Source organism: Mus caroli, chromosome 3, assembly GCF_900094665.2.
Source record: "Mus caroli chromosome 3, CAROLI_EIJ_v1.1, whole genome shotgun sequence".
Lineage (NCBI taxonomy): Eukaryota > Metazoa > Chordata > Mammalia > Rodentia > Muridae > Mus > Mus caroli.
The window spans coordinates 47,915,349-47,986,069 of record NC_034572.1 but is presented as its reverse complement, the minus strand read 5'-3'; the positions used below and the strand labels follow the sequence as shown (position 1 = coordinate 47,986,069).

The 70,721-nt window shown below is 39.8% G+C and overlaps 1 protein-coding gene across 6 annotated transcripts; it reads right to left on the bottom strand.

The window, feature by feature from the left end:
- Positions 1–19,649: 19,649 nt before the first annotated feature.
- On the bottom strand, positions 19,650–48,732 carry Postn (periostin). 6 transcript variants are annotated; one of them, XM_021157324.2, is made up of 23 exons: positions 48,536–48,732; positions 47,089–47,187; positions 43,869–43,933; positions 42,167–42,324; positions 40,513–40,677; positions 39,485–39,631; positions 38,857–38,998; positions 37,393–37,605; positions 36,703–36,837; positions 35,750–35,898; positions 34,307–34,443; positions 33,316–33,446; positions 32,721–32,851; positions 32,527–32,629; positions 32,329–32,396; positions 31,952–31,997; positions 29,077–29,157; positions 26,383–26,472; positions 25,551–25,640; positions 24,836–24,913; positions 24,367–24,450; positions 21,329–21,370; positions 19,654–20,426 (listed from the first exon to the last, which is right to left on the bottom strand). In XM_021157324.2, exons 1-23 carry the CDS (start codon positions 48,658–48,660, stop codon positions 20,389–20,391), a joined length of 2,517 nt encoding a protein of 838 aa, XP_021012983.1. In that variant the 5' UTR covers positions 48,661–48,732; the 3' UTR covers positions 19,654–20,388. The 6 variants fall into 6 exon arrangements, with proteins under 6 accessions (XP_021012985.1, XP_021012984.1, XP_021012983.1 ...); XM_021157326.1 differs by lacking the exon at positions 24,367–24,450 and having other exon boundaries at positions 19,650–20,426; positions 48,536–48,690; XM_021157325.1 differs by lacking the exon at positions 29,077–29,157 and having other exon boundaries at positions 19,650–20,426; positions 48,536–48,690.
- Between the last annotated feature and the right edge of the window lie 21,989 nt (positions 48,733–70,721).

The following is a 70,721-nucleotide window of genomic DNA, read 5'->3' as shown; positions in this document are numbered from 1 at the left end:
AAAGAATGAATTTATGAAATTCCTAGCCAAATGGATGGACCTGGAGGGCATCATCTTGAGTGAAGTAACACAATCACAAAAGAACTCACACAATATATATTCATTGATAAGTGGATATTAGCCCAAAACTTAGGATACCCAAGATATAAGATACAATTTATCTGCCTTCTTATAGCCCTAGAGAGTCCACAATTTTACTTTCCTACCATGATTAGTTTTCAGGCTCCCACAGTATCACTTCTTCTTGTTATCTCAGTCACTTCCATGGAAACATGAAACCTTTGTCCTTCCGCTTGGCTGTCAATGAGCTGATGAAAAGCACCAGAACCCTTTCAGCTTGCTGCCAGCACAAATAGATGACCTCATCTGCAAAGTTTCACAAAACTCCCAGGCTTTTAGGGACCCTCAAGGAGGGAGGGAGGGCACAAAAAATGTTATATTCCATTGCAGACATCATCGTGTGCAAATGGCTTTCGAAGGGATGAGTTTAGCATGAACTCATAGTACAGAATTAGAGCTGTAGATGTTCCAATGCCTTCTCTCCTGGCATTCTCTGCCCCAACTCTCAGAGACTTTTGCTGACTGTGCAGGCAAACTAATGATTGGTCTAAGGACTGACAAAGTTTCTCGGGGCAGAGGAGGCTAAAGTAGCAATTTTAGTGGTTGGGTTGGCCTGGAGCAACAGATTTGGAAACTTGAACCTGTTATTCAGGATTATTTGCTGACTTCAACAGAAGCTCAGAGAGGTGGAATTTCCCCTCTAGAAAGGCAGAGTGAAAACTGACAGTTTATGTAGTTTGAGAGGCCAACCCTACCAGTGGTAAGACACTATCTGAATTTTACTGATAATGTCCACATCAAGTCAGTCGTCAGAATTTATAGCTATGCTGGCATTTAGTTAGGGAACTGAGTTGAGAACTATTGCTGTTCCAAGCTCTCTCCATTGTGGTTTTGAATATTCATGAGCTAGAAACCTATTGCGTTTTCTATCTAAAGCAAAATATTGTGTCAAGAACAGCTAGAAAGATCTCTCCAAACTACATCTAGAGGAGTCCAGAATCAGCTTATCCTGAGGCTCAACTGATAATAAGATTGGGACTGAAAAGAAAATGAATGATACATTTAATAAAAGTTCCATACAACAACGAAAAAGATAGGATGCAAATAACGCTGATGAATTAAATGCCGAAACTCTCAAAACCTTCAAGTAGGCAGGATGCAATAATAGTTACACATCAGGGAACTTAATTACTGAACACTGGACTGATAAAACCTTGAAGCTATCAAAGCAATGCGAAACTGTAAAATCAAGGGAATAAAAATGTCTACCTTCTCAACAGGACTGCTGGGAGTGAGAAGAGAATATAACAAGCCCTTTAGTTGCAGAGAGACATTCCAATGACTTCATACGATGTCAAGATATCATCCAAAGCTTAAAGCAAAGTAATTTTTTTTTTAATTTTTTGGATAAAGACAAATTGAAGCAATTCAGCAAATGAGAACATTTCAGGATCAAGGCAGAACTAAGGAAAATAACTAAAAGCTTTTGTTCATTTCATGTGGGCTGGAGAGAAAAAGGTTAAAAAGAAGAAAAAGCATGAAAGGAAAAAAGAACAAAATGAGAATAAATAAATGTTAATGTAAAACAGTCACTTTTATTTAGAATTAAAATATCAAATCTAAATTATATATAGAATTAAAATCCATAACAACTACAACATGGAAATAAAGAGCTTAAAGGTTAAGAGATTCTTTGGTGGCTAGCTAACCACAAAAAAACCCCAAACAACCCAATCAAAAATTGGGGTATTCACAACCCAATGGCTGAGAAGAACCTAAAGAAATGTTCAAACTCCATAGTGATCAGACAAATGCAAATCAAAATGACCCTGAGATTCCACCTTATACCAATCAGAATGGCTAAGATCAAAACCTCAGATGACAACACATGTTGATGAAGATGTGAAGAAAGAGGAATACTCCTCCATTGCTGGTGGGATTGCAAACTGGTACAACTCTAGAAATCAATCTGGAGGTTTTTCAGAAAATTGGGAATAGATCTACCTGAAGAACTCTTGGGAATATATCCAAAAGATGCCCCACCATGCCACAGGAGCACATGTTCCACTAACGTTCATAGCAGCCTTGTTTGTGTAATAGCCAGAAAATGGAAACAGCCCAGATGTCCCAGGACAGAAGAATGGATACAGAAAATGTGGTTCATTTACACAATGGAAACTACTCAGCTATTAAGAATGAGGACATGCTGAGCTTTGCAGGCAAATAAATGGAACTAGAAAATATCATCCTGAGGGAGGTAACTCAGACCCAAAAGGACACACATGGTATGTATTCAAAATAAGTGAATATTAGCATATATATATATATATATATATATATATATATATATACACAGAATACTCAGATACAGTCTACAGAACACAAAAAGGTCAAAAGCTGAAGGGCCAAGTGAGGATGCCTCAGTCCCACTTGGGAGGGAGAAGAAAGAAATCACAAGGTGCGAGGGAAAGTAGATGGGGAGGGGAGAAAAGGGGAACCTGATCTGGTATTTGGTGAGGGAAAAGGACTGAAGCCCTGAGGGCCAGCAGAAAGAAAGGAAACAGGCAACCTAGGGGTGTAGAAGGCTGGGGGAACCCTCCAGAATGTATCAGAGACTTGGAAGGTGAGAGACTCTCAGGACTCAAAGGGAGGGACCTTACATGAAATGTCTGACAGTGCGGGGAGAGGGAACTGGAGCCCACATCCAGCAGAAAGACAGGGCATCAAATGAGGGATGGGTTTGCCATCCCACAGTCAAAACTCTGACCCATAATTGTTTCTATCTGAAAGAACTGCAGGGATGGAAATGGAGAGGAGCCTGAGGAAAAGAAGGATCAGCAACAGCAAAGTGGATCCAGCTCAAGGGGAGGTCTCAAGGCCTGACACTATTACTGAGGCTATGGAGCACTCACAAAAAGGGACCTATCAAGACTGCACTCCGAAAGACCCAATAAGCAACTGAAAGAGTCAGATGCAGATATTTGCACCCAACCAATGGACAGAAGCTGCTGATCCCAGAGGGTGGAATGGGAGGGAAATTTGGAGTATAAATAAATAAATAAAAGATTTAATTTAAAAAATGTTAAAACATTCATTTGCATTATGATGTGGATAACTTTTTTTGTGTGTGTGTGACCCCAACACATACAGCAGAGGACTATTGGGTCTGGGTTCTGTCAGAGATGATGCACCTAGCCCTCAAGAGACTGGAAGCCCCAGGGAGTTTAGAGGTCAGGTGGGATGGGGAGTGGGAGGTGGGGACATCCTTGTGGAGACAGAGGAGGGGAGGAGGTATGGGATGTGGAACAGTCAAAGGATGGACCGGGAGGGGAATAAAATATGGAGTGTTAAATAAATAAATAAAGTTAAAAGATTAATTTGTGTTGAGAGAGACATGGGTGACTTTTTTTGTAATTATTTCTATGGTCCTTCCAAGTCTGTATAGTCAATTTCCATCACTTAGTCCACTGTAAGAGATGAACTTGGTTGCCATTAAAAAGTGCTATAGCTTTTTTATCTTGCAGTTACTCTGCAAAACAACAGACAGGGTGTCTGTTATTCCTCAGATGTGGAAGAAGGAAGGGAATTGCTCTCTATGCTAAACACATTTATGAGGTGTCTCCTCAGAGAAACTCCCAGTGTTCCAGTCAGACCTGATGTCAGCATCCATGATTGATGCTGGCATTCCCAGTGCAGCCTCCACACTCTCTTTCTTGTTTGTTTTTCTTATCTGCATGTTACCACAACAGCGATGGTTGTTGATGTCAACTGTCATATGCTCTCAGGGTCTGGCTCCAGTGCGATCCTTCAACCTGGGAGTCATTAATATGTGACTCTGCACACATGGCCTCAAATGTTTAGGTTATTTTCAACCCAAAGGGGACATGCCAAATTTTCTGCTGATGGTTCGTATAACTTAGTGGGAGCTCAAAAAGATGTTTTGCTTTTTCCAGCTAACAGAAAACCAAGGGTCTAGATATTGCCCTTGAATACAAAAAGATAAATCTCAGTGAGCAGATATTTTACAGAGCCTGTCCCACCCGGTAATCTGTCATACAAGGCCACTCACAATTGCTTAGTGAGTTCTCTCTTGATTTCATTTCCTTTGTCCCTCTTGGTCTTTGCATTTATGTTTATTATTATTTTGTTGTGTAGGGGTATATGTGCATGTGTGTGTTTGTGTGTGAGTGTGTGTGGTCTACATACACATGCCATGGACACAGGTGGTGATCAGGACACAACTAGCAGGAGTCATGTTTCTCTTTCTACCGTATAAGTTCTAACTCAGGTCATCTGGCTTGGTGGCAACGCAGTGAGCCTCAGGCCCTTCTCTTGTACTTTTAATTTTAATTATTAAAATGTAAACTTTTTTGAGAATTTCATACATGGCTACTATATTTATATTATCTCATACACACAAATACACACATATCGATATATCTATATTTACATCTCTCTATATATGGTGGTGCATTTTATAGCTCTATCTATTATATCAGTCATTGATGTACATATCAATATCAATCGTCATGTATATGTCAAAGGACTCACCTCTGGAGAAGACTGATTCTCTCTTTCAGCAGCGGTTGGTTGTGTGTAAGCCTTCATGTGTGAGTGGGCCCTCATGAGATTTCCTCATCTCCTCTGGCATGTTGTCTGGTGTTATTATGGCTCAGGTCATGTTTAGCAGGCCATGCTGTTTCAGAGGACCAGGACAAAATTGCATCTTCAACATAAGACAGGGAAATTCTTGTACATTCTATAGCACTAAAACAGGCACAGGCTTGGTTTGATTTTGTGACATAATCACTCCAGGGGTCAAGTTTGCTTCACTTCATTACTTAGTGATGTGCTTTAGTTTTGATGAGAAAATGGTATTTATAAGAAATCAGGATGTTTGGATAGCATAGTTTGAAAATTATGCTTGATCCAGGGATGGCGATGCATGCCTGTAATCCCAGGGGATTTAAAGCTCTGAGTCTGTTTGGGATATGGAGTGAGATTCTATCTCAGGCAAATAAAAGAAAACATTTGTTTGGGTTGTCAAATGAGGACCTTGTTTGTCTCAGATGATTCTGAACATACATAAAAATGATTTTAAGGGCTAGAGAGATGGCTCAGCGAATAAGAGCACTGCCTGCTCTTCAGAAGGTCCTGAGTTCAAATCCCAGCAACCACATGGTGGCTCACAACCAGCTGTAATGAGATCTGATGCCACTTTCTGGCACATCTGAAGTCAGCTACAATGTACGTATGTATAATAATAAAGAAATCTTTGGGCAGGAGTAAGCAGGGTCTGAGCAAGTGGGGCTGACCGGAGTGAGCAGAGGTCCTAAAAATTCAATTCCCAACAACCACATGAAGGCTCACAACCATCTGTATAGCTGCAAGGTGCTCACATACATAAAATAAATAAATCTTTAAAAAAGATTTTAATATTATAAACAATGTTGCTAAAACAAGAATTACAAAATAATTCCTATATGAACAGAGGAAATGCTAGTGCAAAATCATCTTAATAACTTACCTTTTAGCTCAGGGTCTGGCTTAAGCATAGGTGGCAGGACTGAGTCTGTGACCTGACACTGGGGTAAGGTGCAAGAAGTGTTCTCTATCATTCAGAGAGGAGAGGTTTGAACAAATGAGTTTGGTGGTCTCAGTTGGAGATGAGGGCTAATTTCAAATCTGTTAAGACATATTCAAAGGAGAAGTACGGAAAAATAAAAATCCACTGATATTGTTTGCTTTTTAAGACAGGATCTTACCATGTAGCCATGGCTGGCTGCAACTGGCTGTATAGACCAGGCTGGGTTTAAATTTACAGAAATGCTCATTTATGCCTCTGGAATGGTGAGATTAAAGGCCAGGTGTTCTGGATTTCCTTTCAGGAACTAGCCATTTAGAGACTATACAGCATGGTGCATGATTCTAGCAATGATGAGATTTACAAACTCATGAACAGCCAGAAACAGTAGAACAAGAGATAGGCACTATCTCCATGTCCCCTCTGCTCACATGGCATTTGGGTGAATCTGCAGCAGGCAGATGTGACCCAACATTTGTCTGAAGCAAAGCACAGAAGTTCTGTCGATGAAAACAGGAAAGTGCTTTGTTAAACCGAGGTCGTCAGGTTGTAAGTTCTACCAGTGCTTAATCAGCCCAAAGATACACATGCAAGACCATGCCAAAGAGGTACTCAGTTTTATTCTTATGTAGTATTTAATGGATATAGCCTTTTGTCCCCATGTTCCTCTTAGTTTTAGTAAGGAAATCAATCACTTGGACTAGGAAGCCATATGGAGGTAACAGTTTTCTTCAAAAAATCTGCAGCTTGTTTTGAAGAAAATATGGTTAGCATTAATGCTCATTTTTGTTTCCCTCCAATGTTCTATCTGGTTCAAGTAGTGAATATAAATTTTTTTGTTTGGTAAGTTTATTTCAGCTGTGCCAAAACCTGACATCTGCAGTTCTAAGTATATGCTAAGCTAAGAAAAACAAAGTGTTCTTTTAATTAAGGGTGACTTCAGACCTATAAACACAACAGTGAAGTCAGTTTTCCCATGCTTCTCAGGAATGGATGCTTACTCAAGCCAGTCGTTCATGAGTTAGTATGTGAGGACTGGGATTTCCTGAGCACCCTCCATAATCTCTAAATCTCCTTTACTCTGCCTCACTCCCCTCCGGATTGTTTTACCTGTTTTAGGCTAAGCATTGCAGGAAGGCATGACCATCTATTCAGATCGACAAGAGTCATGAAGCATTATCCTTTCCTTAAAAAGAAATTCTTGTGTCGTCCAGCTGTGATATGAAAATAGGTGAGAAGATGGATAAGATGTATGATTGGGTTAAGATAATGAAATACATTGATGTCTGATGAAAACATACTGGAGAAAGGCTGACACAGAAAAGAGAAGTTAGGCATACAGGGGTGGCTCTCTGTGTTGATAGGGTGGGTATGAGTCTGGAAGCTGTTGAACAGCATTACCCAAGTGCATGTTCATGCTAAGCATATTAGAGAAAAACACAGGGCAAACAATATGTTGAGCATTTTATTATAGTTTGGGAAGAACCGACCCAATACGTGGAAAGGAAAAAAATGTTAAAGAGGTAGGGCTGATGAGGAAGAGCTAAAATAAGAGTTTGGCTTGGAAATTGAGGGGTGACTTTAAAGTGACTTTAAAAACATATGGGTGATATTGATGGCATGGAACAGAAGCCAGAGATATGGGATATATGTAGTAATTCATGTAAGAAATTATGGTGAAAATGAGGTAATGCAAATTGATAGAGCAGGATATTAAATATGTGTTTATCCCAACTAGTTACCTGGAAGATTTTAGTAAGACATTTTGCATGTATGTTTAAGCTGCTCGTCTTCCAGAACACTTTCACTGACAGCTGGTGACTTGAAATACATTGTTTCATGTGAAATGTTCACCTAAGCATCCCAGCAAACAAACCTAGTCCTTGCACTCTTCATTTAACCCAGAATCCGTTCTTGGTGTCTGTTCTTAGTGTCCCCAGTAGACCCCACCATGACCTCCATGCTGCAGTGGTCAGTGGGTGCTCCTCTCCCACCATTGCTATTCCTCTCTCAGCACGCCCAACCTCTCTGCTACCCTTGAGCAGTACAACCTCACAGCTGTCATCTCTAGCTATGGTCCCTCTACCTCTGTCCCATTTCATCCTCTCTTAGCCACTCTCCAGCCTCCTAAGTTCAACGGGGTGCATACCCTCCCTCCGTTTGTCTAATTCACCTGCTAAGTTGATTCATCTTATCATTTTATAAAGTACTCTTGTGGCAATATGCACACAAAGGACATTTTCTACTCTAATTGAAAAACCTTCTTATGTCCTCCTGTGCCCAAAGTTCATCTGCTAGATCTAGACATACAATTGTAAATATTCAAGAATTTTTAACAGTGTGAGTCCTCCTGATGATGACACAATTCTCACCAGCTAACTGCCTTCTCAGGGTCCTTAATGCCATCTAACTGTAGTTTGGGATTATATATTAGTTTGGAACAAAAACATTCAAAGAAACAATACTGTCCTAAGTAGGTACATGCTTGTGCATGTTCCAACTTATGACAATATAGGTTTAACAGTTTGGAAAGGTACATTTGGTTGAGAATTAAAATTTCCTGTTGTTGATGATGTTTACTTCTTTGTTGATGATGTATATGTGTATATGTATGTATATATATATATATATATATATATATCACATATGCATGTGATATTCATATACATATTCCATTAGTACTTTATATTTGAAAAAATAAATTAAGAAGATAAGTGTGGTTTTATATCACCTAGGAATAGGTAAAGACACCTAGAAATGAAAATCAATCTATAAGATTTGGTTATTTTTTCATATTTTGTACATATCTTTATATAGTTCAATATTTATGAGACTTGAGTTCTAGGAACTTAAGTTATTAGAATAAACAGTATCATGTCCCCTATCTGGATCATGAATATCTGCTTACAAATGAAAGGAGCGGGAGGAGGAGGGGATGACCATCGTGTGAGTCAGGGGCAGCTCTGTAGAGCTGCAGGACTACAGACGTTCCAGCTGGTTTCATCTCCTGATTTGAGAAAAATGTCTGAACTTTTAACGGAGTGGAGAGCTAGTGACTTTACATTACCATCTATATTGACATAATATCACACTAGTGTTAAGCCTGCTTTGGTTCCTCCAAACGTCCCGACTTCCTGTCTCCATGAAACATGGGCTGCTCTGGTTAAGCTTCCGTATTGCCTTGCTTACTTCGTAAGAGTCCTCAACAGGCTCGAAGCTACTGTACAGTATGATCGCTACTTCAGAAGGTCTGACTCGGAATAATCTTACCTCCACACTGTTCTGCAAGCAGTGATTGGTTCAAAGAACATACACGTGACTCGCAAACAACCAGTTATTTTCTTTCCTAGCATCCTGTTTCTGGTTTCCTTCTGATTTGGTTTATAGATTATCAATAGCTATCATCCATACTATGTAACCATCTAAAACATGAATAGCAACCTTCCATTGAAACCCCAATACAGCCATACAACCAATACAGCAGAAAAGAGCTGGATTTCATTTAGTCCTGAGCCACACCCCCAAATTTCTAGTTTGTGGTTAATTCCTGAAATGTACAAGTTACTTGATTTATATGCTAATATGTAAACAAAAATTTTAAATTACTCTCTTCCTCGGTTTAATAAGGTTTAGTTTCGTATTGTTTGCAGGCTAATGGAGTCTGGCTAGTAAACACATGGATAGAAAAACAGGAAAATGTGACTAAAAATAATGAGTTACAGTCAATCATTTGATGTGAGCATGTAACATTCTAAATGAGTGTTTTCCCTATCCTGTTCCAAGTTACTCATTGAGTTGGGAGAAATGGCATCCCGAGTTACGCTGTAGCATTCTACGCTCTGTGTCTGTACTCTGCATGGACCTGGCGAACATTTATTCCTCTGATTAAGAAGGAATGACAGTGGCCATATTTGGATAATAAAACTCAGCAGGTTTATGAGTTATCAGTGGCCTGTCTTTGTAAGTGGAGCTGGTTTAGTGAAGTCAGCTACACAGCAGGGCAATCAATCCCTTTGCCAAGCACACTTGTTCATTAGGAGCACACCACAGGGAGCCAAATGCTCCACTGCAATGACAAAGTCGGGGAGCAACCTGCAGTGATTTCTACTCAACATTCCTGTGGGAGAGAAGGTCACGTGGAATACTCAGAACCACATTTAACCTGAGGGATGTCATTATGGCAGGAAGCAGTCTGTATTATTCATCTTTTTTGTTTGTTTTGTTTTGTTTTGTTTTACCAAATAGTGGGCAAATGCAACTTTGTTCAGGGAGCAAGGATTCAGGCTGGCTAGTTCTTTCAGAGGGCTGTGGTTGGTTCTGGTGGGAAGGTGGGACAAAGTAGCTCCATCCGTAATGCTGGCACATGTGGCTATGGCCATTATATCCTGGTAGACTCAGGCAGGCATAGACTCAAAAGGCCCTAACTTACATAATCTACCACCAACTGGGTCCCCTCCTAAAGGTTTCACAGCCTTTAAAATAGCAGCAAACCTGGGGAGAGGATTTTTAAACTTGAGTCTATGGAAGACCTTTGCCATTCAGACCACGGCCCGGCTAGTGTAGCCAGGACCTAATGATGTTTGGCCAACAAGGAGAAGAAACTCTGAAGGAGAACTTAAGCAAAACTTGCTAACTCTCAGGCAGTCTCCTGTGACTAATAACCATCAACAGATGTGTACAGATGAACAGCAGCATGGGAGCTTCTCAAGCCATCTTTTTCTCACACTGTGTTTACAGCCTCTACTACTGAAGATGGCAAGAAACTTTACTGCTGAACAACGGGACGTGGCTATTTTGATTCAGGGGGTGGGGGTGGGTAAATAGTTCAAAGTGTTTAACAAGCTTTTTGGAGAAATGAACTTATTTTAACCAGCTTTTGTTAAATACAATTCAGCTGAAACATATTTTGTCTGGCTACAGTGTGTTGTAAGGGCTGCCTCTTACACTTCGCCACGTAAGATGAGTGTGAGATGGAAACTGTAAATGCGGACTGAAAGATGACATTGGGAAGATGCCAGTAGGAAGGAAACATGGTAACTGTAGGAAGACCGAGAGTAGGATAGAAACGTGGTAACCGTCACCTTCGGGCACATCCAGGAGATTGGGAGTGGTTTAGGATTGGTGTCCAACAGATCTCTGGAGGCTTAAAGTGAGGTTAGTTTAAAAATCACAAATATCCAAAGCACTGTAACTAATGAGAGCAAAGGACAGCTTCAGAGAGAACTAAGGAAGTCGACCAAGCAGGCTGTAGGTGTTCGGAAGACAGATCTAAGTCTTCTTCAGAGGCTCCACAGAGAGAACAAAGGAGCCTACTTAGTTCTGTGACCTTGCTTAGGAGCTGACTTAGCAAGGTCAGTCTGGGGCTGGGGCCAGGACTTCAGAGGAATTAAGTTCCTGGGAACTTAGCTTTTTCTTGTGAAAAGGCTGAGGTTATCAGTCCCCAGGCTGCTGTGTGCTTGGTCAGTAATGCTCTTGAGAAACCCTAGGTCCCTTAGTGCAAGATTACCTAACTGGCTTACTGTGAACTCTGTTCTATTTCTCCCCTGGAAGCAGTACATATGATGCTGTACTTCTTAAAAAGCTTGCTGGGCATAAGACAGATTTTGCAGGACCTCCTAGTCTCAAACTTTTCTACTTCCTTACCTTCTGACCTGGTCTTCTCTCTCCAAGACATGTCCCTTCAAAAAGGCCTGCTTGTCCAAGTCATGGAGTTTAAAAAGCCTTTGATGGTAATGGTATCCATATGTTCATCGCCATGCCAGACTTGTCAGCAATGTTTCTCCTAGAAGGAGGTAACATTAAGTAAAAACACATTAATAGTGAATATGTAGGTAAACCAGCATTCATCTACCTGAATAAGACAAATTAAAAATACTTTTTCTTTCATATTGTTGATTATTTCTTTGTATGTCTACATGTGTCATATGGACCATAAAGACCCATGAAAATAGTTGCAGAGGGTGTCAAAAAAATTCACCAATCAAGACATGCACTTTAAAAATGTTATTTGTGTAAACAGCTGTACTTGGCGTGATGACATTCTCGAAGAGTATAACGGAGGGAAGCTCTTGGTTTTGCTTTTCTTATCTACAGGAGTTGATTAATTTTCACATCTTCAGCAGTTCATCTTATTTGCACAAAACAGAGATGAGTTTGGATTTTACAGAGCTGCATTCTGCTTCCAGATAACCCAAGACTGCTTCTCATTAGCCAGTCTACACTGGCTCACATGACAACATTTGCATTTGATATACGTCCATGATACTCCATAGGGCACATCACTGCTGGAGCAAAGTCTCCTGTGCTTCTGAGACCAAGTCACATAAATATGGAAAATTTGTAGTGTGCTTTCATTTTCAAATTAGCACACGAGGAAATATATAATCTGGTAGAGTGTCTTTCCTGTTCAGATTCTACCCTTTCGCCACAACCCACTGGATAACTTCGGTTGTCATTATCTGGTCCCAGTTGCTCAAAGCATCACTTTCCAGTGCTAGCATGTCAATAAAGAGCTCAAACTCCAAAGCCATACCATGGGCATTCAAATTCTGATTCTTTCCTTTTCAAATCTGGAAAAAAATCTATGACAATTTTCTCTTCTCACAAATGCAGATTAAAATTGTGCACATGGCTTTAAACTCAGCACCAGGGAGGCAGGGGCAAGGGAATTTCTGTGAGTTCCAGGCCAGCCTGGTCTACAGAGCACATTTCTGGACAGTCAGTGCTGCACAGATATACCCTGTCTCAAAAAAAAAAAAAAAAGACATACCAAACCAAGCCAAACAATGTCATATCTGTCCAATAGTTGCTGTCTCTTCAGGGCTGGGACGTCTGTCTGGGTTGCACTGCAGATGTGAGATGGCCCTAGTAAGGACAATGGTGTGACACAGGGAGTCACACAAACTCTAGATTCAATCAAGCAACAGCCAAGCGTTCAAGAGATGTGCCAGGAGACTGCAAATCCTGGGTGACAAAATAGGAAGACCACAGTATGCAAATAGCCAGAGAAATCAGAAAAAAATGAAACTGATTTTTTCCTACGGCAAATATTGTGTAGGGTCTTTGGGACAAGAAATCCAAGAATTGTAGGCAGTATTGAAATAGCCCCCTTTCTGAACTCCCAGTGAGCAAAGGCACAGTAGCCTTTCTTATTTTTATTGAAAATAGATTCTCCTCTCAAACAATACATCCTTACCAGTTTCTCCTCCCTCCATTCCTCCAAGCTCCACCTCCACCTCACCTTTCCCTCAGAAACACTCTGCTTACATTTCCTCTTCAGAAAAGAGCAGGCCTCCAAGAAATGACAGTCAAACAGGACAAAACAAGATACAATAATATAATCTCGAGGCTAGAGAAGGCAATCCAATAGGAGGAAAGGAGTCTCACAAGCAAATGAAGAAAAAGTCAGAGAAACACCTGCTACCACTGTTAGGACTCTCACAAAAACACCAAGCTGACAGCCTTAACGTATACACAGAGGACCTGGTACAGACCCATGCAAGGCCATGCTTGTCACTTCATTCTCTGTGAGTCCAGCTGAACCCTGCTTAGTTGATTCAGTGGGCCATGCTCTCCTGATGTCTTCCATGTCCTCTGACTCCTGCAGTCTTTCCTACCCCTCTTCATTGGGGTTCCCTGATCTCTGAGGGGAGTGACCCAATGGAGATCTCCAGTTTTGATTCTATCCCTGCACAATGTCTGACTGTGGGTCTCTGCACCAGTTGCTGTCTGCTGTTGGAGGAATCTTCTCTGATGATGACTGAACAAGGCACCGATCTATGAGTTTAGCAGAATATAATTAGGAATTGTTTTATTTATTTATCTCCAGTTGTGATCAGTTCTACCCTGGTTCCATGGGTTATCCGATCTCTGGTCTCTAGCCATCCAGGCAGTGCAGGGCACAAGCTCCCTCATAGTGTGAGCCTTAAATTAAACCAAACATTAGTTGGCCATGCCCACAAGCTCTGGGCCACCATTGCAGAACATCTTGCAGGAGGGATAGCTTAGATAGGCAGAGGGTTTTGTGGGCTGAGTTATGTCCAGGCTTCTCTTTCCATAGCCTGCAGAGTTCCTTCTCACACGGAAAAGACTAGAACTTAGGGGTGAAAGCTCTATACTCACAGCAGCTCCATTTCTCTACACTCATTGAGCTGTGTTGATGTTTTCCTTGGCCTTGGCAAAGGGGCCCCACAGTTAGTTTTCAGAGAGCAACCTTTTGTCTTAGCATTAGTCTGGGTTGTTTAGGGAATCTCCATGGGATCTCCTCAGCCAACAGCTCAATGGAAAATAGCCCAGTCCTAATACTAGAAGACTTGCATGGTTACGAAAGATGGCCAGTTCAGACTATGCATTCTCTATCATTAGGGGTCCTTCCTTGGGACACCCTCATAGGTCCCATGAAGTTTCTGCTGCACAAGATTTGCACACTGCCCCTCAGAGCACCCCCAAATTTCACCTGTCTCTTCCAGAAATCTTTCCCTCCATCCCTCCCACCTGCCTTCTTCTGCTCCCAACAAACCCAGTCAACTTGTAGAATCTATTCTAGTTCCCTTTATCAGGGAGATCCATGCTCTGCTGACCCACATGCCCAGGTGTCCTCTTTACCTAACCTCCCTAGGTCTGTGGATTATAGCTTGATTATCATTTACTTAATAGCTAACATCCACTTAAAAGTAAATACATACTATGTAAGTCTTTCTGGGTCTAGGTTGACTTTTTTTTTTCTAGTTACATCCATTTGGCTGCAAGTTTCATGATGTCTTTTTTAAAAAAATAGTTGACTAATACTCCATTGTGTATATACATTGATGTACCACATTTTCTTTATCTATTCTTCAGCTGACACACATCTAGGTTGTTTCCAGTTTCTGGCTATCATGAATACAGCTGCAATAAACCTAGTTGAGAAAATGTTCTTGTGATAGGATGGACCATCCTTGTCCAAAAGTGGTATAGCTGGATCCTAAGGTAGATTGATTTCCGATTTTCTGAGGTTCTGCCATATTGATTTTCATAGTGGCTGTACAATTTTGCACTCCTGCAAGCAATGGAGGAGTGTTTTTCTTGCCTTACATCCTCACCAGCGTGAGCTCTCAGCTGTGTTATTGATCTTAGCCATTCTGACCGCTGTAAGATGGATTCTCAAAGTAGTTTTGAGTTGCATTTCCCTGATGGCTATGGATGTTGAAGATTTCTTTAAGTGTTTCTCATCCATTTGATATTTCTCTATTGAGAATTCTCTGTTAAGATCCGTACCCCATTTTTAATCAGATTATTCGATTTGGTGGTATCTAGTTTCTTGATTTCTTTATATATTTTGGATATTAGACATTCATTAGATGTAGAGCTAGTAAAAATCTTTTCCCATTCTATAGGCTCTGCAGTATAACTTGAAGTCAGGGATGGTAACACCTTCAGCAGTTCATTTATTGTACAGGATTGTTTTAGCTGTTCTGGGTTTTGTTTTGTTTTGTTTTTTTGTTTTTTCATGAGAAGCTGAAAACTGTCATTTCAAGGTCTGTAAAGAATTGTGTTGGAATTTTGATGGGGATTTCATTGAATCTGTAGATTAAGTCTGATAGGATGGACATTTTTACTGTTAATCCTACTGAGCCATGAACACAGGAGATCTTTCTCTTATTGATATTTTCTTCCTATTTTTCTTCAAAGACTTGAAGCTTTTATCATACCAGTCTTTCACGTGACTGGTTAGAGTTAGCCCAAGATATTTTATCTTATTTGAGGCTATTGTGAAAGGTGTTCTTTTCCTTATTTCTTTCTCAGTCTCTTTGTCACTTGTATATAGGTGGGCTACTGTGGTTTTTGGTTTTATTTTTGTTAATCTTGTGTCCAGCCACTTTGCTGAAAGTGTTTATCAGCTGTAGGAGTTCTCTAGGAGAATTTTTAGGGTCATTTGTGTATAGTATCATAATAATCTGAAAAATAATGATACTCTGAGTTCTTCCTTTCCAAGCTATACCTCCTTGATCTTCTTTAGTTATCTGTATTTCATTTGCTTATTTACTAGTCCTCTGCCTCTGTCTGTCTGTCTGTCTGTCTCTGTCTCTGTGTGTGTGTGTCTCTCTGTGTGTGTCTCTCTGTGTGTGTCTCTCTGTCTCTGTCTCTCTCTGTCTCTCTGCCTCTCTGTCTCTGTCTCTGTCTCTCTCTCTCTGTGTCTCTCTTTCTCTCTCTGTCTCTCTGTCTCTCTGTCTCTCTGTCTCTTACAAGCACACAATGGTGTATGTGGAAATCAGGACAACTTGTGAGAATTGGCTCTCCCCTTCTACCATGTGGCCCCAGGTCCTCAGAGTTGGAGACATGAATGAAGCTTTCTCTGCTGATCCCTCTCCCTGCTCCACACATCTGCTTTCTAAGGAGGATGGCTCAGGTTCTTGTTTTACCTTGAGAGTTTGCCCTGATATGTACCCTGTTCAGTGGCAGTGTTGTCTGTTCTAGGCAGTGTCAGGGTCTGGGTAAAGAATAGATTTCAGCCCTGGGCTTTCTTTATTGGGAAACTTTTAATATGGTATCAATTTTATCCATTATGATGTCTATGTGTAAATTGCTTTTACATTCTTGACTTAATTTTGCTAAGACACATATGTCTAGGAATTTATCAATCTCATTTGTAATTTTCATTTTTTTAGAGCAGCAGTTCTTAACCCCTTACAGAACCATTTCACAGGGGTTGCCAAGACCATGGGAAAACAAAGATATTTACATTATGATTCATAACAGTAGCAAAATTACAGTTATGAAGTAGCAACAAAAATAATTTTATGGTTGGGGGGTCACTAAACTACATGGGTATTAAAGGGTCTCAGCATTATGAAGGTTGAAAACCACTGTTTTAGAGTATATATTTCCAAAGTACTACCTAATGAGTCTCTGTATTTTAATGGAACTTGTAGTAAGTACCTATTTTATCTCTAACTTCATTAATATGGATCTATTCTCTCTGCTCGGATAACTTGGCTAGAGATTTGTCAGTCTTGTTTTTAAAAAAAAAGAAGATGAAGGAGAAATCCTCTTTGCTCAGTCCTGTGCATTGTCCAGTTAGCCCTCCATTCCCCTAAATCTCTCGCTGATCTTTGATAATTCTTGCTGCCTACTGCACTGGGTCTTGACTTGTTTTCTATGTTGACTACGACTTTGTGGTGCATTGTTTTTCACTTGGGGAATCTCTGATTATTATAAACACTCATAGCTTTTGAACTTTCCTTTCAGAACCACATAGGCAATACCCCGAAGTTTTAGGGGAGGTTTGCTTTTTTTTCATTTTTATTTAAGAATTTTATTAAATTCCCTTTCTAGTTTCCACAATGACCCATATTCTACGACATTTATTCTCTGCACCTCAGAGTAATTTCTGTAGAATTCTGTGATTTTTTTTTTATTCTGGTTCTGTTGTACTATAATTTATCAAAAATAAAAAAAACATTTTGATGATTTTGATGTATTGTTATGATAAAGAAAAATGCTGGATTAATTTTTAATTTTAATTTTTTATTTTTTTTGAGACAGGGTTTCTCTGTGTAGCCATGACTGTTCTGGAACTCATTCTGTAGACCAGGCTGGCCTCGAACTCAGAAATCTGCCTGCCTCTGCCTCCCAAGTGCTGGGATTAAAGGCATGCACCATCACCGCCTGGCTTTAATTTTAATTTTTAAAAGACTTATATTTTAGTCTGTGAATGTTTACCTGGGTATATATATGTGTGTGTGTGTGTGTGTGTGTGTGTGTGTGTGTGTAATGTGCATGACCTAACAATGGAGGCCAGGAGAATGTGTTGAATCTTGAACTAGAGTTGCTGGTTGTGGGCCACCACGTGGGTGTTAGGAACTGAACCCAGGCCCTCTTCAAGGGCTCTTAACCACTGGATTATCCCTCCAGTTTTTTTTTTTTTAAATAAAAGCAAACACCAAAAAACCTAACATACAGTTTTAAAAGTTTAAACAATTTAAATCAGAAAGCACTTTCCTTTGAGCTGATCATTAAAACATATACTGATGATAGATTCTTCGTTCTCTCCGGTACTGGTTTGTTTTGGTTTTCCCTTTCTACTCTCAAGTCTTCTATCGCTGCCCAGGCCCAGCCTCACAGCACCTGAAGGCTGTGATGTGGAAGTGTCCCCATTTCTTGAAGTTTCTTGGCTCTTTCAGAAATTTCTGTTTTCATAACTCTTTGTGAAACTTCATAAAAACGTAGACTGTGAGGTAGTTAATTGCTTCATTGTTAGATGTAAAAGCCACCTAGCAGCCTGCCTTACATATAGCCTAGTTTTCCAAGTGTTGCTTTTGGAATCCAGGTTGGGGAAAAAAAAATCACCGGACTTTTCTTACGATTTGGAGGCCACCCCCATCAATGAAGGTCATTGTGCATTGTGCATTGACTCAGACTTTACAGATGCCGAGCAGCAATGGTCCTATTTCTCAGAAAAAGAATAACTGGTTAAGATTTCAGGAACTATTTTCTGGTATTTACGGAGGAGGCGTGGCAACTGTTCCGATGGTCATACAAGGGTCTAGAGTGGCTAAAGGATGGGCATAAGTAACTCTTTCTTCTTCACTGCTTTCTCAGTGGGTGAGGGGTTCTGAGTGTGCACACTGTGCAGCACTGACTGTAGGTCAGGTGCTAGATAGTGTGTGTGCATGTGTATACCCCCCCCACACACACATATGTACAGACACACACACACACACACACACGGTTGAAAATTAAAACAATTTTTTTTTTTTTTTGGTACTAGTAACAGATAATGGATGGTAATGGCGCCTGAAATCTGGGGGAAAAAAAGGTGACATGAACGTGAGACTGCACGTTCTGTCCTGTGCGAGTCTCAGATTGGAGTGCTAGAAGAATCTAGGTGAGATCTAGCAGAAATGAGTTGGAGCTAAGTGTCAAAGGTGACTAAGAAGGCTCAAGTTCACAGATCAGAGCACTACAGAGGGGAGGATACTCACAAAGATGCCAGTATCTGCCACCGAAAAGGGTTAGACTCTGATACTGCAGAGCCTGCCTTCCTGCTACGACTCTTTCTGTGGATTCTGGGATAGTGGACATTTCCACTCCTGTTGGGGAGTCTAAATGAGTGGTAGAGGTCATCGCGCCACTCTCCTATGCTCCTCGGGGTCTTAGAAACCCAAACCCACCGAGTGCTTCTTCAGTAAACAGAATCCTTTATGTTTTTATTGCTAGGCTTCCTCACCCCTGTCATTTCTCACTTGAAGAACCATTGCAGGAGATACTTCCTAGCTCCCACAGTGGTACCTTAGGGTTAACCTCAGTTTCCTGAGCCATGTTGACCATTTAGGATGAAGTGTAGGGTCTTCACTCTCCACTCTCTCAGTTTTGGTGTCTCCAGTGACTGGTGTATAGGACAGTGTTTGATTCCAACACACTGTTGCCCACTTTGTTCCCATTGCATTGTGATTGGACTTGTTTTTATCAGTCAGTCCAATCTGCAGATGATACTCATTAGTGACTGAGGGTAAAGGCCAATCTAACGTTCTGGATAAACCAGTTGATTCCTTTTCTTTGACATACAGTAAGCATTCTGGCTACTTAAATCTTACTGAAGGGCATCAGTGACTCACATTACCCTGAGCCCAAGAATAATTAACTAATTGATGTCTTATGACCTGCTTATTTCATGAATGTCTATGGGACATTATGAATAACTGGCTGGCCTTTCGCCTTTTGAGGAGAGTAACTTTCTAAATATGAATACCTTAACACAGTTCCATGGTTATATTAGACACATTATTGCTCTGATTATCCCATTATGTCAGAAGTTTTCTCATTGAGATAAAATCCCTGCATGCTCCTATATTTCCTTAGTTCCCACCCCACAGGAGACTAACTATCGTTTTCTTAAGTTTCTCACGCAGAAACAAAGACATGAAGTCTGTGTTTGGCCTTGCTTTAAGATTGACTTCTGTTGGTTGTCATTTCAGATTCTGAAGTCTATTATATCACACAATAGTTTAAAAAATTTGAGCAACACTTAGTTTATTCAGTTTCCTTTATTGAGTACTTGTTAACAATAAAAAAAGGTATGAAGTCCTATTCCAAAGTCTAAACTCACTTTTAACTTAAACCTTGAGTTTTCTGAATTACCAACTCTGAAGTAATTCTCTTTATACCTGAAGAATGGTTTTATTGAAATGTTTGAGAGAAAACATTTGTATTGCAAGAAGCTTATGACAATCATCTTGAGGATATAAATCAAGTGTAAAAATAACAAAATTTAGCAGGGAACCCACATTGCATGAGAAATACGTAACACCACTGTTTGTAATTTGGTGGGTTTGTTTGCTTGTTGTATAACTGAACACCCCCTTTGATAGCTTAGCCTCCCGTGGAAACGTAACTGTGTGCTTTGGGTTTTTCTAGCCTCTTCTTGAGGTGGAAGGTTATTACTGTGCAAAGACTTAGCTGTATGGATCTAGTCACAATGATGTTCTTTGGTGGATTCTACTTTAATCAGAAGTTTTCTCATTGAGATAAAATCCCTGCGTGGTCCTATATTTCCTCAGTTCCCACCCCCACAGGAGACTAACTATCGTTTCTTAAGTTTCTCATGCAGAAACAAAGACATGAAGTCTGTGCTTGGACTTGCTTGGAGATTGGCTTCTGTTGGTTGTCATTTCAGATTCTGAAGTCAGTGTGGCTCTTACAATTTCCCTTAAAATCAGATCGTTGACTTAGGATTATATAAACTCTATGGTCTGGCCTCTGGGTTTTCACTGAGAACGGCCTTCCCTTGATCGTCTTCTAGACCCTGAGGAGAAGGAAATGAGAGAGGTTAGAAGAGACTAGGACAAAATCTCATGGGTAAGAAGAATGAGGTCTGTGCACACACATATCTGTCAAAAGTGACCATTGCTCCTTGTAATAAGATTTATTTAGATCATGTTGTCTGAATACTATCTTCACTTTAGGGTAAGAAAGACTGAATGCCTTAATTAAAGGTGTATTAAAATATAAAATTCATTGATTTTGAGTTTCTAGAAACTTGAAGTAGTCTTATGTGCCTATATAAATTCTTAATAAATCTTCTAATTAAAACCATATGCAACTGGCTTCTTAATGTCAACATTCTATATGCTGGGTTGGCTTAAGGTCAGATCTTCATGTACTGTATTTATGAATCTTATGAGTTTTTTTATTATTAGTGTGTAATTATCTCAAGAATTCGAGACTTTCAATTCAAAGTTTGTGAGCATTACAAAGAAAATCTTTGCTCTTTCAGTACATATATGTTTACTTACTTAAGAGAAAATTTTAGAAAATTGACATAAATGGAGGAAATTATATTGTAAACATCATATATGCAATAGAGAATTAAGTTAGATAAGTGCTTATTTAACTATTAATTGGCTTCTGTCTCAACTGTAGCGCCAGCATTTCTTTCTGACTTAACTCAGTGGTTTGATACTTTTAACCATTTATACAAGTCTATCTGCCATCCTTTTAAGATTTGTTCAACTTAAGTCAGATAATAAAGGAGAACATATACTGATGACTTCTTGACACGTATCACAGAAAACTTTGCATCAGATCTCACTAAATTTTCTGTCTGTCCAAACCCAAAACTCAACAAACTGCATTAAACTCCCCCTCTCTGTCACTTACATCATAAAACATATCTCAAGCATGCATTAATGTAGTTGATTCACCTACCTTGAACCCTTTTGTTGGCTGGTATCTTCTTTGCAGGTGTGTCTAAAATTAAAGACACATAGTTAGAAATGCTCTGGGATTCCTGGTAAAACCCGGAGGCCCTTGCCAAGTAGAAAAGTGTAAAGTATATGTAGGCATTGCTTCAATGTGTAGTTGTTTGAGTAGTAAACTTACTGATCCTTAGAATTTCACTTACTGACGAGCCATCTGCTTCTCATGCATCATAGTGAATGTTCACCAACATCCCGTGTTTTATTGTGTCTCTTGGAATCCCTTAATTGGTTTTCCTATTGCTGACATTTTGGTAAGATGTGACACTACCTTCCAAGAGAGCTACCCATATTTCAGTTATTATATGCATATATGTGCCTCTGTAAAATTTTCATTATAGACCATGAGCAATTTAGAAGTGTGCCTGTGTCCATTCCCCCTGATTCCATGGTCCATCCAATAAACCACTGACAAATTAACTAGGTATAAAAATATTAAAACTTTTCACTTTACATTTTCTTTATGTTTAGGGATGTTTTAGAAGCACATATGTCTGTGCACCACATGTGTGCCCAATGTCTGCAGAGCACAGCAGCGTAGAGCCCATCGATCTTGAGTTACAGACAGATGTGAGCTGTCATCTTGGGGCTTGATCTCAAACCTAGATCTTTGGGAAGAGCAGTCAGTGCTTTTAACCATCAAGCCATCTCTCCAGCCCCAGTGTTCTCCATTTTTCAAAGTGTTCATATGGTTTGTGTTTTTATAGTTAGAAAACAATTCTCTAATTTTAATCTAACTCCTGACGTGACTACCAAGTAAGCCTAAGATTATGCTTTATCTTCATTTTGAGGGTAACTGGGATTAAAGACTGATTGGTTCCTATGGTAGTTTCATTTTTTGGATTCCCTCCATTTTACTTTCCTTTAAAACTTTACTTGGTTTGTGCGTATCATCAATTTTCAAGAATAAAACCATTTTTCTTTATTGGTATGTTTTTCAATTTTGTACATTTGAAAAATGCTTGCACTAAGCTTAGTGCAAGATGTACAAAAGAAAGCAAATAGAAAAAAAACACTATATTTTAAAGAATTTATGAGCTTTGTTCCAGTCTTAATACATTTCCAACATGTCAATTCTCCATAAGGCATACAACTATTTGTCATAAAATGTTAGCACTATGGCTAGACACAGAAACATAGAAACCCCTTTGAGAATGGCTAATAAGAGGAAAATGTCTTTTAAAAGCCTCATTTATTTATTATGTGTATGTATGTGTGTGCATGTGTGTGAGTTTATATGCATCATGTGTATATAGTACCTGTGGAGACCAGAAAAGGATGTCAAAGCCCCTGGAACTGGAGTTAAAGGCAGTCCAGGCTGCTCTGTGGGAGCTGAGAAACAGAGCCAGTGACTCTGAGAGAGCAATGAGTGTTCTTAAGCTCAGAGCCATCTCTCCAGGACCACATCCTCCTTTTTAAGAAAAGAAAAACCCTTAGCAATAGTTTGCTAAACCTTCTAAATTGGCACTCTTGGAACCCATTCCTCATAGCTCTATAGACAGGTCAGATCCATAGAAGTAAAGAAACTGAGAACAATAGAAATTAAAATAACCCCATTAATTAAAGAGAAAACAGCATTTTTTTAAATGGACATATATCCTGGGAAGGAAAATCAGTTCTTTAATATTTAAGTTCAGTTTCAAAGAAGACTTTCAGAGTCTTTCTAATTAAAGGGGGCAAACGTACTTACCCATCATTTAATCCTACAAGGAGAAACAATATGAATAGGGACAAGCTCTAATAAATTCTCTAGAAAGCACAGCCATTCCACAAAGCTGCTGACTATGGCAAGGGTTAAAAAGAAAAACAAAGGATTCAAATTAAATTCCTCAATGTGTTCACTCTTCCTTTAAGGTCTGCTATGGTTTTATGGCAGGGAGGCACTTAGTGGGTTCTTTGCTGCATCGTCAAGAAGCCATTGGCTTCATTATGGCTGAGGTTATACCACAGGCTCCCTGCAGTCTGAAAAGAAGTCTAATACTTCCCAGATATATGTGAATATATACTTAAAATTCATTGTTGTTTGAATGAAGAATTATTTCACCAATCCAGAAGCATACTTCCAGAAATATACAAGATTTAAGATGGAAGAGAAATTATATTTTCTTAGACATAGTTATACAACTTTTAAAATTATAAACCAAAAGCCATCTGAACTGGATTTTAGGTAAACATCAGATTTCAACTGTCTTCCTTGATCCGTAACATGCTGTAAAGAACATATTTGTTGTAGATATCTATTTGCTTGTACTGTGAATAATTTTTAGTCTGATGTTTTGTTGTTAGTAAATTGAACTAAAAATGCATTTATTTAGCTGTCAATGGTCCCAATGACTTTTAAAACATTTCCTATTTTTGAATAACTATCACTGAGAGTTTGTATATTTTGAATCCTTTTTTCCTTTTGAAAGTAAGTCAATTTAATGCCACAGACAGAGAACATTCCATACTTCAAAGATTAATTTTATATGCTAAAGATTTTGTAATCCTGAGTATAGATTGTCACTCAAACAGTAAGAAGGACTACATACTCACTTGTAAGAATGTAGTTTTGGAAATGCAAGTTGCTAAAAGCACTGTTTAGCTTAACTACGCACTTACAAACTCCCAGACATGCCTGTCTTTGTTATGGGGACAGTGAATACAATTTTTTAGAAACATGAAAAGCATTTTCAAATTTAAACTTGCCTGACAGGTAGGAAAATCATTACTTTTTCATATAGTCAAAATATCTGTTCCATTTTCTGAGTCAAGGCAAAAAAAGTATTCACTGCTTCCTGGTTTACACCATAAAACTTTTTAAAGACTGTTTAAGCAGTAATGACTTTCTGGACTGACCACTTACACACACGAGTCAATTTGCCGAAGACAGCAGACGGCGCTGTCTTTTTAATCGAATGAAAGGAACAGCCTACATGTCCAGTCTTTAAAAAGCTGAAGGTCTCTTCCAGTGCCTGTTAAGGGGGTTAGTTTTCGATGTTTACTAACCTCCCTGAAGCAGTCTTTTAATCTCCTCATCTTCAAATAAGTGACCATCGCCACCTTCAATGAACTTTGTGACCTTGGAGACCTCTGAGAGGACACACGTTCACAGCAGAAATTGGGTCACACAATAAAAAGGAACTTGACACAATGCATGCTGCCACCTGCTCAGTAAGGAATCCCAGACACTTCTCAACAACTCCTAAGTTTTTAGTGTTGGTGCCTGGTACACTGTTTTCATCAGCAGTTAATCAGTATACAGGCAATGTAAGACGGCTGCCATTGCTATACCAGCAAACCATCTGCGTGGGTACCGTATCTGGCATCATCACTATTTTTGAATGACCCCTTATGCTGGTGTGGAATATGAATACTGGAGCAAGGTGGCATAAGACATGTTCTCAGTCTTCAAGCTGATGTGAGATATGGGACAGGTGGCTCAATGCCACACTTTTGCTTCTCTAGACATACTGACCTTTTTGCAAGAATTTCTGCAAGGTCTCTCCTGTTTCTCCACCTCCTGTGGAGATCCTGGTATATTTTATCTCAGGACCTAAAGGAAAGAGGGTTTTAAGCTGTGTGGGCACACGTCTGTGCTGCAACCATTCAGCTCCTCCGAGTAAGTGTAGCTGTTGGCACGATACCAATGATGGCCACGGCTGTGCTCCAGAAAAGCTTATTGCAAAATATGAGGCACAGGCTGTATTTGTGGGCTTCTTTAAATAAAGTATATAGAATATTGAATTTAGAATTTCAGGTTAAATCATCGATGTCTCACACAAAGTTTACTAAATTTGTCAGCTGTTTTAGAGAGACTCATATACATGATGCTATGTAGATGTACAGACTGTAACATGAATAGAACCCCAAAGGAATTTTCTCTTAGTATTCAGTAACTTGGGAAGCTGTAAAAGAAAGGCAGAATATCATAAAGCATGTATATGTACACAAAGTAAAAATGCATGTTTACAGACATGTCTATCAAAAGTCTTAGAGTAAGACAGGGGTAACATATTTTGTACATTTTCTTTTTGTCTTTTTTCTTTTTGTTTGCAAAAACAAAATGGGAAATGGAGAAGCTTCAATTGTCACCATGACAAAGGCTAGATTTGTGTAATGCACACATCCTAAGGTTAATATAACTTGTGCTTATAATCTGGATACAGCTCATATATGAAATTAAAAATTACCTGTAATGATTCGTTCTTCCCGGGTCTGTTTTTCAGTTATTTCAACAGGAACCCCATCTATGATTTTGGTGTACTTTTTAATGACTGGCTCTGAAAGAAGAGAAAGAATACCCCATGGGACTTACCCTCTCACAGTGTCTATACCTCCAGAGCTGGAGATTTAAATCAAGGATGTGTTTCTCATAACACGTTTGTTTAAGAGACAGCCCTAGCCATTGTTAGAACAGACTAGGAACAAATCCTGGTCAGTCTGAGTAACTCTTGTGTCTCAGCTGAGCAGGAGGGTTAACTGGCAAGCTGAGCTGTCATTGGAAAGGAAACCTTCCTAGAAAACCCAGTGCTGGTTTGTTAGGACAGTCTCTAAAAGGTTTATTGCAATTTCATTTTACTTAGGGGTGTGTGTACGTGTGTATGTGTGTGTGCATATGTGTGAATATATGCATATTTGTGTGTGTATGTATTGTGTTCATATGTGTGCATGTATATATGTATGTATATGTGTACATATGTGAATGTGTGTGCAAGTGTCTGTATGTGTGTATATTATGTGTGTGTATGTATTATGTGACTCTGTGTGTGTGTGTGTGTGTGTGTGTGTAAGCTATGGTGTACCTGTGGAGGTCACAGACAACTTAATTCTTTTCACCATTTGGGACCCAGGGATCTAACATAGGCTTGGAAGAAGATATCTTTCCCTCCTAACCCATCTCTCAACTTGTGTAAAGTTTAGATCAAGATAAAATTCACTGTTGAAAAATTCTAAATCAAAACTACTTTAAAACGTTCCAGGGATGCTGCCCCAGCATAAGAAAAAGCAGAAGGCATAAAGTACCTCCGTGGATCACTTCTGTCACCGTTTCGCCTTCTTTAATCAGCCTGAAGTCAGGATCACCTTCAATTTGGATCTTTGTCATTGCAGGTCCTGAGACATTATTTTAGGAGACAGATTAGTGCATTGAAGCAATCCCTTAAACTTTCCCAAAGAAGAAATTTATTTCCACGTTTCTTGTTATTCAGACTTCAGTGTTTCAGGTTTTATGAAACCGGTTTTAAACATTTCCTGTTGTTTTTAGGTTAGACAATATTTGGGGAACCAAAGAATTCAGTATGCTGCAGCTTCCCCACCCCCACTTTAGCATTTACAGTGATGCACGAGCAAGCCGTGCATGCACACCATCATCCCTCGTTAGTGACTATAAGGTATGATTACAGAGAATGTGTTATGTGGCTTTCTCTGGGAATCAACATTTACAGATTGGAGACGCTCAAGCGGCAACTAGTTCAAATCACACTTTGCCAGAGGACATCACGTGCCAATCTTTGCTAACATATTTTATTTAATGCTTTTTATCATTCCTGATCTTACATTATCAATGAGTATAGCACTGGACATAAAGAAATCTACTCTACTTACCTTGAAGATGCTATGTCTAAGGCCTTAGAGGAAAACTGACTTGTGTACTTACCTGGACTAGGGGAAGGATGTAAGGATCAGCATCACTAACAGTTACACATCCTTCAAATGCACAGGGGGTTGAGTTTGACTTGCAAAGTGATTTTGTTCCCAGAGAAAATCAGTTTGAATGTTAGAAAGCTTACTGCTACATTAGTTGATCAGGAATATTTTATGGAGCAGTGAGAATTATTCAGTTCAGTACATTTAACTTGTACTTCCCAATGGCTGAATGGAGTTATAATTAATCATCTTGAGAGGATTGATTTGTTTATTGAGAAATCATCAAAGTACACCATTACCCAGAACTAGGTAATAAATGATAAATAATGTAAGACATTATTGCTATATAGTAAGGTTCTTTCAACCTGTAAGTATTTCAGGCCATAGTGTTTTCTATGTGAGTCCAGTAGGAATGGTTAGCATAAAGGTATGAATAAGTTTTAACATGTGATAACAATCAAAAGGAAGTATGCCCAATGACTCAAGACAAGGAAATGAGTTAGCACTGTGACTAAGGCATTTTTTTTCTTTACAATGGACATTTCTCTGTTTTGAGATGCTGCAACATAGAAATGTGGCTTTATGGTCCTACAATGAAGAATATCTGCAGATGAGATGACCCTATCACCCTCCAGATAATTATGAGGGAGAACCCCAGGTAGACTGATGCTCAAGGATGCTCCCAACTGAAGGGGGACACACAGACCCCTGTTGACAAAGACTGGGAGGACACATGAGTTGAGTGAAGAAGTTGAATGGAAGGAGAAAAGTGTTTGGAAATGGGACCATGGCACCTACGGATGACTTTAGTTTTAGAAGCTGTGTATCAGTTATAGCAAATTTTATTGACTATGATTTAAAAACCATCCAATATTTTTGCCTAAAATTGGTTGATCACTTTTCACTAACAATCAAATATATATTGTCAGCAAAACACTTTAGATTTAATTTCTACTTAAAACCCCAATTTTTTTATTCATCAATAAATAAAAAGCAATGGAATAATTGAAATTCTTTTTTTAAGCTAAGCACAGATTCTAAAGGATGACTCAACTGTATACTCAAGAATGAATGACACCCATAGCTAGCCAGGCAGAGAATCAATGTTTTCAATGAGTTTAAGTCAGGGTTGCCTAAGGGAAGAGACACATGTATTTTGAGTTGGCATCTCATGCTACAGAATGAAAAACAAACACAAAGAAACCCAAATACCAGGATAATTAGAACAACAGAGTTCCTAAGATTCAATAAAGCATAATCTGTTCCTCTTTTGAAAGACTGAGCTGCAATTGGGACGTAACGTGAATTAAAAAAATATAGACAGAAAAAAGAAAGACTGTTTGCATCATTCTCATGGAAGAAAGATGACAGCAGATGTGTTCTCTGTGGCAAATTATCACTGCAACAAGCATGAAAGTGAACACTGGTGCCCAAGGTTGACATCAGTTAATATAATAAGTATAGAAAGACATTGACATTCGAAACATGAGAGGTATATAAAGTATGTTCAGAGATGAAACATAGGACCCAGCATTTGACCTACTAAACAACACTATTTTCTGTTTTTGTAATCTAATGTTTTAAAGGATTCATTAATTGTAATTTTTAAAGCCTTCATGAGTGTACACTTTCTATACCCTTTTAGAATTCTCACTGGAAAGGATGCCTGCATAGTTTTAAGCAATGTTCTTTCAGTGATATAAAGAGAATGTGTGATGGTGATGAAAGGGTGGAAATAAAGCTACAGAAAGTATATTTTCTGAAGGAATCTACAGCAAAAATATTCATGATTAATTTTTAAGTGATTATCTGGGTACCAGTGTTGATACAACCTCAATTAGATCAAAATAAATACAAGCAAATGTACTGAAAATATTAGGGATGCACCATCTACTTTGCTAAAAAAAATATTGCACTCCACAATCTGCAACTACACAAGCATGCCGTTTGTAGAGAAACGTTTAGCATGTTAGTTTCAAAAAGAATGTAGGTATATTCAGAGAGATGAGTTGATTACATGATATGTTTTTTTTCCAGAATGTAAGGAACCATAGAGAGTGTTGGCTTTACCTTCCGTTTTGATAATAGGCTGAAGACTGCCTTGAATGACTTTAATTTTTGGTTCCACGACTTTGGTTATAATTTTAGTTGCTGAAAACATAGAAAGTGGAGCATGAACGAAGTTTAACTAGAAACAACTCGGATAAAGTTGTCCTTTTTGGTCTCTATTGGGCGTTAATTTATCAGCTATGGCGCTAGGGTCAGGCAGTCACAGGAAATAGTCACAGCACATGAACGTCTTCTCGTATCCAGATGCTGAATCCTGCAGGTCAGAGACTTGGCTACATTCCCGAGGGGAAGACATGCTAACTAAATGCCGCATCCCATCTAGAAATCTACCACTCTCAACTGCATCACTAAGGCTCTGACTTCCCTTTGTGCTTCTTGAGAACACTGGCTGCGCAGCAACAGAAGACAAATAAACATGATTAATCTCATGCAGTTCATACTATCTTAAATTGCTTTGTCAGCTTATTTCTCAATTAAAAGGAGGATATGGGAAGAAAAAGACCCATGGAATACTCCCATGCATTTGGCACAGAAAAGAGAATATGGAAATGAATTCACAACTTGAGAGGAGGATAAATTTCAGCCAGGAAGTCATGAGCTTTTTTCAACAGATGTGAGTTGGTCAACATTTAATTTTCAGCCTTGTTATGATAATTTTAAGGTAGTTTTCCATGTAAAGGTGTTATGGTGAATGTATATCACCTCCCAAGTGAGGCTATCATGGATTTAGTTTGGATAGATGGTTTTATGTTTGTTTGTTTGTTGTTTTTATTTTATTTTTTATGTAAGAGCCAGGTCACCAGTTCTACTTAGGCCTCCTCCCTCCTAAGTAAAACCCTTAAAAAGTGATTCCAGTAGAAGGGTTGCTAACTTCAGTCACGCGTGTGACAAAGAGTCAATAGCACACTGTGGATTTCAACCAGTCTCTGCCCCTGATCTTACATGCTAAGCCGTGTCAACCTTTTGAATGGGTGTGGGCTCCTCTTTTATGAGGACTACCTTTCAACCATAGGTTATCTCTTGAAAAACTCAGACTATAAAGCCCTAAAATTTGTCAAATCTGCATGTTCAGGTCTTGATCTCATAAGTGGTTCTGCCACAGAGGACTCTGCCCCTGGAGCAACACAGAGACCTGCTGCTGTTGTTCAAGTGGAAACATCACTTTTAAGGTTTTACGTGCTAGGGAATTTGAACTTCAGTGTCATAATTGGCAGTTTTGCTTTTGTGAAGGCTTAAGTCATTTGAACAGCTCTGAAGATTTCCTGATCTTTGTCCTCTATGTAAAATCATTATGCATTTAACAACTTATAACAAAGTGTGCTCCCAATAAAAATTTAAAATGTGTGGTATTTTTGTGGGGACAAGGAAAATAAGTACCAACAGAACAGAAGAAATAATAGAGACAAATTAACAAATGATTCTGAAAATGGAATCTTTGTTTTATTCGGCCTGTACCTCTATTTGAAACAGCCAGCATAAGGATATAAATCCCAGAGCTCCTTCAGGCCTTTGAGTGGGCTGGCAAGTTACTAGATTTACATAATTTTGTAGACATAATTTATGAAATACTATAATAGTATTTTGGTTCATTATAAGCAATGTTGCCATGTGCAGCCAGTAATAGAACTGATGTAGATAAACTAAGAAGGATAAATACTACTTTCCTAAAGATTTATGGCACAGGGGAGAAGGATGGTGTCATATATATCTGATGGATGGAGGCCATGAAGACCCTTGTATTTATTATAAGATACACTTTTCCATGGCTGGAATTTAGAAAATGCTAAATTATCATGATTCTAGTGGAATCCCTTAGATAGCTCTGGGGTCTGGCACCACCACTGCAGAGGTTATATCAAGTAGAGAAGCAGACATTTTGTTTTGCTCCATACATTGGCTTTTCTCCTTTTTATGACCAGCATTAATTTTGAAGGAAAATGCTCATAATAGATAACAGGATGTTCATGATACTGAGTAGAATAATTTTCTAGTTAGAATAAAGGGGAGTAACATAACATTTTACCATATTTGACTGTTTTGGAGTAGAGCCAAAACAAAATGAAAAGAACTTCAGCTTTAAAAGCTACAGTAAAAGAAGCAGGGTAGGGTGGGGGAAGTAGGAACGAGAAACCATAATGAGGAAGCTATTTGATGATTGACAGCAGCATTTATGATTAGAGTGAAATGTCCTTTGCCATGGTTAAGAAGATGAACTTTGATCTTGATAATCTGGTACTGTAGGGGCTTAAAAAATAACTGCTTAGCAGATTTGAGGTTCCTTTGCCCAGTTTTGGCTGTGGTAATTTTTGAACCAGCATCTCATAAGAATTAGGAGAGAATGTACATAGTCCTGCAGTGACTTGAGGTACCAGAGAGGGCTGGTTCCCCAGGAGGGACCTCTCAGGTTCTCAGAGGGGAAGGAGGAGGGCGAGGGGAGGGGCTATGTGAGGCGGGGACTGGGAGGTGGTGGGCTGCAATGGTGATGTAAAGTTAATTAATTAATTAATTAATTGGAAAATTAGCACCCTCTGCACATCTTCCTATGCACAGCTCAGGCCCAGGGCAGGATAAGTGGCAGCCCTCTGCTGTGCTGCTGTGTTTGTGTACACTTATTAACATTTCCAGAAAGCTCTGGGGTGTCTTCTACTATCCTGTCCTTTTTATGCCCTTTTAATTGACTTCCCTTGGTTCTGTGGACTTGGAGGGTGTGGCTAAGCCTTTAAGGCTTCTTCTGATCTCAGGCCCTGTTTGAAGGATAATGAGTTTCAGAGAATTTGGAATCCTAGATACCAGATTATCAGCAGACTTCGTATATGCAAGGAGAAGTTATTTGCATATCATCGCCATCTGTAGCCCAAGCTGTTCATATACTTACTATAGACAGTCATGGGGATTTCTTTGAAGGTGCTGCCACGAACAAACTGAAAATAAATGTTTATGTTTAGTAGCAGAAAGTGTATTGCACACCAAGAACACTGTAATTCTAACTAAAATAAAAACAGTTAAGGTGACTCAATAGAAATGCAGTCAGATCAGGTGCCATCACAACAATCAGGCTATTACTAAGAGTTTTAAGATTATAAAGTAATTAACCAATGTTAAATATATATATATAATATCCTATATTTTTCCTATTTTCTACATTATACCAATGGTATACTAGTAATCCACTACACTAATTTCTAGTCTTTTATATTAACCCCACAATACCGTCTTGACATATTAGAAATAAAATCTAATAGCGTTCTGTACCTTGATTTGGATGTATTTTATCAGTTTGTTCAGTAATTCCAAGAGCTGATCATTTCCAACTGGAATGTCTATGGAGATAAGCACTCAGTGAGTATGGTAAGAAAATGGGTGATTAAAGAAAACAACAACAACAACAACCCCCCAAAACAACCCAAGCTCATTTTGAGCAGTCTATCAGTGTGTTTAATCTTTACAGACCTGCTGGATAGAGGAGTTTGTCCACGACGTGGATGACACCATTTGTCGTCATGATGTCAGATTCTTTGGACTTCAACTCATTCACTAGAAGCGTTTCGTTTACCTTTCAAAATAAGGGGTTGATGGTAAGGAGAAACCGTGTGTAGACCATTTAACGATCATAAGCACTTCATAAACTCCTGCTAGCAACTTACTCCTTTCAGATAGATTTTGCTTCCCTGTGTGGTCTTCAGGATATTAGTGACTCCGGGTTCGAATCCCTTTCCAATATAAACCCCTGGGGTCAGGTGATAAAGAATGATGTTCTGAAGCGCATTTTTATCCCCTGCAGAAAAGACAGATATTGGTTTAATAATGTGTTGCTTCTCTGACAATTTGATACAAGATCTAAGGAATAAAACATTACACTGTCTCCTTTTCCTCTTCTGTTTTTTTTTTCACAAGGTCAACATTTTCTCACTGATTCCAATGCCTTATCAAAACATTAGTCATTTCAATCAATTCAAACTCTGTCCATTAGTCTTGAAAATAAAACAGTTCCCCTTTATACCATACAATTGTATGTTTTCAATAAATTAGTATGACAGTAAGCAATTTGTGAATAAATATTAATGAATGGCTCTCCTCACATCCCACGTAGGATAAAGGAAACCAAAGTCAGTTAAGGAAACCACTTTGCCGTTCACTGTCCCTCACCAATCAGAATCTGCCATTCACAATCACTCACCAATCAGAATCTGCCATTCACTGCCCCTCACCAATCAGAATCTGCCATTCACGGTCACTCACCAATCAGAAGCTCCCTTTCTTCGTTAGTCATTCCCTTGAAGGCATCATTGGTTGGTGCAAACAAGGTCCAATCTCCGGGCTGTGTCAGGAGATCTTTCAAATCTGCAGCTTCAAGGAGGCTGAGGAAGATGCTAAGCACAGAGAATATGCATGTAGTTTCACATAAGAGTTAGATTTAGATTCACTTAACCATGTACAGCTCAGGGTGGAATCCACATATTATTGAAACAGCGAGAAATCACTGACACATTTTTATGTAAGTGCAATTTCCCTGTTAAAGATGTATAATGGGGAAAGGACTGAAATATATAATTTATGAATTTCTCCACCTTCGCTTTTCTTATAAAAGCATCAAAGTCACATTTTCTGTGACACAAAGCCCTTGTTTCATTTCATATTTTATTGAAAAATCTTTTTTATATTACCATGTATACAAGAATAAGAAAAATCTCAAGCAGTAAATCAGACTATTAGATTTTTTTTCTACCCACCAAATCATACTATGATACCCCAGGAACAAACCAAGTATCATTGAAACGTGTTAATTTTAAAATATTTGCATGATTTTTCAATTTAATTTTAATTTTCAACTTAATTTTTATTTAGAATGACATTAATGAGTACTGTATTCATATCATTTCAATCCCCCATCTCCCCTCTATTGCTTCCTGTGTTGCTGTCCCCACGCTTAAAATTCATGACCTCCTGTTCTTTAATTAGTCTCACACACACACACACACACACACACAGCCTAATGAGTCCATTTACTGTTGCTGATTTATGTGTGTGTTTAGGGCTGGCATGGGGTTAGATGTCCCGTTAGGGGGCTCTTCACTGGAGGAGGCTGATTCTCCTTCTCTCACCAGCCGTTAATTGCCTGTAATTCCCAATCTAGGGGTGCTGTCTTGTGAATGTTTTTGTCTTGGGTGTCAGGGTCATGTTGTGGGTGCATCATTGGAGTGAGCAATACAAGCACAGGTGGTAGGCTTACCTAAAGCGCTTGTCTTGCCGCAGCTTGTCGTGCAGGGATTTCTCTGCTGGTTGGATGATCTCTCGGAATATGTGAATGGCACCATTCCTTCCCTGCTTGCTTCCTCTCACCATGCATGAGTTTTCTATACAGATAGCCTAGCAGTGGGAGGAAAAACCAATGATGCCCCTTTGTGTGTTTGATGGGAGGTCACTAGAGTAACTAGGCCAGAGAAGGCAGTTTCTTCTCTCTTGTTTGTAATGTCTTGAACATTTGACTGTGCATTTCTCATCTGGTCCTGCCTCCAGCCCAGCCACGTTATGTATGCATCAGGCTTCTGCATTCTGTCAGTAAACTGCAGACTTTGCATAGAATTCTAATTCTGTTTTCTCCCCCATCATCCTGTTCCATGTTTAGCTACTCTTTATGCTAATATTAGCTATGAATATTCCAGAATTCAGTGAGTCATATAATATAACATTCATTAAATTTTCTTGACTGTAAGAACAATCAATTATATGTCCAATCCTTAATTTAATTCCACTTTTAAAAACTTGATGTATGCCTATGCTTTATTTAATATGTGCACATGTATAATTTAATGATTTCAGATGTCTAATATAAAGTATAATAAAGTACATGTATATATCACTGTATTCATATGTATAATTCAATGTGTATATATGTGTTGTTTAATATATATATGTATAATTTAATATATGTGCACATATAATTAGAAGTGAAGCTCACTTTCTGAATTATTTGAAACATGTGCCTTGCCATCCTGAAGCCTTAGTAAAGAGCTAGCTACCACCTATCATTTCCATTTCTAGGCAATGCTTCCCTCCCCATGAAGCCTTTTAACTGCATCCATGTGGAGACAGGGTGGGGTATGTGGAGCAGTCAGAGTGTGGATGGGAGGGGTGGGGAATGGAATATGGAGTGTAAAAAACGAATTACAAATAAAATTAATTTTTTAAAAACATCCGTCCTATAAAGTACAAAGTATTCTATGAGGCAAATGCTTACGCTATGGGGAATCTTCTGGGATATAAATGAGTATTTCAAAACATAGTTTCTTGTTAACTGGAACAAGTGCTAGTTATCTGCGATTCACAGCACATTGGTACTCTCTCCTAAGTTCCTTCTGCTGAGATGTCTTTATCTCTGATCATATGGACAGTTAATTTTACAATTGCATTTGCATGTGTGTGAGGAATATTCTTTATTTATTTATTTATTTATTTATTTTTGTTTTTTTTTTTTTCGAGACAGGGTTTCTCTGTATAGCTCTGGCTGTCCTGGAACTCACTTTGTAGACCAGGCTGGCCTCGAACTCAGAAATCCGCCTGCCTCTGCCTCCCGAGTGAGGAATATTCTTAGTGACAATTCTTTGACCAGCATATGCCATGTGACTCTCAGACCACTGTAGATGGATGCTAGATTCGAGTCTGATTCACCTACCGTCCGATACACAAAGACACGGAGTTGTTTGCCTCCAATGGTTTCCAGTATCTGTCCATTGTAGAGGTCGCTAAGGCCAACTTTTACTTTCAATATGTGATTTTGCAGAATTAGCTTAAGAAGGCGTTGGTCCATGCTCAGAGTGTCATCTGTGAATCAATTCATTAGGGAGGAACATTATCACCTCAGAGAGCATGGCAGGGAAAAGAAACTTGGATGTCTCTAATGCTGTTCAAGCAAGTGTACCCCTCACTCACATCATAAAAGAGTCAGTTAGACACCCAAAGCCAACATGGCCATCTGTCAGTACACATTGACCTATCACCCCACCCTTATTGGCAAACAATAACTTCATCTACATAGGGACCATTTAGTTTCATGGTGGTCATTGGCAAAATCTAAACCTTTATAGTGTACCAATATTTTTCTGGCAGGTGTCCATTTGTCACATGGGTGACTGTTGATGAGTCACATGTAAGTTCATGCTTACTACTGGCTAAGGGATCAAAGCACACAGACTCTGAATGTGTCATAGAGCCAGAACACATGCTCATTATCATTCTAAGGGGAATACTGTATTTCTAGAAGTTCTAATCTCTCTAATGAATCATTTTATATATTACAACTTAGTATTTAAAAACATTAAAAATTTGACTTTTGTTCACTAAACATATCCTCCTCATATCCCTGTGAAATAAGGTTTTAGAACCAGATCTCAGCATATACCCTAAATATTGTCAGTGAGTACCAATAACTAGATGACACAAACATACTTCACATCATGATCCCAAGTAACAGTCTCTTGACTTTCTACATTTATAACTTGACACTGGTATATTCTAGATTGCCAAATCTAATCAACATTTTCTAAAACATCTATTATTTCTTGTTGAGAATAATCAAGGGGAAAGAAAGGAAGAAGGGAGTGAGTGGGAACAGAACCCAGCACGTACCAGAGAACGCATTGTTCACAGGTGCTAATAAAGTGTACTCTCCATCTGGCTTCAGAGACGAGGCCAAGCCTAATTGGGCTACCAGGTCGGTGAAAGTGGTTTGCTGTTTTCCAGCCAGCTCAATAACTTGTTTGGCTGTAAAATAAACAGTTCCCATCTCAACAATGTCTTCATTGTTACGATCCCTATCCCAGGGTTCATAAATCAGTGCATGGCTCTTTTCTACTCTTGTAAGCTATTTACTTGAGTGTCAATCCAGTAAACCCCCCACCACCCTTCCTTATTATGAAGGTTCTAGTTTCCACGTGAGGGGTTTGATCAGTTCAAATCACTTTGGAGGCAGTTTTTTTCTCTGTCGTCCTAGTGTAGTTTTCTTGAACATTACTCAACTTTCAGCCCGTTCTACATTGTGAGTGGCAAATCCTTTCTTTTACTGAATGTTTACCATCAGTATGTCATCTTTCTGTTGCCAAGTAATACACTAGCAGTGTGAAAAACCCTTTATAAATACTAGATGCTGGGCCAAGGTCCTGCATGGGCTGTGCATGGTTGCCCAGGCTTTGGAGTTAGCACTCAGTGAGCACACAGACAGTTTGCTGTTTGTTCTTTGGGCTATGCATTTGATCTTCATGGATTTGTTCTCCAGATAACCTTAACTGGTAAGGGGAATGGTGGCTGGGCTCTGCTCACCAGAATCAGGAATGAGGACTTCATCAATCAGGTGGATGACACCATTCTTAGTCACAATGTCTTTCTTGTTCACCATCTTGATTCCATTGATGGAGATACTGTCGCCTTCACACCCTATTTCAATAGTGTTTCCTTCCATGGTCTCAAACACGGCTCCTCCCGTGATGGCCTCGGAGCACTGGAGGGTATTTAGGATGTGGTACTTCATGAGAGCTGGGGAGAGAAAGGGGTGGAAAAAAATCAAACTTCAGGTCAAGGGAAATACCGTTTTATCCTTAAATTGTGCATTTCATTGTAGAACTAAGTTCACCAAGGAAATATGACACAGATGTAAGTATATTAAAATCTTAACTTTGCATGTTCTAGGAATGTGGGTGTTTTAAATCAATGCTTGAACAGAAACAGTTTAGCTTGGAAGAAAGAAAGGAAAGAGAATATTAACTCTCCAAATTATTCTTTGCAACATCAGGAGGAAAAAAAAAAAGGAATGAAAAGAGAAAAAGGAGAAGCCTTGAAGCCTTTAAGCAGTTTGTGAAATTACCCGTTAGTCATGACTCTTATAAAACACTCAAATAGAATGTTGCATTAACTACTTCCAAAAGACTGTTCATGATTGAGAATATAGTTTTAGAACCTGAGGGCAAGGCAGGCCATTTTCCCCAGACAACATTAGAAAATGCAGACAGTTTCATGAAAAGCACCTGGGGGAATCTATCTGACCCTTGATATTATATCGAGGCTTACATCTTCAACGCTTGTTGGCTTAATTTGGAGATTGAGTGTATAAAATTAGTTAGCACAAGGCAAAGACTATTTGGCTGTTGAAAGGGAGGTTGGAAAAGATCCAAGTACATTTGAGAATCGATATGTAGTGGCTAAAAGAACCATATAACTTTCTCAGTTCAGCATAAAATTAGAGCTGAAAAGTATTGTATAATATGCATTCCATATTAAAATCACTCCCCAAATTACTCTCCCACACTTGATTAATTTTCCTTTTTGATTTTAAAAAAGATTTATTTATTTTGTTTTATAAGTGTGAGTGTTTTCCTGAATGTATGTTCACACACCACATACATGCCCGGTGCCTACAGAAGCTAGAAGAGAGAATCCTATTTTCTGGAATCCTCCGGTGTGCTGGGAATTGATTGTAGGTCCTCTCTAGGAGCAACCAGCAGTCTTAAGTGCTGAGCCATCCCCCTGGCTCGTTATACCCTTTCATCACATCTGTAACGGATTTGCTTGGAAACAACACAAATGACTGCAGCCTCACAGCTGTTTTTATTAACAGTGATACTTGCCTATTCTTCCAATCCTTTGCATGATGTTTTCTAGAGCACCTCACATTAAATGCTTTTGGTCTTTCCTATCACAGCTCTCATCATTGGCAATGACTGGTCTTTTTCCATTGCCTCCATCCTAAGTCTCTGGGATTAATTCTGGGAGAGGAAGACATTTTCTTACCTTCAGAAGCCACTTTGTCTCCCATGATCCTTTCTAGGACACCTCGTGGCAGTTTCTCGAAAGCTTCATTGGTGGGAGCAAAGAGCGTGAAGTGACCATCTCTTCCAAGGGACTCCAAGAGGTCAGAGGTGATGGCAGCTGCCTGAAACACAGAGGACTTTTAGAGGATGGCATGGCAAATCCAAAGGAAACTTGCCACACACTTGGCCTAGTGTGTCAGGAGGGAGTTCACAGCTTCACCAGAGACATCTGCTCTTGTTAGATGGTTAAAATAATACTTTTTGGCCCAACTAATTCTCCTCAAACTATTGGCTAGAATGGAAAGTCTGCCAGTGTTTATCCGCCTGTAGCAAAATCCAACAACATGCATAGTCATTGAACCAACATGTTCTAAAGATTCCAATCATAGTGTAACCACACAAAGAGCCTTTCTTTATCAATCATGTTCAAACATGTATTATTACTATATGTGGGATGGTCTCTCGTTTGTGAAATAGAAATGGTTATTTCATTGACTATATTGGTACAGTTTGCCAGATCTGTTGATTGGCATTTTCTGACAGTCTACAGATCTTGTCAGGGGGAGGAAGCGTTTCAGTGACTCATAGGATTCTGCCACAGTTCTTACTCTAAATGATGAAAGGTCATCTTCTGCTTCAAGGAAGTCTTGGATGGAGGTACCAATTTGTGTCAGGACACGGTCAATGACATGGACGACACCATTTGTGGCAATCTGGTTCCCATGGATGACTCGAGCACAGTTCACAGTGACAACCTGCAATCATGTGAAAGAAGTCAGATCTAGTCATTGACTGCTAAGACAGGAAGGCGATTTCCACCTTCCCATTTGTACTAGTAGGTGTGGTGTAAGGCATTACATGCTGAGTGCCTATGCTGGGGATCTAGTAGGTATAATGTAAGAAGTCTGCATGCTGAGTGCTGATGCTTGAACATTGCTAAGGCTTGAACATTGTTGAAGAGAAAACAGAACTGTTTAGAACACCAGTCAATCCAAAGCATTTCTGGAAATCCAAACAATTTTCTTCATTTGAGTTATTTATTTTTACTTTTATTCTTTAATAGAAACAGTTGCAGACTATCTCTGATGTAGACCAGAGTATTGTGTAAAGAACTCAAATTAGCTCTGAAATGAATTCTGAGAGAGGAATGAAAATCACCGTTGCAAAACTGTCATGAGGTCTTAGTACTGCCTCCTCTCTGGAACTTTATTTTCATCTCTGGAAATTTTAATGTCGAACAAAAAAAAACCCCTGAGGCCCTACTGGCAACTTGCCATAGTCTTACTAATACAAAGACACAAGAAGCTCAAGGAGCATGCTATGCAGAGAACGACTAGAGGGCAGCCATCAATCACCCTGCTGATGGTACACTTCACTGTCTGTAAGAACCTGCTTGACACACATTGCCCCTGACTGCCAATCAGTCCGTCTTTAAGAGGAATCAGTTGGATTGAAATTTTACATGGCCAGGGTATTTTTCTTCTTCATCATAATACAAGCATTGACCTCACCTGGGCAAACATTATATCCTTCCTGTGAACAATTTCTGCTCAAGGGAGCAGATAAATTAAAAAAAAAAAGACTCAGAAATAGAAATTTTATAAATGAATGAATAAATAAATAGATAAGTCCTTACCCCATTGGGATAATGGTTAATAAAAAGCCCCAGATTGTTGTACATTGAAGGAATAACCATGCCGTGTTTCAGGTCCTTGGTTAACATTCTCTTATTAACCATGTGGCTGTGTAAAGCATTCAGTAGCTCAACATTGACATTGTTCTCCAGTCCTCTGCGAATGTCCTAGGAAGAATGGAATAAGAGTTAATCTGCTGTGGTTTGCGATTGAAGTCTTCTCTATGACATATTTTCACTTGTGTGTGATTGAAGTCTTCTCTATTTTCACTTGTGTGTGTGCACATGTCTGTGTACACCATGTGGGTGAGAGTGTGTGGAGGAGGCCTGCACCTGTTCCAGGTGGGTGTGAGCTGCTAACGTGGGTGCTGGGAACCAAACTTGGCTCCTTTGCAAGCATTCCTAACTGTTGGGTCAGCTCTCCAAACTCCTGTTTCTACTCTTTTGTGACCTTCCTGTTAGTTACATCATCACTTGTTCGTAGAAAACTGACAAAGATAAGAGGATTATATTATTTCAATTGACTGAGGAATGTTGGAATTCCATGGTGTCAGTGAAGGGTTCCAAATCTGATAGAATGCTTGGATAATTTTAGGGCCAAAAAAAAAAAACCATTTTAAATATATTTATGAAGAGGCAATCTTCCTTTATGTAGCCATATCGTATGTGGAAGAAGTAGTAGTAATGTGCAGATTGGAATTACTGGGCTTCCTAGGGAAACCAGTACCAATCCACAGCTTTCATAGTTGCATACACTAAGGCAAGAGGCAAAGTTTTTAAGGTGTGGGCAATGGGCAGGCTGCAGTTCCGGGAGGAAATATCTAACTTTTACCACTAAGGTGAGGATGCCCAGGTGTGGTCTGAAGGAACCTTGAGGGGCTGAGGTGCAGAGCAGACAAGGGTCCACGACTCAGCATGAACACAGCAAAGCTACAGGACACTGTGCCTCAGAGGCTTCGCTGAGCCACCCTTGACATTGTGAGTTCATCTCCACATGAGCGTAGTGTAGAAACGCATTTCTCTACTAGTTATGTAAAGCTGGAAATTAAGGGATCCTTCCTTCATAGGTTACTCTGTCATGAATTAGTCTGTTCATAAAATCAAATATTGTTTATAACACTTGGTTTAAATATACATAGATAGATATCTACTATTCTGACAATCTTGGAACAGCAATCTATGTGGCAGGTGGCATGTATGTATAAATAAGTAAGTATAAACTATTATAGCTTCTCATTTAATGCAACTATGTTTATAGCTATGTTATTTACAAACTATAATAAAATATAGCTATTGTAATATAGTTCCTAATAGATTTTTAAATATAGCTAGGCATTTTAACTTACCTTTCTAATGGACATGCTATCTGAAATGGCATATATTTTCTTACAGCAAAGAAGGTAAGAGAAGAGGAATAAAATACTCTACTACTACTACTACTAAATATTCTTTCAGTTCATTCATCTTCCCATTAAAGAGATTGTTTCCTATGACAGAGTGAACACATGCCACTGTGCCAATGACACTTTAAAAAATATTTTCAAGTATACAATAGAGAAATATTAAATGTTCTTGGATTGTTCATAAGTTGATCAATTAACATGGAAATGGCAGTGTCCCACAGTAAGTGTCTCAGAGAGTGAAAAGGCTGAATTACAGAATCCAGGTTCTCCCAAGCCTCGTTACTCGGCGCGAAGTACGTGTATGACCCTTTTCCTTCAATCTCTTCTCTCAGCTTCGAGACATCGGAGTAGTGCTGAGTGGTAGTGGCTCCCACAATGCCCAGCGTGCCATAAACATGGTCAATAGGCATCACTGAAAGAGTCAGAATCGAACAAATGCTTAGAAGTTGATTTCCAGAATATTCTTTCACAATCATTCAAACTTTACCTACTCACCAATATATTGAACTGCTCAATTTAAGCAGTAAGAGCCCAGGAATCACCTATTTTACACAAATACACAAAATGTGCGTTTTGAGTATTACGTAATAAAGCTCCATTCACGCCAGTATTTCTTATATTCTTGGCGTTAAGGAAGTGAGCTTTAAAATATCAAACTGAAGTAGCATTTAGTAAATCCTGCCACCTCACTAATAGTTCAGCCAGCATTTTTAGAGAATATAACTAGTTATTTTGCCAAAAGACAAGGTGTTTCTTGCCTTCATTGAGACTGGCAAGGATAACGTGTGTGCGGCAATGCTGGGTCAAGTCTCTGAGCAGCAGGTTAGGTTTATACCTATAATTGTTATGGTTCTTGGTCCCTAAAGCAATAGATGGACATGGCTCTCTCCATTTTGATTTAAGGAAAACATATCTACTACTTTTAGAAGGTTGTCCTGGAGCCAACCTGATGCCAACCTGAAAAGATAGATCTAGCACTCTGCAGGCTGCCTGCTTTTCTGATGCTGTTGATTTTAAAATTAGAATCACTTGGGGCTAGCCATAAAGTAAATGACTACTTTAGTGAATTCCCTGAGACAATTATTAAATTAAATCTTAAAGCAAAATAACACCAATAAGGTTAAATTTAATAAGGTTTCAGGGCAAGTCCATGCCTGCATTGAACAAAACACATCCTAGAGCAAACTGAGTCCAACAGTTTCCATGGGAGAAAGCCTGTGGTATAACATGACCTCATCACCAACAGCATTAACCAAGCACTGGGTCTCAGTGAGGTACTAAGTGAGGTACTCGATAGCCTTTCAGCTGCTCAGGCCTGTGTGCATTGCTGACACCAGCTTAGCTCCTCGTTCTGAACATAATACTGTGCCAGGGGCTGTCTATGGGTTGGTGTCCATGACAGTAAGTGCTTTAGAGTTTATGTGCAATTAGAGGCCTGGAGGACCTGTGTCCGAGAGGAGACCCTTCTGTGGTGGAGAAGGAACCTGGAGAAGGGTGATGATTGGAATTGCATGTCCAGAGAAAATGATAAAGCAACTTCTTTTATTGGCAAAATTCGGGGCAATCACATTGCAAAGCGAGGGCCATTACACACTCAGAGCTGGTGAGCTAGAGATGTTGCCTTCGTAGGTAGATGCCCTGCTTCTAAACGAGCTCAAAGAAGAGCATCTGAGCTAGTTTCAATTAGGCTCCATGTTAGTATCTAGTACCATCAGCTTCCTGTGTGTGAGAAGAACGGTCTAAGATTTCACCATTATGGTAAGCATGTGATTAGCACAAAAGCACGAAGAAATTTCTTAGGTTTATGATTGTTCCAAACCCGTGCATACACACACCTGTACACTCATGCACATGTGCACACCCGCACATTCATGCATGCACACACTGTTGGTGTGCTGAACTGGTTCCTCACGGAAAAGCTCCCATGTACAATCAATCTAGAAATGTAGATTTTACCTGCGGGGCAGCCTTTCATCCCTTCCATTCTCATATAGCCAGGGCAGCATTCATATAGCACAGTGCTGCATAGAGGGGGGAAATTTCAATATTAAAAGAGAGAACTGCAAACCATGTACTTTCACATAAGATGAGCAGAATATTAATTATTCCTACAATGTGCTAAGATTGTAGAAGCCATCTTTTGTTTCTATCCTTCAGATACCCTGCATCCTTGAGGCAGTGGGGGGAAAGTCCTAGATCTTGGTACTGAAGGATGGAGTTTAGTGTGCATTTTCTCTGTATACTAGACAGATGTACTTAAACAATGTTCTTGATATAGCAGAATTCAGTCTCCCAACAGTATAATACGGGAAGAGCAATGATAATATCAAAATACAAATAGTTGTGAATACCGAAAGTTTGTCTTTAGGATAACTGTGTTAGCTCTAAATACCAGCAGAATGCTCATTGGCGTATGGTACCTTGAAACTAGAAATATACTAACCCAACTTTAATGTATGAAATCCTATCTCGTGTAAAATTGTTAGTATGGATTATAGATTTCTCTAGTGTTTACATATATACACATGATATACTTTGATCAGTTTATTCATTTTTACCCTCTTCTGTCTTATTTCATCGCCGCCCCCCCCCACCCCATGCGACAGTGTCTCATGAGACCAGACTGGCCTTGAGCTCCCTATGAACTAAAGGATGACCCTGAACTTCTGATTCTCTATGGTGAAAGCCATCATAGTGGTTTTATGTGGTGTTGGGGATCAAACCCAGGGCTCTGTGCATTTGGCGAAAGCAGTCAACCAAGTAAGCTCTATTTATAACTAAGATACAGAGTTATTTTTAAAAAATTATCATTATTTATTATTCATTAATTTATCAATTATTGTTATTAATTTAACTGTTCTATACAAATTTAAACTTTCCTATTTTGTTTTAGCTTTTTTTAATATTTTTTGTAATGTCAAGAGTTGTCTCAACTGAAACAAGGGAACTGCATGTGACCCCAATGCAAATCTTCATTTGCCCCCTTGTGACAATTATATTTCTTCATAGAAATTAATTGAATGTTCTTGTGAATTTGATTTAAGCACATCGTAAACAATAAACATAAGATATGTCTATAGTAAGAGACCTGAAGATCAATGAGATGAGGACAGGACACTGTGTTTATGAGACAAATGTCTACACCAAACACTAATACAATCTGATAATCAGCTCTGAAGCAGAAAAAGTCACGCTGGGGAAGGGGTGAGCTTGCAGAACAGTGGCCTGGGATCTCAGCTGAGAAGTGGACAATGTATTTATCTGAGGGGATGTTTCAAATACAACAAAAATGTTTAGGTTTTGTTCACAGAAAGCACATATGCTACACACAAATCCATGTTTTTTATACGGCCAGGAAGTCAAATAAAGCAAGAAAAAGGCGTAATAATTGCTCTGCACAGCTTGGAGATGGGGAATTTGTCCTCACTATCTGAGTAGTAACAAAAATGTCACAGAAAGCCAACTGAACATGTCACTTGCACCAACAGGGAGCCTGTGGAATGCTTTATGGAACGGATTCTACATTATTATAAACAGTGCCTTAAACCTAAGCCTAGGGATGCTAATGCCTTCTTGAGACCTGGCCTGTTTCTTTCTAGTAATTTCCCAATGTCGGTGTTTAACCAGAAGACAACTTAGAAAACTGCATGGCACAAAAGATGCTGGCAAGAACGTGGCAGGAAGGGAGTGGAGGGCAAGCCAGGCTTCTTCCCTGTCCATTCCATTGGTTTCTTTGCTTAGTTGAGATTAGCATTTGTATTTGTCTCAGTGAAGAGATGTAAATGTGATTTTGCAATGGAAGCTACTGGAGGAAATTTTGCTAAGAGGACATTGTTAAGGTTTTGGTAAAATGTCTGGCTACCAGCACAACTTTTGGTTAATGGAAAACAAGAGACTCGACTTTGCTTGTGTGACAACTTTGGCATCTCTAATATAGTTACGTTGTGAAAATAAGATGACCTTAACTTCCAGAAAGAACATGAAAATACTTCCCTTAAATACTCAACATAGGAAGATCACTGACTTCCCAAGGTTAAATAGTTCTGCATTGAGTGTTTGTCCCAATGGCATGAGGATAGAAATTATCTTTCTATGTATGTATGTATGTATGTATGTATGTATGTATGTATGTATGTATTTAAGGGTTTCTCACTTTGGAGCTCAAGGTATCCTAGAGTTTGTAGAGGTTGTAGAGTCTTCTTGCCTCAGCCTCTTTAGAGGGTGCCTGAAGTTCACCATGGTGTCTTAAGTAGATATTCAGATCCTTCAGTCCTCAAGGCTATCTCATAGAAGATCAGGTTGATGGCAGCAAGGGGCCCTTCCATTATTTTCAACACTGGGATGACATGAGCTACCCTACCTTTGAGACAGCAACCTCTTTGTAAAATGATAAATTGGACAAGGGATTAACTTGTATAGACCCAGTGTTCTTATTTTTCTTACCAATAGCTATAGTGAAATAAATCAGCAAATATGTCTACTACATAGTCAATCATGTTTTCCATCTCTAAGTTGATCAGTGAAATATACAACAAAGCCATGGGAGAATCATCCTTTTAGCTACAGGAATATTCGACCAAGTGAAGGGCTTCACTGTCACTGTAATGGTTTCCTGGGGATCAGGCAGCCTGTGGAAAGTGCAACATCTTTCTCACTTTGTGCTTCAGTGAAAATTCAGGGGTAAAGTGAAATCTTTATCATGATGTCTAAATGACTGGAGAAACATCTATTTGTGCTTTTACAATTTGACATTTCATATCAATTTGTTCTCCTTGATTCTGAGTGTGTGAATGTGTGTGTGTGTGTGTGTGTGTGTGTGTGTGTGTGTGTGTGTGTAGATATAAGACGAGCAAATGAAACACAGAGTGTAATAGGTTCTCTTAAGACAGAACAGGACAAAACAACAAAGAGTGTACAATGAGTAGAGACCACATTTTTTCACATAGACTCAGGACGTACCACACGGTCACAGGGTCTGCTTTGGCCTCTTCAGCTTATGGACTTAGAGAAAAATCTACTCTTATAACAGTCTTCCCTGCCTTCCCCTGTGCATGTGCCTTGCTTTAAAAACACATGAGTTTGGACAGTATATGCAACTGGGGTGTGTGCCCAAGAAGAGGCGAATACCATCCTGTAGGAGCTTCAAACTGTCAGTAAAGAAAAGGGTGAGACTCACGTTTTCTTCCCGCAGATAGCACCTTGATACCAGTTCTTACAGGAGCTGAAGTATTTCTTTTTGGTGCCCAGAATTTGCTGGAGGGCACAGACGTTTGGGCTGGAGATAGAGGGGGAGGAAAAAAAGAGTTAATTGCTATGGCACCTGCCTCTTTCCAATTACAGGCCAGGTGACTGAAAGAAATGTTTGGGTGGAGTCCTGACATTCCAAGAGGAGACCTTAACTTTGTATAAAGCTAACTCCTGCCCCACTTCTATTGACCTGCTGGCAAAAGCAGAAGTCTAAGAAAGATAGGAAGAGGAGGGAGAAGAGGAAAAAGGGAGGGGGTATAGGAGGGAGGAAAGAATGTAGGGAGGGGAGGGGTGAGGAGGAGGGAAAAGGAAAGGGGGGAGGAAGGGAAGGCAGGGAAGACCAATGTATACTTGAGACTTATACCAGTATTTCAAGAAGTTAACCTGGCAGAGATATTTAAACAGAATTAGACTTAACAGAGTTTTGATTTATGTACAAACTACTGTTAGTAGTGAAAAAAAAAACCAATTGCTTTAAAACTAAGCATTTATGCATTTGGAAGATGGGCAGCTTCAGGATTTACGGATGGTAAAGGACACAGGTCTTACTTCACACTCTGCTGTGTGATTCCCTAGGTGCTTACAGAAGTATATTGGTGTTAAAAGTAACTTTTGAACAATGCCCTTACACAAAGGAAATTTGTTTCTTTAAAGAGAACAAGTAAGGGTATCCTCTATTGCAATTTTAAGCTTGCTTTCTCTTAAAGGGATGGAAATTCTACTCCACTGCTAAGCAGACTGCTCTGAGAACTCAGAAAATGAAAATCCCCCTAAGGCTTAGGGAGGAATGCCAAGAGTCCCATGCAAAACATGCAGATGTTTGCTTGAGTTACTAAGATGTTTCTAATAACTTTTTAAAATCCTACATTTATCCTAGAAGATTATAAAAATACTCCAAGAAGCCCAGAGTTAAAATTTCACATACAAAACAAAGGAAATTTGCACTGATATCTTGCAGGACATCTCAAAACCTTTGACATGATACCATTAAAGTGCAGACACTCTGATTTTGAAAACCATATTCTGCAGTAATGGAAAGAAATAAAATGCCAAGTAAATTGAATTACTAAGGATTACCAAACTTTATTTTGTTAATTACACTAAAATTAATAATCCACATCAATTAATAATACTTGCTATGTTGATAGCACTTCTTATGAGCTTAAGGCATATATATCATATGTCATAGTAACTGTGTATCTATCTACATTTATATATATGTATATTTATAGAAGACCCATTATTGTTTCTTTTCCTATTACCTTGCAATAAGTAAATCAACAACAGCTACCCTGTGGTGCATTTACAAGGAACTTCATGCATATTTCTAGAACAAGTTAAGTGAGACAAAAAGATAAAACAAGCCAGGGACTTACCCCTGATCCCGACCCCTGATGCGGCTGTGAGCCAGGACCTTGTCATAGTAACTGTTGGCGTTTGCAGGGTTAATATCACACAGGAACAGCAGCAGCAGAGCATATAAGGGCAGGAGAGGAACCATCTTCAGCCCTGAGCTCCGTCCAGGAAGAGATCTGGCCTGTGCTCTGGAGGGCTGAGTTTATATAGCTCTGGGCTGTGGGAGGGAGCAAGGCTGTGGGAGGGGGCGCTGGGCCAACCTGAAGCTTGCAACGGCCTTACAGAAGCACCGGCAGCCCAGGACTGTCCCTGGAAATCTCCTGGGTTCTGGGCAATCTGAACTCTGTCTCCTATTTGTTTTCAATCATGGTGAGCCCGTTTTTTTTGCTTCTATAGGTTTACATTGCGAAAAGAGCTGATTCTGAGTTTAGGGATCTCTCTGGCATCTGTATCTGCCACCACACTCTGTGTCTCTGAGCTCAGTTACTTTCCTGGTTTGATCTGATCGCACTTAAATCACTCCACAGCAGAACACGGAGGTTATTTTTCACCAGAAGAGAAATCACAGGGGGGATTTAACCCAAATCCTGGATAGATGTACAATGCATATAAAGTGTGACTTCCACAGCTTATGTGGAAGAGGCACATGCCCCTTGAAGTCCTATGAAACTTGGGCCATGTCTTTTCAACTCATAATGAGTATAGAGGGTTAAGTAACAAAGATCTACTTTGGGAGAATTTCTCTAACTTTTGAAATATATATATATATATATATATATATATATTTCTCATAATTTTACTTTTTATTGCTTTCCATTACACACACACTGCATACTCTGATAAGCCCTGGAAACAAGTATTACTAATCCAGAAATAATGTGGCAATTAAATGCATATTAAGAAACAGGGTTGCTGCCAAGAGTATCCTTCTGAGTTTTATAAGAACAACTGTACTCTCTTGGTGTTGAACTTCGGCATTCTTAGCTGAGGGACGACACATTTCTCTTTTTAGGTCTTCACACATGACCAGATATCAGATGCAGAGAAGCCTTTCAATGAAGAAGCTGCGAACATCCGAAGCTTCAGTAGGCAAGGAATGGAAACAGCCATCAGTCTCTGTGAATGCACACATTTTAGAGCATCTCTAGAGAGGGGGGTGTTTTCTGTGCTGTGTTGTGAAGCCCCCCCACACACCCATTTATGGGTATCAGTATTGTTTTCCCACTGACAAGGCAAAGACACTATGGCTGGATTCTTTATGTTTTACAGTTGGGAAAGTTGAAGGGAGGCCACATTAGTCCAGAGAGAATTCCTTATCTAGAGAGATGTGTAAGCTTCCCATGGGAAGTTTCCTTTCAGTGTTAAAATAATCCTGCAACTAACAGCTAATTTATTAAGTACACAGCCAAACAACACAGTTTGAAGATGAGTCAGAGGCCTCTGTCACTTCTGAAATTTTGGTATTAAAGGATTGAAAGTGTATAAAACTATCTCGGGAGAACTGGGAGAGAAGCTATCATGGAAAGTAAACTATGTTCCTTCCAGGGTACTTGTGTGATAGAAATCTAATCTCTTATTTATATTTATCTAAATGAAACTATTCTAACTTTAACTGCCTTTTTTTTTCTTGTTTGCTTTATAAATAGCTTTTGCTGCTCTTAGTTTGTACAAATGGTGGGCTGTCGGTAACTGCTCAATGAAGAGGCAGCCCTATCTTATGCACATAAGGTCTATCTGATATCAGCCAACTGGCTGTTAGAATGTTTACTGATGAGGTTACTGCACTATTCTGACAAGCAGCACACATTTACTGTTTGGCACAGGGTAAAGCATACTCTTGTATGACAAAAAAAAAAAAAAAATCTGAAATAGTTCCACTCTGAGCATCACGTTTGAGACTTACCAAACTCCCATCAAGTCAACAAATGCCAACCCTTCGAAAATATTTACCAATTAGGATCAGTAATGACATCAGGGAGGGTCTTCCAAAAAAAGAGCCGGAGCCACACAGACCACCCATAAATCCAGAGAAGAACAAGAGCAGAGATTTTAGATAAAGATGAAGAAGTCAGAGTGCTTGAGAAACAGGCCAGGTCAGGAGAGTGATGCCGTATGTTAATTGTTGGGAGAAAGTCCAAAGCTAAAGCCTGGCTCTGAGCCAGTTTGGGGACGGCTGAGAAGAGGAAGGCAGTTTTGAAACTGAGAAGGGAAGCTAGCTGGAGTTGTGGAAGAGACTGGGGAAAAAAAATCCACAGAAGGGCACACACTCTTCCGGGGCTCTCATCAAAAGTCGCTCTCCACACAGGGCCCTTTCTCTTCAGCTCTGTGAAACTATCCTGACACCACTGACCCCTGCAATTTTCCTACCAGTTGGGAAGATGACGGAAATCATGAAAATGAAGTCTGACTTTCCAGGGCTGCAAAGTCTGACCCAGAGATGTAAGTCATTAATGAGAAAGAAATGGTTCATTATGTAGCTGAAGAGAGATAGTGTGTCTGAGAAACAGGGCCGTTTGTCTCTAGCCACGGGATGCTGATTTATAGGCAGTTCTCTGTTATCTGGCCTCCGGAGACCATGAGGTCATTACACTGCCACGCTTACTCATCACTGTGAAACCAACATCAAACTCCAGCAGTCCCTGGGACTCCTCACGGACTCTGCACTCTGTCAGCCTGTGCACACAAACCATAAGCAGGATGCCCTTGGTCTTGATTGTATCGCTAATTTTAAAAAAATGCTTCTATATTAACACGTGGTCCATAGGTTGCCATGGTACATGAGCTCAAAAGTTGCTTACATGTAGAATAGATAATACGTGTAACTCTTATCACCCAGCCAAGCCTTGGAGTCCACCCTGCACCTTCTTAGGAAACATGCTTCTCACAACCTCCACACCCGATCTGTGTCTCCACTAGCTTTCTCTAGTCCCGTAAATGGAAACTCTACGCAAGACTCGGTGATCTTTAGTGTCTTTGACTGAGGCCACTTAAAAAGAAAGATGGTTAGCTTGAAAGAATTTAAATCAAGAATCATGTTCTAATTTTCCATCTTTAAAATGTTGTGTATACATGAAATAAAATTGAGTATCACCAGCCAGCCTACAGAGGTCAAGAAGGTGAGCTATAGGTTTGGATATTCAGATTGATAGATTGTAAAGGCTACCTTTATGGAGTGGGGTTTCTGAAGCCTTCTTTTCAGTACAATATTTCCATAGCTTTCCACTAGTGCCCCCCCCAACACAGTCTGTAGTGACACAGGAAAGACAATGGAACAATACTCAGGGAAAGGTGGGGTTCTCTGCACACCAGAATAGGAACCATGGTCTCTTGGCTGTTAACTGTGATAGAAGCAGGGCAGAAGACTTTGGGGCGGTGGAGGGTGGAGTGGTGTTTTCTCCCCCTCCTTGGACTCTGCCTTGGAAAGCCTTTTATGCAATGGGTCATTTCCCTATTGAGGAGGCAGCCATGTAAGCTTCACCCTCACTGAACTGAATGCATTTGTGCATTTAAAGCAGAATGTATTTTTATATTGTTGCTATCTACTTTGTATTTCTCTAGAGACATCTAGTGGAGAAAGTGTGGTATACAAATGTGCTTAGAATCACTGGAGATGTCTGTCACATTTTGATTAAACTGATAAATTGAAATTCGTAGAAAACAACTTAATTTCAGAATGCCAACCAACTAGGAATTAACAGTCTCTTCCAAGAAGTCTCCCCTAGGCTCATGCAGAAGGGACTAATGTGTGCTGTCAAATCTGGATGAAGAGGGAAATGTGTGGGAATGGTTGGAAATAGATTGCTTCTCTTTCTGAGTCTTTTTTTCTACACTGGCTGACACATGAAAAGAAAGCATGACTATGTGTGTGCACACATACATGCTGATACACACGTGTGTGCCTATACGTAGAAGCCAAAGGTTGACATTGTGTGTCTTCCTCACTGTCCACCTTAGTTTATTCTTTAAGAATTTTGCAAAAATAAAAACAGTGCATTTTGGATCATATACCCTACTTTACTGTTTCCTGCCCTCTAACTCTTCCCAGACCCCATCCCACTCTCAACTTCATGTCTTACTATTTATTAATCTATCTATCTATCTATCTATCTATCTATCTATCTATCTATTATCTATCTATCTATCTATCTATCTATCTATCTATCTATCTATTATCTATCTATCATCTATCTATCTATCTAAGTCCCAAGTTGGTGTTAAGTGTGCTCATGTGTGAATCCATCCACTGGAGCATGGCAATTGCTCCCATGGGCACACCTTGCCAGGCCAGTCATTACTGTAGTTCATAGGGTCTACACCCAGGTAAGCCTTTTGGTGACTTCTTTCCCCCAGCAGCCTACATGAGGTTCCCATATGAGGTTCCAAAGTCCTGTATTGTTTGGGGTGGGGCGGACCCCTGACCACCAACTTGAAAAGATGTATTCCACATCTGTCACTGGGCTTTTAGTTTGGTGAACGGTGGCTTCTGAGAGAAACATTAGCTCCCATGTATGGTAACCTCACTTTAAGTCTCCTCCCCCCTCTCTCTATGTATGTATGTGTATATATAAACATACACATGTGTGTATAATATTATGAAGCTTACACAATAGTCTATACTACATATAGACAATAGTCCAAGATACACGCGTACATATACATATACATATATGTGACACACTTATACAATAGTAGGTGTCTACATGGCCTTTTCAGACATCCCTTATATTGTCCATTCCTTCCAAACCCTCCTCTACACTACCCTTCCATTCCCCATCCATTTGAACTTATTTGTTCCTTATTCTCTTCCTCCTTTTAGTATTTGCTTCCTTTCTTCTAGCTTCCCCCGCCATGGAGCTTTTCCAGGTTCCTAGCCTCTGCGGGTATTCTCGGTTAAGCACACAGAGATCTAAAGAAGCAGAGCTAGGGTTCACTAAGGACAGGGGAATTCGATGTTTATCTTTCTGGCGCTGGGCTACTTTGTTCTATATAACCATTTCTACTTTCACTTATCTAAGTTTGGGGCATGCGATTTGTCCCTGAGCCCAGAGCACATTGCTTAGGTATGATGAGGACGGTGTGCTAGGATTATAGATGTGTACCACCATGCTAGGCCATTTACCTTGTACTGGAGCTCAACGCCAGGTTCTCACACTTCCAAAAAAAACTTACGCTTTACCAACTGAACTTCTCTCCAGACCCTGGCTAGTGTTTTATTAAACAGACAATTCCGACATTGCTCATCTCCCACATTCACAGTCTGTGCCCTCTTTGGCACTCTTGATATTGTCCACATCAAGTCATTTGTCTTCAAAGCCAAGAGACTGATCATCTGCTCCATCCACAGTGGCTTCTGGTATTCCTCCAGTCAGACACTAAGATGAAGGGAGAATGGTTGCTATAATAAAATTAACTTACTAGAATACTGCTGTCTGCTTTGGCACCTTTAGTGTGCTCAAATCTTGATTAGAATTAAGATAAACTCACAGTGTGGTTATTGTCCTCTTCCCTCGTGAGCTTTTTCTCTTACACAGTGTATTCTAGGGTCCCATCTCACCCTTCTACTTAGGCATACATGCTTTTTCTGTATTTATCTGTTCAAAAATTAATGCCAACCATATATCTGTGACCCCTGCCACACGTGTATATATGACACATAGCTCCAAGATGTGAGAGGAAAGGTGTGATTTTTAAGCTTCTTGAATCTGGATTTTTGTGTTTAACATCACAATCTCCAGCTCCATTAATTTTTCTATGAATTATGTAATTTTGGTTTTCTTTATGCCTAAATAAAGCCTCAGTGTGTCATGACCCAGGTCTCATGACTTATTTATTCACATCTTGATAGTTATTTAAATATAAGATGTCACCTAGCATTAGGGACAATTTTACTTCTTCTTTTTCTACTTCAATTTCTTCCTTACAGATTACTGATCTAAGACAGAGCATTATATTAAGGAATACTGTGATGAATGTAGACCTTGTTATAGATCTGTCAGAGGTCTCAGATCCTAATGGCTTCATTTCCATCATTTCCCCCGCCCCATGTGTGTGTGTGTGTGTGTGTTGAGTTTGGCCTCTGTGTATATGTATGTGGGTAGTCGACCCCACCCCCTTGTGTGTGTGTGTGTGGTTAGTTTGGCCTCTCTCTCTCTCTCTCTGTCTGTCTCTCTCTCTCGTTAGTTCAGTTAAGGGCTTGCCAACCCTGCTTTCACACATTTATCTTTGCTTCACTCATCCTTGTGGTCCTCATTAGTTACTCTGAGGTTCATCCATTTCTATCTTGTTCCTTAGAATTTTATCCTGTTGGCCGTTTCTGAGGTTGGTTTGCTCTTCTCTTCCTAAGAAGTTTAAGAGAAATGTGAATTAAATTATTTGACAACTTTTTGATTTTTTTTTTAAAACAAGCATTCAACAAGTATAGTTCAGGCAAGCTCCACGTTGCTGGGTCCCAAGGATTCGGAGAAGTCCATTTATATTTTAATTTGACTCCAAAACCATTCTCTCTCCTTTGTTCCTTCAGTGACTCGCAAATCAGCCAAGGGCGTATTGTTCAACATCCTTGGATATATACAGCATCTCAAATTTCGTCAGTTATTGTCTTCTACGTTCATTCCACTATCATCTGACTTAAACTGGACCATCGATATCCAAAGTGTATCCATCAAACCCCAAGGAACAGACAGGCTTCTCTGAGACCTATGGGACTTTCTCTAAATACTTTCTGCCATTCGTAAGTCTCAAAACAAAAGAAAAGAAAACAAAAACCCTACAGTTCAAGTCTGAAACTCCGCTGTTGTTTTCTGTTAGGATGATTTACATAGTGATGAGCGTGAGATTCTAAAGTCACACAAAATTATTATCGTTGACCTTTTTGCCCTTAATATTCTGTAAGCAACACTTTTATGCATCTGGGTGACCAGTTTCAGAACGGGGAGGGATGTTCAGTTGGAGCTTGCATCTTTTCTTTCTTGTCTTTTTGCCTGCTGTTGAAATAGAACAGTGAAGCATGAGGTCCACCAGAACCATCTTTTCTGGGTCCTTCTTTCCTTTCATGCCAGCACCCTCTGCTGGCCACATTCGGCTCTGCGGTCTATGGGCTAGAACAGGCTCCTCCAGCTCTCAAGACTTCCCATTTTGTAGAACATTTTTTTCTTTCTTTCTTCCTTTTTAAAAAATACTTATTTATTTATTTGTTTGTTTGTTTGTTTGTTTATTCACTTTAGATACAATATCAGCTTCCCCCTTCTCCCAGTCCCCTCCCCCCCTCACACACACACACTCAGCTTCTTTTTCCCTTCCTCCTTGTCTTCTCCTCTGCTGGGGATCACCCCACTCTGGCAATTCAAGTCACTGTAAGACTAGGAGCTTCTTCGACGACTGAGGCCAAACAAGGTGGCCCAGTTAGGGGAAAGGGATCCACAGGCAGGCAACAGATTCAGGGAGAGCCCCTGCTCCCTGCTACATATGTGTGGAGGGAGGGGCTCTTGGTCCCATGATTGCTCTTTGCTTAGAGAATCCCCAAGGATCCAGGCTGGTTGGCTCTGTTGGTCTTCTGATGAAGCCCCTATCCTCTTCGGTTCCTCGGTTTTGTAGAACATAATAAGGCAGATGTTCTAGCCAAAAGGAGTCTCCAAATTGTCTTAGCTGAGGGAAGCAAACAGAGAATGCTAGGAAGTTAAAACTATTTAGGATAAAATTCCAAGTGCTGAGTTAATGAAAGAAGAGGGATAGAGGAGTAGAAACAAGGAGGCAGAGTTAAATAAAGACAAGATCTGAACAGGAGGGATAGGCTCTGTGTCTTCAAGTCACACAGAGCATTAAACTCCACTCTTTGGAGACAAGGCTGCAGAAGTCACTTACTCTGCCAGGGTCCCAGGGTCCCTAGTCCCTATGGCAGTGGTCCTTGTGACTCCAGAAGTTGGGCTACCTACTGATCTCAGGCTTGGGTTAGCAGACACCATAGTTTTTCTTGGTGATAAGTTCATTTGTGGGTCATAGAAGATAAGGAAATCAACTACCTCCTGGTAATTGTCTCAGTCAAGTTTGCTGCCTATGTGAACATCACGGCATATCCATGTCTGTACTGATCCTTCTTCATAACTAGCTTCTTTACATCCTCACTCAGGAGTGGGGACAACTTACCCACACTCTTTGGCTTATGATTATTCTGTGTTTCAGGCTTCCAGGATGGCTCAGTCTTCAATAGGCTCCTTATCAGGAAGGTCTCTAATCCGACTTTCCTCCTTCAAACAGGGAGAATAGCAAATTGTAGCATAAGTGTTAATTGCTCGTGACCTAGAATCAGCTAGAATTGTCTAGATCAGCGGGCCTGTATGTATTTCTGTGTGAGATGGTCTTTTTTGTTGACTGATGGGGAAGTACCAAACCCACCATGGGAGGCACTATTCCTGGACAAGCAGTACTGGATTAATAAGGAAAGCTAGCTGAGTGTCTGCAGCCTTGCAGGGAGGTAGTTTAGCTACATCTGTTTCTCTCTGCTCTTAACTGTGGACCTTATGTGAAAAATCTGACCTGAGTCCTGCCTTGACTTTGATACACTGTAACCTGGGATTGTAAACCAAAGAAACCCTGTCCTCTCCTAAGTTGCTTTTGGTCAGGATGGCCTATCACAACAGCCCCTTCTACACATCTGACACACCACCCAGGAAAAGTTACTGCTTTACTCATAACACTGCAGTACTTGAGCCTTCTGAAAATATGGACTTATGCTTTTCTGTGGAAATGGACTGCCAGCCTCTGATTATCAGGATTATCTGACAAACCTTTGGTTACCAAGGTTTTTGATGACTGGAGTTCTATCATGTAGAGCAGTGGACATTCCACGCAATATAGAATGTCCCCCACTGGCTATTGTAGCATTAGTGAGAGATGCTAGGACCTTTGAGAATGGGTCTCACAGGGTGTCATTTGGCCTCTTGGGGTCTTCCTCTTCTCCTTGGTTCCTGGCCATCAGATGAGCTGTCTGCACCCTCACATTTCCCACTACTGCCCTCCAGCAACCTGCTGGAGGAGTCTAAGGGTCGATCTTGCCTCACCATGGGATGACGTCTCTTAAGCACTGAGCCTAAAGCCAACTGTTATTTATCTCACGGTTTTATTAGAGTAATGGGAAACTGGATTAGCACATGTGCACCTTTCTGGAATATCCTGGGTAACACTTGAAACTTTTCATACAGATGGTTTTCTGTTTCCTTCCATGCTGAAGCTTAAATCCAGGGCTTCACAGAATTTCAAGGTGATCTTTTTTATTCAGATCAGAGTCTGCTAGCACAGCTAAGGGTAAATCCTAAGTAAATCTTACCACAAAAAGATTAGCACCTCGTCTTTTCCCAAACACGGATCAATTCTATCTCTCTTCTTTCTCAAAAACATAAGCATCACTATAAGACTGAAGGAAGTTTCTGAATACTAAACGCTTTAGAACAAACAAGTTAAAACTAAGAGCTTAGGGCCAAGAAAAAACAGCTCTAGATACTGGAAAGAATCTGTGATTCTGGACGTCAGTGACCCGGGCTGACCCCTAAATTTTTCCAGCCATTCGCTGCATGATCATTAGGGCAATAACTTAACTCTCTGCCTCGACTTCTTAAGCTAAATAATCAGCTAATAATACCTGCCCTTTCAACTCTTCAAAGATGCTTTGAGTTGTTTCCAAAATAGGAGACAAGTTTTAAGTAAATTTACGAATAATTCTTGTGTGTTGTTGAATCTGACAGAGAAGCCATCAGTCTCAAACTGTCAACCATGAATCCCAACAGGTAAAAGCCCAGGGGGAGCTGGACAATATCTGCTTTTCAGCTTTGTCAGGCATGGTGGTTGACCTGAAACAACCATCACTCGAACGCACCAAAAATAACAGTTAAAACGTCTCGTGTTCTTTCTTGTTCAAGATGGAGTGAACTGTGAATAAAGGTTTGTCTTACACTGGGAAGCAGGTAGGTAGTAGCAGATGGCTAACGATTTAGCTGTTGGGATAGAACAGCTGTGTGGAAAGAGAAGCAGAGAGGTGCTGTTAAAGCTCTCCAAGAGTACAGCTCTGGAACAGCTCTGAAAACTCAGAGTTGTACAGGAGGAAAGGCAGGTTGAATGAGAGAGGAGACAAATAATTTTGCTTGGAAAACTGACAGATTATTTTAGTGTATTTCATGTAAGAGAAAAAGACCTTAGTGTTGATATGATTATTATGAAAATGTATTAAGATGCTGGGCAATAATTTTCCCAGTTTATCTATAAATACATGGAAATTAAAGTTTTAGTGGCTAGAGAGATAGCTCAGTGGTTAAGAGCACTGGCTGTTTTTGCAGAGGATCTGAATTTTGATCTCATATTTGGGTGGTTCACAATTGCTTGTGGGGATTCTAACCCCATTTCTAGCCTCTGTAGGCATTCACACACACACACACACACACACACACATACAAATTTTAAAGTTCCTTTCTAGTATTTTCTCCATAAGGTATTAGATAGAGATGTTTTATTGTTTGTGTGTCTTATTTATTTATTTTTGATATTTTGGTTTGGTTTGGCTACCACGAGACTTAGACATATACTCCTCACCTAAAAAGAGCAAGGACCCAACAGTCTGGTCTGCAGGGTGTCCCTAAAGGTTCCTTATCAATGGGTAAAACAGATTCAAAGAGTAGAGTCTGATTTCTTTGTTTGATGATAGTCCAGGTCAGGCTTCACACAGCCTCATGATGCACGTGTGCTAAATTGTAGTGAGTTTTTTTTTTTCCTTAAAGTCTTTGCAGGTCTTGTCTGTATGCCATGTTGGCTTATCAAGAAAAATCCTGGGTCAAAATCAGTGTTGCTATTTTTGGTGATGATGTTGCCATAGCAATACATCCCTTGTGGTTTAGAAAAGCCTTCTTTTGCTCAAGTGCTATTTTTATTTATTTCCAAATGAAGTCGAGATTAGGAACACAATGATTACAGATTTAATGACCATGTCAGGCAGAAAGACTGAGACAACCAATGCATGTCACCTTTTAGCATTCCATCCGTGCTCTGGCTCTTAGGGATTGCAGTGCTGTTAGAGTGGCCAAGGGAGCAAAGGCGTATCTGTGTCTGTTTCATTTCCCAATTGTGGTTATCTGGGGATGGGGCACTGAGTAAACCCCACCCATCAATATTTGGTTTGATGTCAAAAGGTATGAAGCCACACATACACCTCAAGAAGGATAGACCTTGGTGATGGACACACTGTACCTTCTCTGAAAAGCCAGACAGGCTTCCAGGGAGCTTCAACAATAGCTCAGGAGAGTGGGAAGATAAGGACAAACTAGGCCTTTATCGGAAGAATTAGAGTTCTGAGCCACAACAAATGGTTTGAAGCCTCTGAGCTTTCTGATTGGCAGGTCCAGAATCGAAGCAACAGGAGTCAGGTGTTGAGGCTTGTGTTTGTTAGTGATATGTTGATGACAGACCAAACTGTGTAGACCAAACCTGCTTTTCTCATGTAAGCAGAGACTATAAATATGTGAAATAAATTTATACTTGATGGTTATTGATTTATTTGTGATAAGTATGCTATATATGTATACTTCCATCAATTAAATAAAATGGCTTTTTTTTTTTTTTTGGCTGCTGATGACTGAATTACTGGGATGGTTACCGTGCAGTGGCAGAACAATACACCGCAGGCTACTGAAGAATAGAAAGCCTACCCCAGAAGCAGTTCCTTATTTTCTATCTTTTTTTGTTTCCATATTCTGTGTTCCATTTAATATTTTTCCCCCCTAGGACTTGTGGATTAGAGGCAATGACACCACTCCTTAGCCCACAGGACAACCAACAAAGGGAAGGTTAAGGTCCCTTCCTTGTCCTATGTTGTTGTTAATTTCTATTTTTAAAACTCACCCAACATAGCTACCTCTTCTTCTCATGCAAATTTATTTAACTGCAAATCGAAGGTACATGGTTGAAAATACACCATGATTTGCTTCAGTGTGAGCACATTATGAGTTTACACATGTAGCATTTGGGTACACACACACACACACACACACACACACACACACACACACACTCAATACCAGTCTTGATTATCTAAGTAGCCATATGTAGATTCTATCCATATTACTTCTAAGTGCTGATTATCAGTCAATTACATGTGTATAGAACATAGATTCTGCTAGTGATAAGAGGCTAGAGATTTCTTTTGGGTCTACTTTCTTATCAGACATACTAGTCAGTGTTTTATAGAAGAGAATAACTATAATGAATATATCTTACTGGGGAGTTTATATATGACATAATATCTGGATAGTTCAACAATGACTGCCACCTTAATGCAGAAGTTGAGAACCCAGTAACTACTCAGTCCACAAGCCTGGATACTCGAGCAGAAGTCCTGGAGGATTCCTGGAAAGATGCCAGTCTTCAGTTCACACTGGGAGGCTGAGGAAGCTGCAGGCTGATATCAGTCAAGAATCTCTGGGTCCAGCAGGACACCAAGGATGGGGGAGACACCCAGAAATTTATGATAGTGACCCTAGCTGAGAATCTTAACAGCTGGGGATATGATGACTAAACTGACCTCCTCCTGTAGGCAGGAAGGACGTCCAGTGGAGGGAAGGGACAACACACCCATAAATCTTTTAACCCACAATTTATCCTGCCTACAAAATGAGCAGGGATCAAGATGGGGTACAGGTTGAGGGAATGGCCAACCAATGACTGTTCCAACTTGAGACCTATCCCATGGGAGAAAGTCAATCTCTGAGACTATTAATGATACTCTGCTATGCTTGTAGACAAGAAAGAGCCTAGCATAACTGTCTTCTGATAGGCTCATCCAGCAGCTGATGGAAACAGCTCCAGAGACCCACAGCTAAACATTAGGTGGAGCTTGGGGAGTCTTATGGATAAGTCGGGGGAAGGATTGGGGGAGCCAGAGGGGTCAAGGACACCACAAGAAGTCCCATAGTGTCAACTAACCTGGACCCATGGGGGCTCACAGAGCCTGAACCGCCAACCAAAGAGCATGCAGGGGCTGGACATAGGCCTCCTACACATTTGTAGAAAAGGTGCAGCTTGATCTTCATCTCATTAACAATTGGAGTGAGAGATTTCTCTCACTCTGTTGCCTCCCTTTGGATCCTTCCCCTAGCTGGACTGCCTTGTTGGGCCTCAGTGGGAGAGGATGCATTTAGTCCTGCTGGGACTTGATGTGTCAGGGTGGGTTGGTACCCAGGGAGGACTTCTCTTTCTCTGAGGAGAGGAGGGGTAATCGGGAAAGGAGTTTGTGGGGGTAGGAGTGGGAAGAGAGGATTAAGGGCTCTACAATCTGGATGTAAGGTGAATGAATGAATGAATAAATAAATAAATAAATAAATAAATAAATAAATAAATAAACAAATAAAGAAAGAAAAACAGTGGTTGTGGCAGCAGAAAGCAGGCAATGGCCTAGATGAGCTGGGCAGTGTTAGAGGAAGACAACACTAAGGCAATGAAGACAACAGTGAAGCTCTCTCGATTGAGCCTGTGATCTGGTTGCCTCTGGAAGATTCGCTCCACACTGAGGGCACATCATCCCTCTCCAAATAACTAGATTAAGAAAACCCACTTACAGGTACACCAGAGGTTTATCTCTTAGTTGATTTAATATCCAAGTTGACAATCAAATCTGACGATCACAGATGTTCTGGGCTACCACTGTATTCCCAAATCCTTGGCTTAAGGTAAGATGTATGGATGTCTATGTCTTTCCTGTATGTCTATGTCTATATGTACACCTACATGTTAAAGACAGCCTATGGCATGTCTAGTCAACATATTATTTGCTTCTTAAAAAGTCCTTCTGAATACTAATTGCAGTCTACTCTCCTTATTCAGTGAGCCCAGATATGGTTGCCTTCCTTCTCTGACTTAGTGATTAAAATGTTGGTAAAGATAGATTAGGATAAGTCCCAACTAGTAGATTATAGAATAATACTGGTTTCATGAATGTTTACACTAGCCTGGATTAGTTAAAGTAAAGGTCTATCAAGTTGTGATAAATTGGCAAAGAACTGTGGCAGGTTTTAAGTGTAATTAGTGGAGCTTAGTATTACTCAGACCTGGTAGCAGTTGGAGACAGAAGCATCCATTGTTGCAGCGTGGACCTGAATTTGACTTGCTTTAACTAGTCACTAAGTTTTGGTGCAGCACAGATCAGGTCTCAGTACATGGGGTCTGAGCAATCTCAAGTAAATCCCCTGTCAAATGATAGTAAATCTCAGAAATACGGCATTCGTTATAATAGTTGCCTACGACTGATCTTGAAGATGAGACTTGTGATGCCATGTGGGAATCTAAAAACTTCTATTCCTGTGTTCCTTATGTTTTTAATTTGATGGATAACTTTACATATGTAACTTTATCTTACTAACTTGAAGTTGAATTTAAAGCATTGGAATAGATGATTCTGAGATTCCTTCCGATCTAAAATTGTCTAACTCTAGCATGCTGGTAATTTAAATGGGATAATAACTTTCAAATAACTAAGATTTAAAATAGTCTGTATCTTCATTTGCATTGGTACAAGTCAGAAGTAACAATGGTTATCTATTTGGTACCTCATGTTTTGGTAAATAATGTTTATAAATATGCCTTTGTATTGATTTATAGTAATTGAAATATCAATGTACAATATGTATTAATCCTAGGTAAGATTTTAGAGGTGATAGATTCCCTTCATTAGTTGAAGAAACATTTTCCAGTGGTCACTGAATGGCATACACAACTAGTCAAGGTAAGGAGAGTAAGAGACATCAAATGTTCATCCTTACATGTGACTTCTTTATCGTATCTGCTCCTCCCAAGGCTTGGGGATCATTATGGAAGTGGGGTTGGAAAGATTGTAAGATTTAAGAGTGGTAGACAGCTCAAGGAAACATTGCAGGAGTGGTAGATAACTCAAGGAAACCGTGTCTTCCAGACACAGCAGGGTGATTGCACATTCAGTTGGTACAGCATGTGAAGGGCTATCAAATGTTCAGGCCAGTCTCAATCCCAGCATGGAGATAGGAGGTCGACACAAAGTCCCACACCTAGCTGAGGTGCTATTGGCATCCCATAGCTGTTGGGAGAGGGAAAGTCAATTTTCTCTAAAAGTATACACCCTGGTAAGACAACCATACTCCAGTGGAAGACCACACCTCTAAGAATATATGGGCAGCACAAATTAAACTTCATAGTTGTTATTTTTTTTAAAGGACACAAAGTTGGGTGAAGAACGAAGAAGGTTGGATATGGAAGGGGTTGGGGGAGAGATGAATATGACCAAAAGACATCGTACAAAATTCTCAAAGAACTGATAAAAATTGCATGGGCAGGGAATATTTTTGCATTATAAGAGACACATAATATAAGTGGCTACACTGCCTTACAAAAGTCTCCATGGTAGAGAAGGGCACACATGACTGATACTGACTTTGCTGACAAATGTTGAATGGTATTCTTGAGTAAGTTTGTGGACCCAGGAAGGTCTCTACTTACCTGCAGAGGAATGGGAATCATGTGAAAAATCCTTTATGGGATTTTCAATTCATTGTGCAGGGATTATTGTCGCATTTAAACTTGAGTTTCCAATGGACAAACATGGACAGGAGAGGGCAAGAATAAAGACAAGAAAGTATGCAGTCTGGTAAGGAAGTGGCAGAGTTTATTATTCATACATGAGGATGTGATATTTCAGCTATTCAAAAATCTATTGACTTTTTATGCAGTCCATTTTCTCATTGTAACTAGCATGAGATCCCTAAGGAATTCCTGGTTGGGATAAACAGAAATCAGAGAAAACTTAGTTCCACTAGAATATGTTCAAAGAAGCAACTAAGTTTCTTGTCATCAATGAGTTTTCTCCAGTGGGAAGAATTACCTGGGAAGAATTAATGTTGATGCGACAGGTGTCTGTTTGAAGCGAATTGTATTTTCTCCCAGCTGTGACATGCACATGCAGAAACCTGTGCACAGACTCTGCAGAGAGAGATTTTCAAAGGTCAAAGTCAGTGTGAAGACATCCCCAGGGCTCTCTGTTTCTGACTGAAGCTCATAACTCACCCTCTCTCCCTCATAAGCAAAGGGCTTGAGAGTTAGTCATGTCACATGTTTCAAAGCCCCTGGTCACATCTCTAGGACAATTTCCACACAGATGCCAATCGCCATGTCACAGAAAGTGAGAGGTTGGAAGACCGGGCCAGGGGCATAGTGTTTGCTGGAATTGTGAGTGTTGTGGAAGTTGCTGTTACATTTCTGTTGGAGTTAAGAAATCAAACAGCGTTCTGGTAAGAGGAAAAATGCTGCCATCTCTTCATAGAACTGATGGCCTAAATGGAAAGGTAGAAAGAAGACATTAAGAAAGGGAAATTGTCAAGGAATCTGTGTGTCCTTTCTTGTTCCTGCTCTGATTAGCCAATAGCCAATTCTGTTCAATAACTGATATGACAAGAACATAACCATCAGCATATATCAGACAGAAAAGAATATAGAAAAAAATCTCACAACAGAAAATCTCTAAAATGTTATACTCTAAAAAATTATCATTTAAGTTTGTTCTCAGATTAAATGTCTTCAAATAACCTTTGTAAGATCTCATGACAACAGAGTATGCCTTGGCTTTCTGCATTGCAGCAATCTCGCCCCACACCTGTGTCTTGTTCCTCTCTCTCACCTTCTCTCTCCAACCCTCTCTGTTCTCCCCCATTCTCTCTGTTATTCTGCACACGAAACTAACTTTGGTTGCTGTAGCATTTGGCCTTTCATTTGCTTCAATTATATGCACCACTAACCCAATAATCAAATGATTGAAATCTTTATCCTTGTCTGCAATGATTACTGTTGGTAATAGCAGGAAGCAAGGGGGTCGCAGATGAGAACAGTTTCAGTAGGCTCAGCCTGCTGAAATCATTTCTCTATAATTAAGTTAAAATACAAGGATTCAAATGAATCGTTAATGAAAACTGCATTTGCTGTCAAGCTGGGCTTGTTTTCATGGCTCGATCGCTCTTGGGTTGTGCAGGGTGATTTTCTTTAGGGCTTAATAGCCATTCTACATTGAAGTGCTCTGTAGAGACCAGAAATAGGAGGCAGGGCATTCTTTTTAACTTGTATTTATGGTATGGAATTTGACAGGCTCTCAGATGTGAGAAGAAAGAGTTAACTGCAGTTGCATGTTGTGTGATAAGAGCTTCACGTTCAAGCATAATTTTATTATGATAGTGGAATGTAAATGTAAACAGCAACTGCTGATTTATTTTTCCCTGCCTTCCATCTCCCTTACCTCGCTGTCTCATTTTGTTCTTCCTTATGCTTCTTTGGAGTATGATGCATGTGTTAAAATATGCCTTATTCCATAAACACATCAATGGACATGGAGTACATTGAAACTTTCCTCCATTCTGTTATCCAATGACCAAGGATTATGCTAAGTAACATGCATGCGCTCTGGAAGCAGTTGAGCTGTACTCATCCTACCAATCCTATTGTTTTTGTTTGTTTGAGAAACTCTAACGGAAGCATGTGACAGGTAGGATGAAAACACACCTCTGGGGCTTATCAGACATTACCCCAAGCCTGAGAGTCCTCCTGGTTGCTGGAAACACCACAGCAGTGAAGAAGAGACATCACGGAAACGAGCGAAAGCAACAGACACAAGTCTCTCGGGGGAAGCTTTCAGACAGTTGTAATCTGTGGAAAGCATCCTAAACATTGTGAGCTAGAAATGAAATTAACTCATCCAAATGGCTATAAAAATTCAGCTGGGTCGGCTTCTCACTACACATTATGTATTGCTCTGGTGGCAGTTTTTATTGCTTTTGATTTTTAATTAAAAGTATTGCATTATGATGTCAGAGCCCAGTGCTTTGGCTGTGCCAGGCAAAGGGCTTGTTGCTATGTGGTATCCCTAGCCTCTTTATTTCCTTGTTTAACAAAGTTGTAAAATATTTTGGTAATAAACCTTCTTATTCTCTCTTTGCTTGTCTTCAGCAATAGTTCTCTAGAACTATTGATTTCAGATTTTACTTCCAATTAAAAAAATATCCAATCTGCTGCAGTCTAGGGTGTCTCAGACTTAGAATAACACTCTGCAATTAACCTATACCATGCCTGCCCACCTGAGCAAGGATTCTCTCAGAAACAGGGTTAATCAAGAATGAGGCTGATTCTCCTTGTCAGACAGGAAAGTAATAATATAGGTGCTTCAGTGCCCACAAAGGTCCACATGTGTTTGGGGAAGGTATCAATCATCTTAGGATCTTGTGCTATCCCAGAGCCAATCTATTTTGTATCTTTGTTATATAATTACTCCCAATGTTATTTTTTTTAGTCACCTTGTGTGTGTGTGTGTGTGTGTGTGTGTGTGTGTGTGTAGGGGTGTTTATACATATGAATGCATGCCTGAGCAGCTACAAGGATAGGCCAGAGGATGACCTAAGGATGTCTTCCTTGATAACTTCTCCATCTTATTTTTGACCCAGGTCATAATGAACCTGGAGCTTTCAGATTTGGCTAAACTAGTTGACTAGTGAACTCCTGACATCCTCCTTCTTCTGTTTCCACGCCTGAATTTAGGTTGTCATTGCATAGCAAGCACAGCCCTCTGCACCATCTCCTTACACCTCAGGCCTCTCTTCTTCCCCAAGATTTCTTCCATAAATGCACTCATTTTGAGACCTCAAATGATTATTTTCTTGCTTATTTTGTTTGGCAAAGAATTTACATTTATTAAACTACTCTTGAGTTCAGTCCTTAAAAGCACTGGCTGCTCTTTCAGAGGACCTGGGTTCAATTCCCAGCGCTTATATGACGGCTCACAACCATCTGTAACTGCAGGGGATCTGATGTCTTGGCTTCTCTAGGCACTGCATACTTGTGCTATACATAAATGCAGATAAAATGCTCATTCAGATAAAATTAAGAAAGAAGACAGTCTCTGCTTCTAGAATAACCCCAACAATTCCCCATTTTTGTTTCCCTGTCCCTTGTAATTTATTCCCTATGGGACCAGAACTCAAAAGCAGGGATTTTTAAAATTATTATTATTAAACATAGAACAGATGGTATTCTTATATTTCATTTTATTTTATACTTTTTCCCATTTTGTTGAAAATAGCTTTTTTTCTCACATAACTTATCCTGATTACAATTTTCTCTCTCTCTACTCCTCCCAGTTCCTTCCCAGCTCCCAAGCCATCCAGATCCACACTCTTTCTTCTACCCCTCACTAAAAAACAAACATGCTTCTAAGGAATAGGAATATAATAATAATAAGCCTAACACACTGAAATTGGAGAAAACAAGTAAACTAAAAGGAAAAGGTCTAGGAAAAGACATAAGTAACAGATGCAGATGCAGAGTCCCATCATTTGTACACTCAGTCATCCCATTACAACACTAAACTTGAAGCCATAATACATACACGGAGGACCTGCAGTAGGCCCGTGCGGGGTCCTGTGCATGATGCCCCAGTCTCTGAGAGTTCATATGAGCTTTGATCATGTTGACTTACATGGCCTTGTTTTCTTGGTGTCCCCCATCCCCTCTGGCTCTCACACTTTCTTTCTGCCTCCTCTTCTTCCGGTGTCCCTGAGCCTTGAGGGGAATGATGTGAAGAAGACATCTTGTTTAGGGCTGAGTGTTCCAAGGTCTCTCACTTTCTGTGTAATGTCCGCCTGTGGGTCTCTATGTTTGTTCTCATCTGCTGCAGGGGGAAGCTTCTCTGATGATGGCTGAGCAAGGCCCTGTTCTGAGTATAGAAGAGTGTCCTTAGGAGTCATTTTATCGCTACAGCATTTTTGTTTGTGTATTTTAAAACAGTAGTTCCTGGTCACTCAAGCAATGTCAGGTATGAGTGCCATCTACTGAAGTGAGCCTTTAGTCAAATCAGACGTGGGTTGGTCACTCCCGCAAGCTTTGTGCCACCATTGTCCTAGCAGAGCTTGCAGGCTGGACAAGATTGCAGATCAAAGGACTTGTGCCTAGGTGTTGGTGTTTACGTTTCTCCTGTGGTGGTGTGCAGAGTACCTTCCTGTACCGAAAGTAAAGGTACTATGTGGCTCCAGCTCAACTTCTCTATGTTCAACCAGTTCTGTATGTGTTGTCGTCAGCAATGGGGGTCTTGCCCTCAGTTTGCAGAGAGCAACCTATAATCTTGGCAGCAGCATGTGACCTCTAAGCCAACAACTCGATTATATGTAGCCCAGTACTGGTATAGGAAGCTTCATTGAGAAGAGTTGTCCAGTTGTGGCTACGACTCTAATTATTTGGTGATTTCATTTAGATGACCTCTGTGTGTGTGTGTGTGTGTGTGTGTGTGTGTGTGTAAAACGAAACTTCTAGTGTATTAGGTTTTTATACCACCCTTCAAATGGCCCTTAATTTTATCTGTTTCTTCCCACATTCCCTCCCTCCTCCTCCTTTTCCCTTCCCCTCTCTACTTAACCCTTCCATTCCAGTTGCCCTCCTATCCATTTTCCTAGGGAGATCTATATATCTCCACTTAATCCCCTATTCCATACCTAACCTCTGTGGTTCTCTGGATTGTAGTATAGTCATTGACTCAACAGTTCATATCCATATATAAACAAATGCATATAGTATTTGTCTTTCTGGGACTGGGTTACCTCACTCAGGAGGATTTTCCTTTTTAGTTCCATCCATTTACCTGCAAATATCACAATTTTATTTTTTAAATGGCTGAGTACCATAATTACATTCATCTGTTGGAGAAAAATCTATGCTGTTTCCAGTTTCTGGCTATTATAAATAGAGCACCAATGAACAAGATTCAAATGTCTCTAAGGTAAATGAAGCATCTTGCAATATACTCCCAACAATAATAAAGTCAGATCTTGAGGAAGATCCATTCCCATCTTCCTGAGTAATTGCCACTCTGAATCCCATAGCGGCTGTATGAGTTTACACACTCACCAGCAATGGATGAATGTTCCCCTTACCACACATCCTTGCCAGCGTGAGCTACCACTTCTTTTATTGCTCTTAGCCATTCTGATGGGTGTAAGATAAAATCTTAAAATAGGTTTGACTTGCATTTCCCTAATGACCAAGGATGTTGAACATTTCTTTAAGAGCTTTTCAGCCACTTGTTTCTTCTTCTCAGAATTCTCTGTTTAGATCTGTAACTGATTTTTAAATTGGGTTATTTGTCTTCTTCTTGGTATTCAGGTTTTGTTGTTGTTGTTGTTGTTGTTGTTGTTGTGTTGTTCTTTATATACTTTGGATATTAGGCCTCTATCAGATGTGTAGTTGGTAAACCAAACCAAACCAAACCAAACCAAACCAATTAAAAACCTCTTTTCCTATTCTGTAGGCTGCCAAAAAGCCAAATATGTTCCATTTTCCTTGTAGTTTCTGAAGTACAGCTTTTCTATCCCACCCCCAGTCCCAAGTTATTACTCATGCATATGTCCAACCAGGGTAGAGATCTAGGCATACTTGAAGTTTCTTGCTATTCCCATCCACCTTCTTGAGTTGGTCTTTAACATTATCTGTAAGTTTCATCAGCATATGCACTGTTTTAATTCTATGGATGTCAGGACCTAGCCTGAGCCCAAGTAAATGGTATTTTGTGATTTTTCTTTTCTTTCTGAGTTTAGGCAGGTGTGAGATTTGGTAGGGGCTGGAGAGTTGCCTTGGAAATGAACAGCCTTACTACTCTCGCAGAGGACCCAGATGTAGCATCCAGCACCCACATTGTGGCTCAAACTCCAGTACCAGGGTATTCATTGGTCTCTTCTGACCACCAGAGGCGCTACATGCATGTGGTACACACCCAGGCCTACACTCATACACATAATCAGGAAAGAAATTATCTTTTAAAAGTGTAATCTGGCAGTGACAACTAGTATTTGAAGAGTAAAGAGACTTGATGATGCGTGAGACCTTGCAGGCTCCTTCTGCTGCCCTAAAGTGAATTACAGTTTCATTTTATCCAAGTTGTACTAAGAGATGGAACTCACATACCACTTAGTCTTAATTCTTGGCTTTTTTTTCACATTCTTATCCTCAGTCTGGCCTTGCTTGGATAAATAGGACTTAACACAATTTTTTTTTTTTTGCATGAAGACTCTGAAATGCAACTTTGTCTCTGTGTTTGTATCCTTACACAGATCTCTCTCTCTCTCTCTCTCTCTCTCTCTCTCTCTCTCTCTCTCTCTCTCTGTCTCTCTGTCTCTAGCAAAT

Bases quoted from the DNA above. Each gene is read 5' to 3' on its own strand.
- Postn (XM_021157324.2), bottom strand. From the start codon at position 48,660: ATGGTTCCTCTCCTGCCCTTATATGCTCTGCTGCTGCTGTTCCTGTGT. The intron at 37,606-38,856 runs GTAAGAAAATGT...TTCTCTCCCCAG, and splicing joins AGACAAAGTGGCTTCTGAAG to CTCTCATGAAGTACCACATC. The intron at 20,427-21,328 runs GTAGGTGAATCA...CCTTCTCCTCAG, and splicing joins AGCCAACAAAAGGGTTCAAG to GGTCTAGAAGACGATCAAGG.